Source organism: Microtus pennsylvanicus, chromosome 1, assembly GCF_037038515.1.
Source record: "Microtus pennsylvanicus isolate mMicPen1 chromosome 1, mMicPen1.hap1, whole genome shotgun sequence".
NCBI classification, from domain to species: Eukaryota; Metazoa; Chordata; class Mammalia; order Rodentia; family Cricetidae; genus Microtus; species Microtus pennsylvanicus.
Window position 1 is genome coordinate 56696214 of NC_134579.1, and position 72089 is coordinate 56768302.

At 40.8% G+C, this 72089-nt stretch overlaps 1 long non-coding RNA gene across 4 annotated transcripts; it reads left to right on the plus strand.

Annotated features, from left to right (window-relative positions):
- Window positions 1–10980: 10980 nt before the first annotated feature.
- LOC142839297 (uncharacterized) lies at window positions 10981–55852 on the plus strand. Of its 4 annotated transcripts, none has more exons than XR_012908721.1 (3): window positions 10981–11058; window positions 43338–43494; window positions 46358–46710. It is a non-coding gene; the product is annotated as an uncharacterized LOC142839297 (long non-coding RNA). The 4 variants fall into 4 exon arrangements; XR_012908723.1 differs by lacking the exon at window positions 10981–11058 and adding an exon at window positions 39040–39127; XR_012908722.1 differs by lacking the exons at window positions 10981–11058; window positions 46358–46710 and adding exons at window positions 41967–42320; window positions 55683–55852.
- The last annotated feature ends 16237 nt before the right edge of the window (window positions 55853–72089 follow it).

Here is a 72089-nt window from a genome sequence, read left to right on the forward strand (position 1 = left end):
GTCTCCCATGTGTCTATCAAGCTGCAGTTCCACCAGCAGTGGAGAGTTTTCTCCTTGTTCCACATCCTCTCCAGCATGAGCTGTCACTTGTGTTTTTGATGTTAGCCATTCTGGCAAGTGTAAAATAGAATCTCAGGAATGTTTTGATTTGTCTTTCCCTGATGGATAAGGATGTTGAACATTGCTTTGGGTGTTTCTCAGCATTTAAGATTCTTCTGTTGAGAATTCTGTTTAGATCTGTACTCCCCCTCCCCCCTTTTTTTAAATTGAACTATTTGGTTTGTTAATATCTAGTTTGGTTTTTAAGGTTTTTTCTTTTTTTTTTTGATTTTTTTTTGAGACAGGGTTTCTCTGTAGCTTTGGAGCCTGTCCTGAGCTTGCTCTGTAGGCCAGGTTGGTCTTGAACTTACAGAAATCCACCTGTCTCTGCTTCCCAAATGCTGGGATTAAAGGCATGTGCCCACTGCCTGAAAATATCTAGTCTCTTGAGTTCTTTATCTGTTTTGGAACTCATCCCTCTGTTGAATGTGGGGTTGGTGAAGATCTTTTCCCATTCTGTAGGCTGTCATTTCACACACCAGTTTCTAATTCCTACAGTTCACATTACCTTCCCAAATTACAAATCCTTGCATACGTGATTTGGTTAAGGACCTAGAGATGAAGAGGTTGAAGCGGATTATCTTTGTGGGGTCTAAATGAGATCACATAAATCTTTAACACAGATAGAAAAGAAGACCATGTGATGAGAGAGGGCCGTGGGGATGGGACTGTCATAAGTGGTCAACAGCAACCAGAAGCCAAAGAGACAGGAAAAAATAATTGCTTCCCGGGAAACAGAATGTGGTGGTTTGAATAAGAATGATCATATATTTGAATATATGTTTGAATAACTTGGACCCCAGATGGGGAAATTATTTTGGAAGAATTAGTGGCTGGTGGGGTAAGCTTTAAGATTTCAAAAGCCCACACAATCCCCTGCCTCCACTCTTTCTCCTTGGGTCTCTATCTCATGCTTATAAATCAAAATTCAAGTTCCCAGTGACTGCCCCAGCGCCATGCCTGCCTGCCTGCCTGCCTGCCTGCCTGCCTGCCTGCCTGCCTGTTGTGGTGCTCCTTATCATGATGATCACGGACTTGAACCCTCTGGAACAATGAGTCCCAAATTAAATGCTTTTTTCAGTCATGGTGTCTTGTTAAAGCAATTAAAAAGTAATTGAGATACTGGGGGAATTATAGTCTTACTGAATTTCATCTGAGAAAAACTAATTTCAGCCTTCCATTCTCTAGAACTCGAAGAAAATATAAATACATATTGTTTACAGCTACTAATTTTTAGATAGTTTGTTACAGCAGTCACTGTACCCTAATGCAGAAAAAAAAAACTTGACTAGTGGCAATACTGGTGATTAGAGTAGAGTTTTGAACCAAACTATAGTGATTTCCTCAGATGACAAGCCCCTTTCGAAGCTTTTGAAAAATCCAGTTTATAATTTGTTTCTCAAATTCAGCACTCCTGTCATCGGGAAGACTTAAAAAATTCCAGGGTCAACTCCAGACCTTCCCCAAGCCTTATTTAAGTAAGAAACATAAGCATTTCACATTCTCGATAAAGTTTAGAAAGCACAAATGTGTAGCAAGGAAAGGCAACCAACCCAGTGTTCTCATTGATAAGGTCAATCCTGTTTAAACCCTTTCAGACATTTCCCACCCAATCCACAGGCTGAATGCCACCAAGGAGAGCTATGAGTGAGGCCTGACCAAAAATCATAAACTTACTTAAACTATCATGAGATGTTTTATTATATTTTTAAACTCAGCTGTGTGCTTCTAGAGTGTAACTGTTGTAGATGACAACATCATGTCACAACACCCAACAGCTGGACTTTCCTGTCCCTGGAATCCAACTGGAATAAATACACTGCTTTCCCATGCTTCTCACTGTTACATCTAATGGGTCTGACCAGGTTAGACTGCAATTCACTTTATTATGAATAAGCCAGTAGGTTCACTCATGGAAGCGTTATTTTCATTTTAGAACTATTTGCATTTTCCCCCATCGTGTTGCCATTCTACTTCTGCAATGAGATGGCAGGGAAAAGGGAAAACACCTTCCTCTGAGAGGCTCGTGTTGATCCTCTGTCCACAGTATTATCCTTTAGATGACTAACATTCCTGAATTACAGTCCAGACCATACTTGAGTTGGGTTTCAATAGACAAGACAGTATACAATAAACAAGAGGTACCTATACTTCTCTTAGTAAACCAGGCAATGAGAGTGGCAACTTCATAATAAAAAACAATTACAGAAACACATCTCTAGGACATTTTCTGAAAGGATGTTAGTAAGCTATGTGTACCCCAAAACTGCAGTTTTTCCAAATTTCTTTTAATTTTTATTCTTTGAGTGTTTCATATAAAATGTTTTCATTGTATTCATCCCTCCACTACTCTCCCCAGATTGGCATGCTCTTCTCTGTCCATCCAGCTTTCTGTCCTTTCTCCTCTTTTTTTTTAACCTTTCATGTTTGTGCTGATTGTTTTTTTTGTTTTGTTTTGTTTTGTTTTGTTTTGTTTTTCATTGTCACTTGACATAAGCTAGAACCATCTGAGAAGAGGAAACCTCAGTGGGGAAATTATCTCCATCAAATTGCCTGCGGGAAAATCTGTGGGCATTTTTCTTGATTAATAGTTATTGTGAGAGGGCCCATACTACTGGGGGGGGGAGTGCCACCCTGGGTAGGTGGTCCTAGATTGTATAAAAAGGCAAGCTATGTTATTGTCCTGACTGTCCTTCATGACAAACTACAACTGAAATAAACCCTTAATCCCCATGTTGCTTATCACATGTATTGTACACTGTCTTGTTTATCATGGTGTTTCTTTTAGAATACATAGAGAGGGAGAGGAGTAGGGCAGAGGCAAAGCCTGGACATCTTGGGATGGCTGTGCAAGGCCAATCACTCACACTGGGTCAGAGTTCACCATCAGGTACACTTGACTAAGTATAATGATGCATTCAAAAGTAGCAACGGAACAGCAGACAGAGCCAGAAGGCAATGAGCCCAGGAAGCAGACACATTCATGAGCTAGGAGGCCAGAACAGCATAGGATAAAGCTATATAAAGAAGGCAGTGAAGGACAAAGACTCTGAGGATTCCACACAGAAAGGAAAATAACCAACATCTTGGAACATTCATCCCTTAGTGAGACAGGAGAGAGCAAAGTGTGTATGCACGTTTGGGAAGAGTGAGCAGCTTGCGTTATCGGGGTGAGTGGGCTGAGGTGTAGAAAAAGCATGTTGTATAGACACACACCCTCTTCTTTTTAGGGTCCATGTTTAAAGAAGACCAGGAACTAGAAATATCTATTCTTCCTAATTCTGCTCAGTTTGCAGCAGCTTGCAGGCTCTCCACAGTACATGGAATAAGTCAGAGGGAGAACGGAGGTAGTTAGCACCTAGCCTATTTCAGCAAGGGCCATCCAGGGCCATCTCTTTATTTACTGGGTTTGAGCTAAAGTGATTACCAGATAGTTTAATGACTATTCTGAAATCTTGTTTAAGATTGTTTGGGGTTGCTGGGGATCTATGAAACTCTAGGAAAATAAATCTGCTAAGGAATTGCATGCCTATTAATGCACATTCAGTGACCGGAATAGTAAGATATTAAGAAATACTTGCAATCATTTAAAAAGGAGACAAGAGGTGTTGGAAATAAAAGATGGTATTGGGTAGAATAGGAGTAATTTAATCAGCTGAATAATAGAAATAATGAGGTGGAAGGGGTTCTTCTTATATTGGAAGACCTGTACCTTAAAATGCCAAAGGCCTTGGGGTTGGAATTACACACCTAAAGGCTTCTAACTCCAAATCTTGAAGACTAAAGGCTTATAGCTCAGGCTCTACAGACTAGGGGCTTACAGATGTTTATTGTTGTGGGCTTTGATCACCAATAGCCCAGCACTTAGCAGCCAGCACTCTGCTGGTGATTGCCAGCACCAGTGTTCTATCTCCCAGGCATAGATGTCAGACCCTCAGCCCTTAGGGCTTTGCTGCTCCCTAGAACTCTTTGAGCACATGGAGCCTAGAGTTCTTCATCTTTAATGTTCTGCAGCCTCTGTCTACTTCCTCTCCCCTTTGCCATCTCCTTCGTCTCTACTTCCTACTGCCTCTGTTCCTGGCCATTCTGGAACTGTTCAGCCACACTTACTGCTGCTGCCACCACCAGAGCTTCTGCCACTGGGCCAAGCTCTATGCTGCTGCTGCTGCTGCTGCTGCTGCTGCTGCTGCTGCTGCTGCTGCTGCTGCTGCTGCTGCTGCTGCTGCTCTCCTGTCCTCTTTCACATTGCCAGATCAGTCCAATCCAGCTAGGACAAAAATCAAAAGTCACCATTCCCAAGGTTGGAGAGTTGGCTCGGTGGTGAAGACAGCTTGCTCCTCTTCCAGAAGACCTGAGTTTAGTTCCTGTCACCCTCATCAGGTGGTTCACAATTACCCGAAACCCCAGTAGTTCCAGGGGATTCAACACCTCTGGCTTTTTTATACATGGACACACACACACATAATTAAAAATTGTGAAATAAACAGTTTTAAAATAGGCATTTGGGAAGACCCTTTAATTAGGCATCATACTACAATGCTGGGAGTAGCCCCACTAGCTCTGAGAGTGAACCAGGCAGCCTGGGTAAACAACCAGGAAAGCTAGATGGTATAGTAAAGGTGTTCATACCCATCATGGCACAGTCCCATTTGTAAATGAAGGCTTGAGATCAGCACCAGTCAAGAACCACCTGCTAGACCACCAAAGAAAGCATTCCTCCTCTGGCCAGAGTAAAAATGACTAGGGAATCACTCAGAATTCAGTAAGACAGTCCTTCTTAGGATGCAGTTTCCAAAAGCTGGTCTAGGTTCTTTGGAGTAACATGTGGAGAAGCATGGCTTCTCCAGCCACAGTTTAATGATTTGCCACAGCTGTTCATTTCCTCTGTGAGACTGTAACATGTTAGAAGAAAAGCAGTAAGCTTGCCCTGAAGTCAGTCCAGCTGACTGTCAGTGAAGAAGCTTCTTGGCGATATATCCTCCCTGAAGACTGCCAGGGCATAATTGAAAACTATCAAACATCCTGCTCGTGAGTATTTCCTTTATTCGTAGAAAGCATTACAAGAATATTTACAACGAAGAAGAGGTCAACACAGAACTAACTGTTCTAACAGTATTTAACAGTACTCAAAAGTATCTAGTAATTCTCAAGAGTGTTTACCAGCTACTAGTGCCCGGGGAGAGGTGGCTCCTTCCGATCTGCCTCATAAATGTGTAACAATAACAAACAGCTGTGAAATCTATGCATCATGAAAACAAATCTGGCTTTTGTTATGTCTATTTCATGCCCTTGTGGTGTGGAATTTCCCTTTGTATGTTGTGAAGACCATTGGTGAATAAAGAAACTGCCTTGGCCTGTTGATAGGGCAGATTTAGGTAGGCAAGGAAAACTAAATGGAATGCTGGGAGAAAGGAGGCAGAGTCAGAAAGAAGCCATGGAGCCTCTGCCAGAGACAGATATGCTGAAGCTTTGCCGGTAAGCCACTGCCACATGGGGATAAACAGATTAATGGAGATGGGTTAAATTAATATGTAAGAGTTAGCCAACAAGAAACTAGTACTAATGGGCCAAGCAGTGATTTAAGTAATACTGTTTCTGTGTGATTATTTTGAGGTTAAGCAGCCAGGAACTAACTTGTGGCCTCCTTACTACACCCTCATAGGCCACATTTTTGGGAACAAGGTGTTGCTCTAATGCTCAAAATTGTGGCCCTGAGTCATCCCTAGCAGCAAGGATGTAAGAAGAAATATTCCCACATCTCCCAAAAGAGAGGGTAATCATAAAAAAGCACTCTAGATGGAGGGAGTCATGACCAAGGATGTGGCTATTTTCCAAAGTGTGCCCTCAAGTCAAGTTGACCAACAGTTTCTCATTCCCATGAAGGCAAGAAGTCATCTTAACAGCACACGGAAAGTAAAACTCACAGTGTGCTTTTCAGACTTTTATTTGTTTCTCAGATTAAGCTGTTTCTCAAATTACCTTTTCTCATATTCACCCCAATTTCACCTTTTTAAAAAATCACTTGAAATACCACAGAACATCGTGACAGGCCTTCTGGTGTTTCCTGGAACTATTTACCTCAGTTCTGGGTTTTCTCAGTCTCACTTCTGTCTTGATCAACACACCGATCTGTGCTCTTAGTTGCTGACAGAACACAGGTTTTCTCAAAATGCCGGACACTAGGAAGTTGCCATTCTGAGAAGAGAAATATCTCTATTAGAATCCAGCATTTTTGAAACTGAACCAAATGTAGAAAGCCTTTTTCTCTCTAAAGAGACTATTTACTCTGAATAGTGATAGGCGGTTTATGGAATTTTCACAGTCGCTTTCCAAGGGAGGTCTGGAAGCCTTCATTATCTCTCACAGAAATCATGTTTAACTCTTCAACTCGAAAAACATTACTCCTTGATCTTCAAGAAAGATAAATGCTTAATAAAACCAGGCAAATCTAATCTATCTGAGCTCAGGAGAAAGAGAGGGAGAGAATCTTGCAGGTCTGCATACTGGGGCATGTGAATGTGAGGGAAAGATGCCAAGGGTCTTCCCCTATCATCCTAGAACTCACGGATTGGCTAAACTAGCTTTCAGAAAGCCTAGGATGGTCCTCTACCTTCCCGCAGCTAAAACTAGAGCTCTGTACAGGCACATCCAGCTTTCTACATGGATTCTGGGACTCCAAAGAAGGTTCTTGTGCAGCAAGCGCTTCACCAACTCACCTATCTCCCCAGCTCCAGCTTCAGGACGGTTAGTGCATTAAAAATTATAGTCAGGACAAGCAAGATGTTTCAGTAGGTAAAGACATTTGCTGCTTCCCTGGACTGCACATGGAAGAAGGGGAAAACTGACTCTCAAAAGTTTTCCTTGCGTACACACACACACTAAACAAACAAATAAAAATCTGCCTTTAAAAAAAAAACATGACTTGTAACAGACACAAAAGCAAACATTGATGTGGCACCTGTGGCTACATAAACTAAACCTCCTTCCCCCCTCTGGATGCCACTGCCTGAAGGGGGCGCCAGTCATTTTCTCAGCAGTCTGCTGTACAAGTGAGCACTCTACAGCGACGAGGAGTTCTCCAGGCTGCTTGAGAAAGACTACTACCTAGAACACTTGTGGTGACTTCAACAGTCCACCTAGCTAGAATGTTCTACTAAATGCTACTAAATATCAATGTTTTAAGCAGGTATCTCTGTTGGGTGTCCTTAATATTTGTCCTGTAGTCAAAAGGAATCATTCAATTCAAACTTGTTAGACCCATGGCTCTGATACCAAGTTAAGGCTCAGATAACCACTGCCTGGCAATAACTTCTCTGTGCTGCGTTTTCCTTTGTTTAAAAATGATAACCAGTTTCTTCTTCAGAACACTGTAGAGATTATACCACATTCCCTGCAAAACCCTCAGTACAGTGTGTGGTCCAGAGTAAGACTCAGACAACACTAACGTTGTGGTCAACATTTAGAGCAGAATGGTACTAGTTAAAAATCTCCCCCATGTGACTTAAGGATGTAAAATCACCCTGCTTTTATTGGCCAGGATCACATATTTACAAAGCATCTTAGAGGAGACTCAGATGAAGGAAAAAATCCTGACTTTCCCTTCTAACAACTCCACCTGAAGACTGAGCTCTCCTCAGACAGTTTTGTTTTGATTTGTGTTTGTTTGTGTTTCTTTTATGGTATTCTGAAAGTTTAGCTCTATTAGAAACTGGTCAAAATTTTTCATTTTCTTTATAAAAACTTTATTTATAATAATATAAACACATCATTTTTTTCCTGTCCTTTCCTTCCTTCAAACCCTCCCATATATTCTTCCTTGCTTGCTTTCAAATTCATGGTTATTTTCACTAATTGCTGTTATGTACAGATAATTCCACACATAAACATACATACATACATGCATACATATTCCTAAGTGCATAATTATGATCTGCTCCTTCTATATAATGTTACTTGTATGTATGTTTTCAGGGCTAACCATTTGGTATTGGCTAACCACTTGGTGTGCTGTTCCCTGACAAAGACTATTTTACCTCTTTTGACACTCTTTAGTTGCCCGTAGTTCTTTGAGCAACTCAAGAGGTTGCAGCCTCTTGAGCTTTCTTTTGTCCACATTAGCGTGTCTATTAGTATCCTCCTTGTCCAGCTCATGTTTAGCCCACTACCCTTGGTTAGTGAAGTCATGCATGTTGGAAGACAACTTGAAACTGCCACTTTACTAAACCAGAATAATCCCTAACTACATTCTAAATATTTATTTTTATGCCCTTACATAACTGTAGGGCTTACTCCTCAAAAAGAAAACTTACCTTTGCAACAGGTGAAAACCATTACAGAAAACCACAACCAATCAAAATGCAAAGTTGTCTGTCCCAGTTGATACACCCACAACACAACTCCTGAACATAAGTCTTGGGGACTATTGCTGTAGGAGTGGAGGAACCACTTGTCTGTCCTGGATAGCTTAGACCAGAAATAATCACAGAAACTGTATTAACTAAATCACTGTTTGGCCCATTAGCTCTAGCTTCTTATTGACTACCTCTTACATTAATTTAACCATTTGTATTAATCTGGATATCACCCTGAGGTTGTGGCCTGCCAGCAAAGTTTCAGTCTCTCTCCAGCGGTGGCTCCATTGTGGTCTCCCTGACTCTGCCCTTCTTTCTCCGAGCATTCAGCCTAGCTTTCCCTACCTACCTAAGTTCTGCCTTGCTATAGGTTCAAAGCAGTTTCTTTGTTTATTAAAGGTAATCACAGCACACAGAGGGGACTCCCACATCAGACTATGGTGGAAAAAGAAAGTGTCAAAACTGTAAGGGCCAAAGGAACAGATTGAGTCTTCTAGGAATGTCAGAAGATACACCCATAAAGTCTCCCCACCAACATGACTGCAAATGCACACTTTTACGGTTTGTCTTTGCTCACTTGCCTGTGCTTTGCCTTCCTTAAATTAAGATGACATGTGACTTTGTTGTGGAGCAACTTTAGGATTTCCTTTTTAATCAATCTAGCATATCATGGAAGTCAGAGTTGAGACTCAAGATAATTCTATCTGATACTGTTAAAATATTAAATGACATTGTGGAAGTACATATAAATAATAAGTTTCTATATAAATAGAACCATTGTTAGATTATTTCCTTATGTTACTTAAATATTATAAAACTTTGTGGATCAAACTAAAATTAACTAGGTTAGCTGGTTTGACCAGTTTAAAGTAAGGTCAATTACTTGATACACCACGTTTTGTTGACACTCATGGAGACCTGCCCTTTCCTAAACAGAGGAGTGGATTGGGGGGTGGAAAGGGGGAAAGGATGGGGTAGGAGGAATGGGAGAAGAGAGGAAGGGGAAAGTGTGGCAGGGGTGTAAAATAAATAAGTAAATATATTTTTTTAAAAATGTAAGCCAGTTGTACTCTGCTCTCCTATTTTTATACCACAAACCAAAAAAAAAAGCAGCCTTTGGAATAAGTCTTAGAAAACAGAACATGGGAGTTAACCTGACAGCAGAAAAGTAGAGGTGCATGACTCCCTTTCAAGGGCATCTTCCCAGTGTCATGGCCGTCATGAAAACGCTCACAATGCACAAAGGCAAATACACTCCCTCTACTTGAGTCATCAGTAATTTACTGGTGAGTAGTTTGTAAATCTTCTTTTACTTAAATTGCTCCCAGAAAGCAACATTTTTCTATGTAAAACCCATAATTACTAGGAATTCTTCAAGATTTTTCCATCTGATATAGGGTTGAAAATGTAGCACACTACACAGAGTAAAAAGAACTGAGGATCTTCTGACTCTGTCTTCCTGCCTTCTCCTTGTGTTTCTCTTAGACTAAGTACCTACTTAGACCACTAGCATACAAGAGAAGAAAGTCTGATCGGATTCTATGCCTTTTATGGACGACAGTTGAACATTCAGTATCTACTCCAATCACGTTCGTTTCTTCCTTCACACAACCCACCCAACCTCCACATTTATTTGCAAGAGCAATACTACTTCAGTTCACTCTTTTTGCCTCTAAAATAGCCAACATTCCGACACTACTGGGGGGGGCAGTATATTAAGATGGGCTTGTGAGTGGGTGTTCATATATATTAAGTAAATAATTTTGATGAGGTGTCTAACACAATACCTAACAGTAAACACTGTAAGTGGCAATGGATGGTTACATAATTATTATTGCTACCATCATTCTTATTGTATAATATCTCAGACTTTAATGTTTTTCAGCATTTCCAAAGTTGATAGCAAACTTAGTCTATTCAGAGGGTTTAGGGCAGGTTATGGAGATGTTGGTCATCTCCAAAATTCCAATAAGAGGAATAAATTTAAAAAACATATTGTATAACATGATGTCTATAGTTAATAATAATTTTTGAAATTGTGAGGCATTAAATAGATGATGTGAGGTTATAACACGCAAGTTCATTATCTTGATTTAGCCATTCCAGAAAGTATGTAAGTTGCAATAGATGTATATAATACAAAAAGGAACATATATATTGTGTGATTGTATCATGGAATAATAAAATGAAGACTGGGTCATTATAGAAATGTTCATAAATTAAAACAACATAAATGCTTCACAATCCAAAGCCACTAAAGAAACTTAGACCCTAATGAATGATTATATGCCTACTAATAACATGTTTAAAACTAATATCAATAGGATAAGGGTGTGTGTGTGTTTGGTAGAATTCCAATTATATAAAGAGATTTATAGATTTAAAAAGATAGAGAATAAAATGCAAACCCCCTTAAAAGCAGGGTATTTTAAGCCAGATTTCCCCCAAACAGACCCCGGAACAGAACAAAGACTTACATGCAAATAACTTCTTGAGGAAGTAATTGCAACAGACCTTGGTGCAAGAGTGGAGGACCAGCCAAGGATGGAGGAGGACCCCAACTGGGGATGACTTTTTACTCAGTGTCTTGAAGGACAGTTTCTGAACTGTGAGTTACACCTAATAGTTTTTCTTCCTTGGGTAAAACTTCTGAGTTTCATGGTCTGACTCCAGTCAGTCTGTAGCCAACAGCTACCTGGGTGAAAGCAAGGCCCCAGGAAAGTCCTGAAGCACCTCAGGCTCCTGGTGCCTATGCACAGTGGGTCTGCAAGCAGGGATGGAGCAGACAATGGGAGGGAAATCAGACAGAAGGATGGAAAGTGATCCAAACAAATGGAACTAGAAGAGGCACTGTGAATTTTCATCCATATGCTTGAGCCATAAATTAATACCAGCAGAAGGGAACAGCTATAATAGTACTCCATTGATAAAGGGTAAAATCCAGATTGTGAGAGCAGTACTAAAATTCACTTATCAACTTTACTTTGGGGTATATGAAGTCACCAACAAGAGGGACCCCTTCATAGATACTAGCATCCTTCTGTTTGCCACTATACACTAGATCTCTCTCTCCTCCTCCTCCTCCTCCTCCTCTTCTTTCTCCTCCTTCTCTCTCTCTCTCTCTCTCTCTCTCTCTCTCTCTCTCTCTCTCTCTCTCTCTCTGCCTCCTCCCACCTCTCACCATGAGATTAGACTGCCCAAGTTTGGAAGGATCTACCCACTAACTACACCTCTATTTCTCTCTTTGGACTCACAGGAAGTGAAAAATGAAAAGATTATGTGGCCTCTGAATTTATGTGGACTCTGCAGTCAGGATGCAGGTTCATTATTTTAATGTGTGAGAATTAGGACTTGAGGCTATAACACTAAAGTCAATTCTGTGGATAAAATAAAGTTCATAAAGCAAATGCAAATATAACGGTACTTTGATAACACTCCCTAGAGTTAAAACCCAGCCATTTGCCCATTCTATCCTGCCTCTGGAAAGAACCTTAGTGGCAAGCTATTCATTTATCAGTTTATATAAGTACATCATAGCTATCTGTCAAGCATGGTCTAGGAAGCTGAAGACATAAAAAATGAGGAAGATTTGGTATCTAATTGCCATGAAATTTACATCATGATCAATATGCTGCACATAGATCCAAGAGTGACACCTTCAAAGTTTAAGAAACCAATTTAAGAAATATCAACATATGAGCTAGACTTGCTAAGTTTATATTTGTAAGCCCAGCACTTGGGAGGCAGGAAGATCACCATGAATTTAAGGTCAGCCTGGACTAACAGTGAGACTCTGGCTCAAAGAGAAAGAAAGAAAGAAAGAAAGAAAGAAAGAAAGAAAGAAAGAAAGAAAGAAAGAAAGAAAGAAAGAAAGAAAGGAGGGAGGGAGGGAGGGAGGGAGGGAGGGAGGGAGGGAGGGAGGGAAAAGATTTTTATTTTCTTGTATTTACTATAAGAATAGCTTCATTTAATCAAACATACACATACATATAGTGAATCACACATATAAATACAGACATACATATAATGAATCATTTTCTAATCATTGGACCTCATAATTAAATAGCTCCAAAATACAGAAAGAATTTTGTGTGAAGAGACACTCATTATAGGATGGAGTTTTTGTTTATTTGTTAATATTTTTTAATTTTTGAAATTAAAATATAATTACATCATTTCCCCTTCTCTCTCTTCCCTTCAATCACTCCCAGGTATCCCCTTCCTCACTCTCAAATTCATGGCCTCTTGTTCTTTAGTGTGTATGTGTGTGTGTGTGTTCCTAAGCATAAAAATTCAAGTTACTCAGTCCATATAATGTTACTGGTATGTATGTATGTATGTATGTATGTATGTATGCATGCATGCATGTATGTATTTGATTTCAGGGATGACAAGTTGGTATTGGATACCCAGTTTGGGGGCTCATCCCTGGAAATGACTATTACTCCCACTTTCAGCTTTCCTTAGCTGCCTCTAGCTCTTCTTTGAAGGTCGGGGCACTATGAGCCTTCTTCCTTCCATGTTAGCATGTCTATTGAGGTTATCCCTGCTCAGGTCTTGTTTCAGCAGCCATACTATTGAAACTTTATGGGTGTGGGCTCCCTGTCGTTTCTAGTAGACACCATCTCACAGAGCACATTTCCTGCTGCTCTGGTTCTTGTAACATTTCTGCCTCTCTTCTACTATGTTCCTGACGCTGTGTTGTCGATGTATCAGTTGGAACTGGACTTTCCAACTACATTTGGTCAGTTACAGTTTTTTGTAATGATCTCTGTGTATTTAAAAGAGATCTTTTGATAATGTGTGAGGAATACTTATATCCAGGTATAAGGTTAAGTATTTAGAATTTTGCTAGGGATTTTTGGTGGTTAAGTGAAGTGGTGGGAGTCGGTTCTCCTCTAAGAACCATCACCTTCTTAGTTCCAGGTAGTTGACAGACTTGTTGAGTGGGTCTTGTGTCCAATGAAAGAGCTGCTGGTTAAAGACAAGAGCGCCACTACTGTGCCATACCATGGTGGTCATTGTCATCATTTATAGGCATCAAAGCTGGCTAGGACCTCATACTTCCATAGCTTCAAAATATGAGACAAGAAAGAACTTTGTGTGAAAAGACATTCAATAAGGGTTGCGTTGTCATTGTTGTTTGTTGCTACTATTTTCGTTACTATTGTTACTATTTTGGTTTTGTTTGGAGTACACAGGGTTTGACCCAGGGTCTTGTGCATACTGTGCAAGCTCTCTACCAATGAGCTGCATCCCTAGACCAATGCAACTCTGGTAGGTTGACCTTGCTCTCGTGAGTGGCCACGCACTCACGATTATGTAGGGGGCATATACTGAACTCAATAGGTAAAGAAAAATGAAGATACAAAATTGGATGGATATGGAATGAGGAGTGGATCTGGGAGGAGCTGAAGGGGATGAAAACGATAAAAAGAATACACTGTGGAAATATCTGAAAAAATCAGTAAAAATATTTTTAAATTAAAAAATAATAAAGAAAGGAAGGCAAGGTAGAGACCTATCTTCATTCTTCTTCTTGTGAATATATAATTTTCTTTGAACCATTTGTGGGAGAGGCTGCTTTTTTCCCAATACTTACTTTTGGCACCTTTGTCAAATGACAGTTGTCTAGAGCTAGGTGGATTTATGCCTGGTCCTTTACCCTCTTCTGTTCAACTATGTGTCTGGTTTTGTGCCAATACCAAGCTGTTACTATGGCTCTAGAGTATAACTTGAAGTCGGGTGGTACTGAATGTTCTCAAGACTTGCTTTGATCTTGACACATTTCCTAAATTTGAAAGTCAACCATTTGGCCATTGCATCATGTTTCCTGGAGTGCATCTTGGTGGCTTACTTATCAATTCCTCAGTGTATAGTTGGTGGCAGCTACCTATTAAGCATAGTCTGGAATCTGGAGACACCAAATGAGGATGACGTGGGGTCTAATCATCAATTTACAATCCAGGCAAGGTGGGCTGCACATACAACAGAGAAACATGCCAATTACTATGGCTCCTTCAGAACAGAGGTCTGGCACCCAACTCTAGGTGTCCTGCTCTGCCCAGCCCACTTTTTCTCTTGGCGGCTATACGCAGGCCCTTATTTATGTAGCTAGTCAGAAAATACTTGATTATTTAATTGATGACTAGTCAGGCAAGCTGAGTTAATGAATCCGTTTAATCGAGAGAGTGGTTCAGCTAGAATCTTCAGGGTATCTGGTCAAATTTATCAATTTAATGGACCACAAGACAGCTTACGTTTCTTCTATTAACATGTAGAAAAATAGAGCTGACAGGAAAAACACTGGAGAGACTGGAACATTCTTCAAATTAAACTCTTCTCTCCCTTCAAATTAGAAGTTCCAAAACTTTTATATAAGTGAAGATAATTTATTAGACTTATTAAAAATACTAATCCAGTAAGGGTTAGCCTGAGCTATACAATTATATAAACACTATTCTTTACCAGTATGTAACTCTAAATAATTTAAGCACCAATGGACATATGTTAGACAGAGAAAGCCCAGGAGGCCTCACTGCTACACAAAGAACTATCAAACAAGTGAAGAAAGCTGAGAGCAGGAGAGTTGGTTCTCCCCAGGGAAGAGTACACTAACTGACTGTCCAGTACCAAATAGTTAGTACTGAAAACACATTCAAGAAGCATTTGTAGGACTGAACAGGTTATATTTAGGAACACGCGCGCGCGTGCGCGCGCGCGCACACACACACGCACACACACACACACACATATATATATATATATATTGTGTGTGTGCGCATGTGTGTGCAATAAGAATTAATGAAATTAATGAAAAATGAGGCCATGAATTTGGAAGGAGAGTGGGGAAGGGTTATTTGGGAAGATTTGGAGGAAGGAGAGGGATACGAGAAACATTAAAAGAATATTATAATCTCAAAATGTAAATAATAAAATAATTTAATGACTAATTTATGGAGATTATATTCTACTATATTGACAGTTTTAAAGATCACACTCCAATGAGGAAGATACTTTTAGAAAATACTAAAACAAAAAAATTAAATATATTTTCTGCTTAAGAAATACTGTTGTATATTTAGACTATGGTATTAAGCAATATTGTATATATAACATAGCTATCAACCTCACCAGCTCTGTTTCTTCACTTTTTGAGATGAAACAATTTATGAAACTAGATCTCTGCCAGCCTAAAATGAACCAAAATGTATCTCTGGAAGCAGCATGCATCAAGTTACTTTTCAACTTTTAAGTGCTGATAGGCGGGCCTAAACCTACACAGAATTTAAAAAGTTATGGAAAAATCAAGATATGTAATTAGCTTGGGGTATATGTTGCCCTCCTTCTGAATGCCTCTTATCCACGAGTTAGAAGTATCATATGAAAAGGTCAGCAACTTTGAAAATCTGCCACAGTAAAAAGGAAAAATAAACATGCGTAATGCAAGAAAATGTTCAAGTGGAAAATTGGGCCCATAATGAAACAGGGTTAACACAGTTTGACGTAAAATCCATCTGAGGCACAAACACATGGTTCAGCAGTTTGTACACTAACGTAATTGTCCCAGGGACAGCAATTGGAAGGAAATGCCGAGCACGGCAGAAAACTGAGGGCCCATTTCTACCCCAGCTCCATCACAACCTTTATAGAAATCACTTAACCTCACTGAACTTCAGTTTCTATGTTTGAAAAAGTCAAGGTGTGGATACTAGAAGTTTGCTAGTGGGTTTTTCCCAACTGTAGAATTCTAAAAATCAGATTGTGATATAAATTTCAAGTTCAAAGGAAAATACTCACCGATGTTAAAAGATGCCTATTGTCTAGTACAATCTGATCCCTCATAAAGGTTCAATTAATATTTTAGATCAATAAAAAACTGTTGAAATAATATAGAATAATAAATGTGCTTTAGTCAACTTGCATAGATGTTTTTATAAATATTAACACACTAAACTTTGATCAGCTAATCAGTGCACACTCATTTCGACCTCACTTGTTTGTGAGGAAGCCATAAAATAATCAGGCGGTTCTAATTGAAGAGGTGAGTGTCCAATGGAAGATGACACAGCTGAGTGCCAGATTCATATGGGAATAGACACTGGTTGCCCACTGACCGATCTTGGGAAAAAGGAAAACAGAGAGCAAGAGCCCAAGATGGTGTACTGAAGAAGTGTGCTGAGATCTTGAACCGTGTGAGTTAAGTTTTGACAGTTTTGTGGAATAAGGGTAAAACAAAATTAGGGGGTGGTGTGAGGAGCCGTGTTAGTGTTAGAACAAGCATTTACTCTCCTAAGTGCAAACCACGGAGGAAATGGCACTGAAATAAATGGCCGGCCATTTGATGGGAAGTTTTACTGCTTGGCTCTGTGTCAGTTGTGTTTTAATCAGTAATGGGGAAAGTAGAAAGGATGTTTGAGTTGTCTCTGACCAGTGTGGACCACAGCAACTAGACTCCCATGACTTCTCAGCACCAAAAATACTTCTCCTCCAAACTGAGGTCTGCTGCAAGTAAACACACACACTATATTTCAGAGATTTGGTGCCAGTGTGGGGATGTAAAATGCACACACTTTTTTACTGATGATCTGTTGAAATAATACTATTTGGGATGTGATACATTAAACAAAACAGGCTCTTTCTACTATTTGCACTGGTTTTCTTGTACTCCCTGAAGATGGTATAGAAAAGTTTGAATTGTGTGATTCCCATGATGTTCCCATTCTCCAGGTCAGCACCCTGGAGAGATTGTTCCTGCCTCACCGGTGGGTCAGCAGAACATCACTGCACTGAGGGGTTTCAGTGAATTAAATGACAGGTAACTTTGTAGATAAAAACAATAAGAAGAGTGGAATGAGAAATAAACCAATGATAGAAATTCATAATAAATGCTCTATATTCACAGAGAAATTAATGCATTCGTTTCTGACATGGCTGGGAACAACCATAACCATAAACACATAAACTGAAGAGGACTTAACAGTTCAGGTTTTGAGCCTTTTATACAACTTACAGTTCATAAACATATTTTTTCTGTCTTCATAATATTCTGCATATGAGCCTTTCCAGTAACTGTATGTTGACTGATCTAAAACCCAAAGAATACCTGATCGTTTCATGGAGAATTTTAACTTAGCCATTTTGTCAGTCTTGAGACTCAACATAGCTTATGACACATGCTAATTTCATTGAATTTTCATTGAATGGGTTGCAGATATCCTCTCCCAAAGTATGGCTACATATCCCTCATGAAAACTTTGCCTCTCCAGGAACTAAAGACTTTCCATAAAAACTCCCTTGTGATCAAAGGACAGATTCAATATGACTTAAGGTGTTTCTGGTATGTTCAAGAAAATACTTATTTTTCCATAAGTCCTATCATCTTTTTCAGAAAAATTTACTATGGACCAGAGATTATTAGATTGTATGAAAATAAATGCAGTTTTGTAGCTTTGTATCTTAAAGAAACAGTACAGAAAAAATGTCTTACTCAATTATTATGATCAATAAAATATCACCCAACAGTTTGCAATTCCCTTATTTCAAACTCTGATTCTCTGAATTATTCTATTTTAATTAACATGGGCAGTATTAGGATGAAAATTCTGAAAAGGTTTCAGGTAACATGAGGAAGTTGTGCAATTTATTCCCTTCTGTTTTGAGCTACTATGGTTTCTGGTTTGAGCTACTATGCCATCAAGAAGTGATGAATCTATTGGCTATAGTCTTCTAGTGCAGTAGACTCCATTCCTCACAGGTCCTGAAGGGAGCCATGCCCCTGCTGATTCCATAGCTTGCTTGGTTCAGCTCTTTGCTGTAATTGTCCCCCACCTCCAATACAGCTCATAGTGTTTGGTCTATGGATCTTCTATGCCAATTTATTAGGACAATTGAAATAATATCAGCAGGCTTCACAAACCAGCATGTCCAGCCTAGAGCATTTCTTGTCTCTCTAACCCAGACTCCACGACTTTTCCACCGAACAGTAGTTCCCATTAATATCCACTCTTCACACCATACGCTTCCCCTAACTTAAAAACCAATTGCATCTGGATATCCCTTTCTATGTTTTATTTTTCAGATCTTCTGCCTCATTATCATATTTGGGCAGTAAATTGTGCTTCTGTATATTTGCCCAACCTCTCCCTTTTCATTGTAAAATTGTGTCTAGAGAGAACTCACATACTAACTCAGTTCTTTTACCTATAGAATCCTAAACATTAACACTTTAGGTTGGGGAAATGGCTGAGAAGGTAAATCATCAACCTCACAAGTATGAATGAAGCCCCTGACATTTTAGTTAGCATGTTTCTATAATCCCAGCATTCTTAGAGAGAGATGGGAAGCAGAGTCTAGAGAAGGAAGAGAGGGAGGGAGGGAGGGAGGGAGGGAAGGGAAAGAAGGAAAAAAGAAAGAGAGAGAGGAAAGGAAGTAGAAAAGCTGCTTTATATCAAAGACCTAGAAGCAATTTTATAGCATTATAAAATTTTCTTTCAGTTTTCCCAAGTATAAATGTTTCTATGATGAGATTTAAAATATAGAATAAAAGAATATGAGGAAGGGCTCTTCTAGTAAAATTTAAATTGTTCTTTGGAATAAAAGATTTTACACTGTGGTCTGGAAGCCCATTGGTGGTTTTACTATAGCCCATTAAATATGTAATTTATTATCTTCAACCCGAGTTAAAATGTGGTGACTCAGAATCTCTGCCATCTCCGGGGCTCATCATTGCCCTTGACAGTTAGGTATGAAGTCCTCTGCGTTGGTTGAGGAAGAAAGAAAGAATTGATGTCAGTAGAACTAACTGCTGATTAACCACAAAACTTAGCTCCTCCACCTCTGCAGTTGCTGTGTTTCATATCCAAGGCTAGAACAGCAAGAGAGCTGTTTCCTTTATGACCTGACCCAGAGAAGATGAAATGTTTTCCTTCCAATACATAACCTCATAATTATCACACACACACACACACACACACACACACACACACACACACACACACACTACATTTTTGGAAGTTAATTAAGCCTATAATCCAGGAAAGCATAAGTTTAAGCAATCTTAAAGATATACGCAAGGGTTTTACAAGATGGTGACTGTATTTATAGCTTCAGACTTCCAGGGGGTTGGAAACCACATCTCTTATTAGTCATGAATTGTGATGTGTGCTAGCAAACACTGAGCTGTCTTGTAAGAAAGAAATGGAGTGTGTTTTAGTTTCTGGATATTTTGGGAAGGAGTCCATCATACTGAAGGTTAACAGAGGTTAATAATGTTTCCAGAAACTGTGGGTTTGGTTCCATCCAAAGGTCACTTCATATCCGGGGGAAAGGGCTATGTCTGCAGCCCAGTTCAATAGCTCAACTGTTGACAGATATGACTGGAAAACATTCCTGAAATCTGATTGACAATGGTTTCCTGGCTTCATTAAGGATCCGGAATCAATACTACTTTTCCTGCCCTTTTGCCTTCATTCTTTTCCTCCTTTTTCCACAGAATCTCTCTTTTTTTTTTAAGAAGCCAGAATACCAGAATACCATTTGGGTAACACAGACATGAAGCTGAGTTTATCATTTGACTTACCCAAACCAGGACAAAAACAATAAATGTATGCTCTGTTTCTAAACATGTGTGTATGTGTGTATGTGCGCATGCACACTTTTAGTGTAAGGTAAGAAAATTAGAAATAAAATGCAGAGCTTAGATGAAGAACCAAACTTTTAAACCACAGAACTAGATGCCAGTTGTGCAGTCCCCTCTGGCGGAAGTTTTTTATACAGAAGGCCATTAAAGCCACAAGGGATATATGACCACAAAGGATGTGTAACTCCCTTGGGTCCCTCTATACTAAGGTGGGAATCAGAACTCTGGTTTGCAACCTCCTAGGAAAGTCTTTTTTCCTCTATGACGAATGACACTTTGTGGGGTCACAGTTTATCTATTTATAAAAGTCTCATTATGCAAATGTTTCTCTTTTACATTTACATAAATGACAGTAACATCAGTGTCTAGTACTCACTCTCGCCTGCTCCACCTCCTTTCTCCCTTTCTCCCTAGACAGGAACTCCTTGGGGCTAGGATGCAGATGCTATACACTACTCAGATTGCTCCGCTGAACCAGGGTCCTTTTACCCACTCTGCTGTTTCCTCTAGAAAGACATACAGATCTTCCCCTTTTTACCCTGCGATAAATCAGGCTGGCTCTCATTGTTTCAAGAGTAAGAGCTAGAGAGAACCTCCATGGACCAAAGCCAATAGTCTCAGGTAGACAGTTTTTCTAGAAGGGCTACCTCCTTGGAATCATCTGTGGAACCAAGGCTATAGGTAGGAGAAATTTCCCCAATAAAGTGTCCCTCTGGGGAAAAGCCCCAATGAAGCCCCAGAAATGCAAGAAATCCCCGTCAGGCCTATACTAGCTATGTGGCGCCACGGCAGAGAAGGAAGGTAGTTTATCTCTCATTGTGCCGTGTCCACAGCTCCAAGGGGATCTGAAACCTCTGACCTCCATTTATCTAGACACCTGCAACCATATGAGCACCCACAAATATACAAACACACACACACACACACACACACACACACAGAGAGAGAGAGAGAGAGAGAGAGAGAGAGATTCACATAATTTAAAATAAAAATAAATCTTTAAAATAATGTATTTTCCAAAGTTTATTTTTGGTTGTAAGTCTAGCCTTTAACGGTTAAATCATCCCTCCAACCCTCAAAGTTTACTTTTTAACTCTAGTAACCAGGAATAAAAATTTCATTAGAAAAGTATAAATGTGTTTTTCTATAAAAAAAAAAATCTTTTGTGTCCATCAGGATTCCTGTAGGAAATTAGAAACCATAGCAAGCATTTTAACTAACAATAGTGTAAATTTTCATGTCAACTTGACTGTATTAATGGCTACCCACTTAGCCAGGAAAAAGTTACTGCAAAGTATGCCTGAGAAAATGTTCCTAGAACTGAGCAATGGAATCTGTGGGCTAAGGAAAATCCACTGTAATCCAGCATAGGTGGGCACTATCCAATTAGCTGAGTTACAAATGGAACAATGGGGTAAGGAAAAGCAAATCCACTCATCCTCTCTTCAGGAGCCAGAGTATCCTGCTAACCGGGGGCATCAACACAGCAGCTGCTCCAGACTTTAAACTGAGACCTGCACTAGCAAGGCCCCTGGATTTCTGAGCCTTCAGTCTCAGACTGAGAGGTTAAAGTTTGCTTCTGGTTTATTAGACGTTGGTGCTTTGTCCCCATCTTTGCGCGACTCCTCGGACCCAACAATTCCTTGATTCTGAAGTCCTCAAACTTAGACTAGCCACACCCCCACATTCCCAGCCTATCATGGGATCTCTTGGCCTCTTCAATCATGTGAGCCAATTAACAAACACTCTTGTATAGCACAGTCTTGTCACCACTGCCAGAGGATCAACGACTTTGACCTCTCCAGTGTAAGCGCTCCATGTGGGCAGAACCCTCCCAATTCAGAGCCTTGTCAAGTCAGGAATCCAAGAAACACAGTTTCCAAACTTCTGGCCAGAGCAACACTGTGGACACAGTGGGTGAAACCGCACAAAGGCCATTTGAACGTTCTGAATCCAAATTACCCCAGCAAGAAAACAACTTCCATGGTCTATCCTTGCCACAACAGAACCCAAAAACGTGCCTCTTGTGACACTGATTCAACTCTAAAATGACACATTGCCTTTTAACTAGATTCAGATCATCTCCCAGAACATGAAATGATCCCAGTGGCAGATGGATGAGAAAATTCTTCAAGCCACTGTTAACAACACTAAGATCCACGAAGAAGGAAACTTCATGCAACACACTCCCTTCAAAAACAGAAGGTTCCCATAAAAGGGCCAGATCAAGAGGATTCCCTCCCTGCAGGGTTGGATGCTTTCTCTCTGAGGTGCTTACATGCTCTTAGTTTGTTTTCTCCACAGCTGACTGAGTAATTTCTATCAAGAGACACGCCACCCGACTTCATAACTTCCTTAACAACCAGAGGGCTGATCAGATGTCTCTGCATCTTGAAGAACACTGTTTGTTGTTCCCACCTTCTGCCTCACACTCCAAACTTAGTTTTATTCTTTCGCTTTCAGTTAAGAATGACCTTTTCATTGGGTTTTTCCATGCAGGGTTCTTTTCCTGGAATAAGGGCCAAACTTTAGACCAAGTTATGAAAAGGTTCCCTTTTATCTAAAGGAATTAAAAAAAAAACACTAACTCTCTTTGATTCTTTCTTATATTTACTACCTGAAGAAAATGACATAAAATAAATATCTGATAGCTGCAAAATCCCATCCTAGTATCTTCTTAATTATATCTATGACTCTTTAAAGAATTCTTGAAAGATTGCAATAATAAATTTATCCCTGGGTCTAAAGTTCATTTTCTTATCAATTAAAGAATTTGACCCAATGCCACACACCTGACTATTAATATATTTCACCAGAATGTTGTAGAATATTATTTTAAGATGTGTTACATTTGTCTATGCTGTGAAATACTTGTTTAATGGTGCAAAAGATGAGTTGTGTTCTTATATGTTACTTTTGTCTGTAAAACTGGGTTACTTTGCCTGTCTAAAACACCTGACTGGTCTAATAAAGAGCTGAACAGCCAGTAGTTAGGCAGGAAAGAGAAACAGGCAGGGCTGCCAGACAGAGAGAATAAGTAGGAGAAGAGAGAGGAGGAGAAAGAAAAGGAAAAGAAGGTGCCAGGGGTCAGCTACCCCGCCACACAGCCAGCAACAGAGTAAAAAGTAAAGAAAGATATATAGAATAAAGAAAGGTAAAAGCCCAGAGGCAAAAGGTAAATGTGACAATTTATGTTAAGAAAAACTGGCTAAGCAATACCACTTTGGGGTATATATCCAAAGGATGCTCAACCATGCCACAAGGACATGTGCTCAACTATGTTCATAGCAGCTTTGTTTGTCATAGCCAGAACTGGAAACAACCTAAATGCCCCTTGACCGAAGAATAGATAAGGAAAATGTGGTACATTTACACAATGGAGTACAACACAGCAGAAAAAAAATGACATTTTGAAAATTGCAGGCAAATGGATGGAGCTAGAAAACATCATTTTGAGTGAAGTAACCTAGACCCAAAAAGACAATTATCATATGTACTCATTCATAAGTGGTTTTAAAACATAAAACAAAACAAAAAACTAGCTCACAAACCACAATCCCAGCGAACCCAAACAACAATGAGGACTCTAACAAAGACATACATGGATCTAATGTACATGGGAAGTAGAAAAAGACAAGATCTCCTGAGTAAATTGGGAGCATGGGGACCCTGGGAGAGGTTTGAAGGGGAGGGGAGAGGCAGAGAAAGGAGCAGAGAAAAATGTGGAGCTCAATAAAAATCAATCAAAAAATATATAAAACCCTGTTAAAGAAAGAAAGAAAAAAGAAAGGAAGGAAGGAAGGAAGGAAGGAAGGAAGAAAGAAAGAAAGAAAGAAAGAAAGAAAGAAAGAAAGAAAGAAAGAAAGAAAGAAAGAAAGAAAATCTGGCTAGAAACAAGTCAAGCTAAGGCCAGGCATTCATAAGAAACAATAAGTCTCCGTGTATTTATTTGGGAGCCGAGTGGTGGGCCCCCAAAACAGTTAAAATAAACAAAACCAAAAACCAACAAGAAAACCCACCAGGAGATATATTAGATATTATGAACACTCACACAGATTCTCAAAGTGGGTTTATGTAGAAAACTGTTACAGGAGTTGAGGTAGAAACGGAGGTTTGGACTCTGGCCCTCACGCCTTCACAGGGGACACAGTTGTGGTGTTCTCTTCGGACTGTAAACAAATGATTTACCACTAAGCTGTTTGGAGGCAACACACCTAACATCAGAAGACCTTTCCGGAAACAAAAGGCATTTTAGGCTTCCCTGAGAAAGAGGCAGCTAAACTGAACTGAAATTATGTTTTGGAATCATGTGTCCTTTAAATGTTCCAGTCCTGGACTTGTTAGTGGAACAACAAGAAGAGTGGGTACAGCCAGAGGCTACTGCTGATTGCTCACCCCACCATGTGTGGGACATCGGCAGGGTCTTCCTTGGCTATTTATTGCTCACTGGGTACCAAGACTCAGAAGAAATCAGACTTGGTGTGCAGTTGGGGTTTTTACTCTTTTACTCTTTGGGGGCCTGCCACCCAGCTCCCAAATAAATACTCAGAAACTTATTCTTAATTATAAATGCCCGGCCTTAGCTTGACTTGTTTCTAGCCAGCTTTTCTCAACTTAAATTATCCCAGCTACCTTTTGCCTCCGGGCTTTTTAACCTTTCTCTATTCTTTTTTTTTTTTTTTTTTTTTTTTGGTTTTTCGAGACAGGGTTTCTCTGTGGCTTTGGAGCCTGTCCTGGAACTAGCTCTTGTAGACCAGGCTGGTCTCGAACTCACAGAGATCCACCTGCTGGGATTAAAGGCATGTGCCACCACCGCCCCGCTAACCTTTCTCTATTCTATATGTCTTTTTTCTTCTTACTCCGTAGCTGGCTGTGTGGCTGGGTGCCTGGGTGCCTGGGTGCCTGGGTGGCTGACCCCTGACCTCCTTCTCTTCTTCTCTCTCTCTCTCTCTCTTTTTTTTTTTTGCTCCTCCCTCTTCTTCTATTTATTCTTTCTGCCTGGCAGCCCTACCTATCTTTTCTCCTGCCTAACTATTGGCTGTTCGGCTCTTTATTAAACCAATCAGGTTGTCCTAGGCAGACAAAGAATCACAGCTTCACAGAGTTAAACAAATGCAACATCAAAGAATTCAACACATCTTAGCATCATTAAACAAACATTCCACAGTATAAACAAAGGAAACACATCTCAAACTAATATTCCACCACATCAGTGTAATAAAATGACAGAATCCGATTTTTAATCTTTTATAAACTGCTATTTTTATTGTTGTCAGCATGTGCCCACTTCCTTACGGAGTGATCTCTGGCCGCATTCCCTGGGTTTTGATCTTATTCTGATACTAACAATGGAGCCATCTTGTGTGAATTCTAAGCCTCTCTCACTCTCTTCACCTATAAACTTGAGATGAAAATAATAGCACACACATTATATAAGTGTTCAGGAGAGTAAATAGAATGAGTATAAAATGCTTAAGACAAACATCTTACACCCTAACAATGTCACTTAATAAGTGATAGCTATCAGTATTTCTAGCATGTAAAAATGTTTCTCATTTTTTTTATTTCTTAAAGAGTTATTGAATGTGAGGTGTGTGTGTGTGTGTGTGTGTGTATGTGTGTGTGTGTGTGTAAGTTTGAGAAGCACTATATAAGCCACTTTTTGATAGGAAAACTGGAGTGCAAGAAAGTAAATAATTATCTTAATATATATTAGAGTACTCTATAAAAATGTAACCAGTCAGTTCTGATAACTGTTCAGTTTAATTTACTGAAATGAGTGAAAGAGCAGTTGCATAAGCCTGATTGCCTAACACACTGCGCTGTATGGTAAGTGAAGTCAGTGTTGAGTTAATCAGGCATTAACCTGTATATATTGTATATATTAGATATTAAGAACAGCTCACTGAGGTCTAGCCTCTTCCACAGTAAATAAGAATTCTATTTCAATCACAACATAACTTTTCTCATCCTTGCCCTAGTAAAAAAGGTCCCTGGCCCATGCTTGTCTTCCTCCTATCCAAAGGGCCAGACCACCATTGGTAGTTTGAAGTCAGTGTTGTCCCGGGCCTTGAAACAGCTGTGGATTCAAGCAAACAAAGTGAGACCAACGTGAAACCAGCTCAGAGTCGTATTTTGTTCTCTGCTGTTTTTGAAATAGGATTTCTCCATGTAGCCCTGGCTATCCTGGAACTCACTGTGTAGACCTCTAACTTTACAGAAATCCCCTTACTTCTGCCTCCCAGGTGCTGGGAGTAGAGGTGTGTGCCACCATAACTCCTGTTCTGGAGGGAAACACCTTTCAGCACACCACTGCATGCTCCCCTTGTTTGCAAGAGACTAGCTAACTTTGTCAAAATCTTGAGTACACAAACACAGTACCCTATCTTCACAAAGAGACTTTTCTCTGTGACAACAAAGAAATCCATGGCATTCCCAAAGGGCAAGCATCTTTTTCTTTGTTCCATATCTAGTATAGGAGTTAAATGATAGACTCAAGATCAAACAAGTTAGGGCTAGACATGGGATCCCTTTCTGAATTTCCATCCTCTCCTCACTCACTGAGTGCCGTAGTTGGCTCTTTACAGGTTGAAATGGGACAGGAGTAAAGGCCAACTGCTCTCATTGAATAGTTTTCCAGTTCTTCATGCCCTCGGTTAGATACAGATGCATAAAATTAGAAACTGACTTTCACAATTAAATTTCAGTGTTGTTAAAGACTTGATGTTTTAAAATCAAAGGATTTGGCAAATAAAACTGCCAAATTGAAATAAATATCTTTTCTTTTCATTTGGGTTTTTGAAATAATAAAGATCTTTCTATGTAGCCCAGGCTGGCCTCAAACTCACCATGTAGCTCATATTGGTTCAAGCCCACAGTCCTTCCTAAGTGCTGGGTGGTTTGCACCATTAAGTCTGGCAGATTTTTATTGTCTTAAGGTGACAACTTCAAAAATTAGCCCTTATAAAGAGTGTTTATCCTGACACAAGCATTCACTCAACAGAGACATTATTGAACGCTGTTGTGTGCCAGGCTCTGTTCCAAGCACTGGAGATAGCACAATGAGCAAGACGGTGTTCACAGAGTTTTGCATCCTAGAAGTGAGGACATGGAAACAAGTATGACAAAAACAATGTGCCATAGAGAAAAGAATAAAATCAAGGATACCCCAGTGATGTTCAATTGCATGGCATTCATGGTTTTTGCACCTGAATGAGACTCTGACATTCGTGTAAGAACAGAGAGGATCAGGGAGAGAGCTTCTAATAAAAAGTATTGTTAAAGCTATGAGTAGTGAGAGAGAAAAAGAGATGAGGGAGACTGGTGTAGGAGGGTCTTCTTTCTATGTGTTGCTTTCATTGGTTGAATAAAGAAAACTGCCTTGGCCTTTTGATAGGGCAGCCCTTAGGTGGGCAGAGTAGAAAGAACAGAATGCTGGGAAGAAAGGAAGTGTGGCAGACGCCATGCTTCTCCTGCCCAAGATGGATGCTGGTTAGACTCATGCCGGTAAGCCACAGTCAAGTGGCAATATGCATAATGGAAATGGGTTAAATTAATATGTGAGAGTTAGCCAATAAAGGGCTGGAGATAATGGGTCGGGCAGTGTTTTGATTAATACAATTTCTGCGTGGTTATTTCAGGGCTAAGCTAACCAGGCAGCGGGACTAAAAGCAGGCCCATTCCTCACTCCTGACACTACAGAGTGGCACTCCAACATGGGGCCACTCCTCTTTACAACAGGACATGCTAGAATGGAGTTCTGTAGTATCCCCTCCATCCTGAAGGTACTGGTGTGGATACTATGAAGGGACTTTCTTAATTGGTGTGTGAAGAACTCTGGAATCCCTCTTGAGCATCAGTGAATCAGTTACATTGCATTTTTGTTGTTGATCCTGTTTAGTTCACGAGGAGGAAAGTGTGGATGTGAATCTCCAATCTGTATGACTTAATCCATGCCAATACTTGTCACCATGGATTATCTTTACCAACTGTGACGTCTCTGACCCTTTACCCTTGCTTTGCTTTGGGTTCTGAAGTCAGTTTCAGGACCTAGTGAAGAACAGTATCTATTTCACTTTACAGCAGAAGAAAGAAAATTTTAGAGAGCTAATATATTTTGTATTACATTGAGAAGAGCAAAAGAAGAAGAGGAGGAAGAGGAAGAAACCACAATTGATAAACCTCAAGTGGAGTGAACCATTGGGACTATGGTTTGCCAAACGTTACCACTTTCTTGAGTTATCTGTAGATACTGACGTCTGTTGTTTTTAGTCATTTTGCATCATCCACTTAAAGCAATGTTTCCATTCTGCATGGGGCAACTATCTATGTGAGCATGCTGGGACCGTACTACATAAAACACCACAGCATGTGACAGAAAGAATAAGAATCATCCAGGATTAAAAGAAAAAACAATGAATCTACTTAAAAATCCAAAAATCTGTCTACCATGTCATATTCATCCTTGAAGTTCCAGACACATAGAGCTGTCTTAAGAAATGTTAACCCAGGGACAGAGTAATGCCTCAGCAGATAAAAGCATTTGCCATTCGAGTCTGAGTATGACATAGTGGAACAATCTGTAATCCCAAAGCCCCCCAAACAGAGATGGAGAGTAAAGACAAGAGAATTGGCCAGAAGCTTGTGGGCCAGGCAATATAGCACACACAAGAAAACAAACAGTGACAAACCCTCCTCTGTGACAGGGTGGAAGGCAAGACTTCACTCTCACAAGTTGTCCTCTGACAGGACAACCACACAGGAGCAGTGTCAGGCACACCCACACGCTCGCACACCCCCTACACACTACAATAAACAAAAATAAACTTTATAAAAACAGGATTTTTCATCCATAACTTTGAAATGTTCAGGGTTGAGCATAGTTCAATATTGAGAATATGTTTATCCAAGGAGTTTCCAGAGAAGGACTTTTCTCTGGATTCAGTCCTGGGAATATATATATATATATATATATATATATATATATATATATATATATATATACACTCATTTAGCCTCATAGATTTTGATACGAGTTCCAAGTGACTATGAAGACCAGAAAAAAAGACACGTGATATGAAAATAAAAAGGAGAATACCAGGAGCAGAAGGGTCCAAGCTGAGAGAGCAGGCTGGAAAATGTGGGGGAGTAGGTAAAAGAGGGTCAAGCAGTAATTATCTATGAAAATGCCACAAAGAAAGCTGCTACTCTGTTTGCTGATCGGGAAATGAACTATCAAGAAAACAAAAGATTCCAGTTCCTAACAGGTCCCCCAAACTGCCTCATGCCTCTGAGTTCCAGAGCTGACCAGATGGTGACTGGATCTTCTTGGTATACTGAATAATGCGTCTGTCGAAATAGTCTACTGACGTCTCCAGATCCAAAGTCCAACCTCTCGTCTTTCACTGAGCTGCAGAGACTCCTCTGAAGAGACAGGCTTGTCAATCCCTGGAACTCCTGGAAGACTTGGCACATGAGGAGCATGGGTAAGTGACAGAGACAGAGGTTTACGCATGGCGGCAGGTAGCTTTCTCTTCCTCTGAACTTTACTGGTTCTTGATGACCGCATACTCTCATGTACTTTTCCTCCTCCATTACCTCAATTTTGTAAATATTCCTTTTAGTAAATTCTCAAACTCTGATGACAGGGGGTGTCAGCTATTCCATGATCTTGATAAATTATTGCTACTTCATGGTCTCAAAGAATAATTTGTACACATGGGCCAACATATTTCAATGTACAGATCATTCTCCTTAGAGGAAGAAAGGATTTATGCTAATTATGTTCATGTCCAAACACTCCTTACCTGGTTTCTTAGTTGGGGTTTCTGTTGCTGTGAAGAGACACCATGGCCAAGGCAATTCTTCTAAAAGAAAACATTTCATTGTGGTTGCTTACAGTTCAGAAGTTCAGTCCATTATCATCATGGTGGGACATGGCAGTGTGCTGGCAGACATGGTGCTAGAGAAGTAGCTAAGAGTTCTACATCTTGATCTGCAGACAACAGGAAGTGAACTGCGTCACTGGCTGTAACTTAAGCATAGGAAACGTCATAAGCCACCCCCACAGTGACCCATTTCTCCCAACAAGGCCGTACCTACTCAAACAAAGTCACACCTCCTAATCATGTCACTCCCTTTGGGGGCTTTTCTTTCAAACCACCACATCCCACTTGCTGGCCCCCAAAGGCATGCAGCCATATCATAATGCAAAAATTAATCAGTCAAACTTCAAAAGTCCCCATAGTCTATCACAGTCTCAACAATGTTTTAAAGTCCAAAGTTCAAAGTCTCCTCTGAGATTCATGTAATCTTTTAACTGTAATGTGCAGTAAATTCAAAATTCAAAAGCAAATCACATACTTCCAACATATAATAACACAGGATGTACATTACTATTCCAAAACATAGGGAAAGGAACATAGCAAGGAAATACTGAACCAAAGCAAGACTGAAAATCAGCTGGGCAGACTCCAAACTCTTCATCTTTATGTCTGATGTCAAAATGCTCTTCAGGTCTCCAATTCCTTTCAGCTTTGTTGCAACATACTTCATTCTCTTAGATTGGCTCATCTCCCTGCTGCAGCTCTCCTGAGCAGGTGTTCCATCCCTGCTGCAGCTCTCCTGAGCAGGTGTTCCATCTCCCTGCTGCAGCTCTCCTGAGCAGGTGTTCCATCCCTGCTGCAGCTCTCCTGAGCAGGTGTTCCATCCCTGCTGCAGCTCTCCTGAGCAGGTGTTCCATCCCTGCTGCAGCTCTCCTGAGCAGGTGCTCATCTCCCTGCTAGCAGCTCTCCTGAGCAGGTGTTCCATCCCTGCTGCAGCTCTCCTGAGCAGGTGTTCCATCCCTGCTGCAGCTCTCCTGAGCAGGTGTTCTATTCCCTGCTGCAGCTCTCCTGAGCAGGTGTTCCATGACTTTGGCATCTCTAACATCTTGGGTTCTCCAAAGCAATCCAGTCTTCAACTTTATAGCTTCACACAATGGCCTTTCTAGGCCTCCATTTAGGGGATCCCTGGACACATGCCTGACCTCAGTGACTTTCCTGAGATGTGGAGGCAAATTCCATGGCCCCTTTCTATCCTTAACTCTGGAACCACGCAGATGAATTTGCCAAGTTTTGCTGCTTGCTGGGACTAGAACATGGCCCCCTCATTCAATTACATCTTCACCAACTTTCCATTTTCAATGGTTTCCTTCACTGTCTAGACTTTTCTATCCTAAAGTGGATCTGTAGACTAGACCAGCCTCAAACTCAGAGATCTGTCTATCTCTGCCTCTGGAGTATTAGGATTAAAGGCATGCACTACCACACCTATCTCTAAGCTTTTCTTTAATTCCTTTTCTCAAAATGGAAACTTAGCTACTTGAGATCATGCCCTGAAGTCACCACTCCCTCTATTCCATTTCTTAATCTGTTTATCTCCTTACTTAAACACGGGACTTAGCTCAATTCCACTTTCTGTTGTTTCTTTTCTCCTCAAATTGTACATTTTATGTTTTTATTTCTTCACCTTGCTCCTTTTCCTTATAAATCTTCATAAGAGTAACTACTAATACCCAATGATAGAGTCGATACGAGGCTGTTTTGAGATTTCTTTGTCAATGGATTAATTAAAAACTTTTTACTTTAGCCTCAGGCAGACTCTTTGGACAAGGCAAAAACCAACCACCTTCTTCACCAAGGTTTTGCAAGAATAATCTTTAGGCCACATATTAATATTGTTTTCCTCTGTAACCTCTTAAGCAAGGCCCTTACAGAATATCAAATCAGACTCAGCACCATTGATTTTCATGCTCCTACAATTAAGCAATGCTTAAAACATTCCACTGCTTTCCTAATCCAAAGTACCAAAGTTCAATTCTTCCAAATGAAAACATGATCCAGCCTATTACACCAATACCCAACTCCTGGTACCAAGTTCTGTCCTAGTTAGGATTTCTGTTGCTTTGAAGAGACACCATGCCCATGGCAACTCTTATAAAGGAAACATTTAATTGTGGTGTCTTATAGTTCAGAGGTTCAGTCCATTATCAACAAGGCAGCATACAGGCAAATATGGTGCTGGAGAAGTAGTTGAGAGTCCTACATCTTGTAGAAAGTAGACTTTCCCACTGGGAGTAGTTTGTGTACGTATGAGATCTCAAAGCCTGCCTTCACAGAGACATACTTCCTCCAACAAGGCCACACCACGTAATAGTGCCTCTCCCTTTGGAGACCATTTCTTTCAAAATCCATACTTTGTCTAACTGATGATGTGCTGTGATGAAGTGGAATAACTTGGCTAAGATACTAAATCTTATTCTTTCTTTGGGATCTGGTTATTTAACAAGAAGTGGGGTTGGCATTTAACATCATCTGGGCACTCAGTCCACAAGTACTTCCATCTAGAAGAACCAATAATTTTAGTTGGGAACTGAATTATTTGTTCTGAAGATACAAAACTAGCCTTATCAATCGATCTGTGTTGGATAAAAATGTGTTGCTTAAAAACTAATAGCATCATTCATTGGTAAAGTCCTTGCACATGCAAGGTCCTTGATTCAAACCTGGAACCTTAAAAACAAAGTCTGTCTTCTCATAGTTTTCTTATAAACATTTTGTCTCTGACTCTTTTAATTGCTCATAGGACTCCTTTCCTCCTATTGGCTTGCATTGTCCAGCTCTAATATGAGGGCTTTTTCCTTGTTTTGTTGTATCTTGTTTTATCTTGTTTGATTGTTGTTTCTTGGATGCCTGCTTCTTTCTGAAGAGAAATAGAGAGGAAGTGGATCTGGGGGAAAGGGTAGAGGGAAGTGGAGGGAGGGGAATCAATGGTCAGGATGTATTAATGAGAGAAGAATCTATTTTCCCTTTTTAAAAAGGCAATCAATCATTTCAATTGTCTTTCCACAGTGATAATGCAATTGTTCTGACTCATTCATGTATTTTTAATTAAATATTACTATAAAAAGTGAAAAATGTGTGTAGCAGCATGCTGCTTGTTGGTTCCTGGCTGCTTAGCTCTGAAATAATCATGCAGAAACTGTATTATTTAAATCTCTGCTTGGCCCATTAGCTTTAGATTATTATTGGCTAACACTTACATATTAATTTAACACATCTCCATTAATCTGTGTTGCCACATGACAGTGGCTTACTGTCAAAGTTTCGGCATGTCTGACTATGGTGACAGCTCCATGGCATCTCTCTGACTCTGCCCTTCTTTCTCCCAGCCCTAGCTTTCCCCGCCTAGTTCTGTTCTTCCCTGCTATAAGCTCAAAGCAGTTCTTTATTCATTAACCAGTAAAAGCAACGCATAGACAGAAGGACACTAAATGTGTGGAATTTTTATAGGGCCTAGTCCTATAGGTATAAAGTGTATTTTTCAAGATTATTTTCTTTGAACAAAATTTATTTAGTTGGATAGGAGTCAATGCTAAGATTTCAGCTTCCTTATCACAATGTTTACGTCGAACAGGGTAAGCTATAAAACTGAACACACCAATGAGTGAGTTCAAAGTGGCTAATCCATTTATAATTAATCAGAACATGTTGCAACTACTATTAAATAAATGCCCTTTATTACCAGATACTGTATATCTAAATTACGCCTCAACAGTTACTTTGTAAATACATGGTAGATACTATGACTAGTTTCTTTATGCTGTATTCCATCAGATGATAAGTTGATTAAAGCAAGGCATTGCCCTGAGTGTATCTGGAGCAGAATGCAAAGGTCACACATGACCAAGGGTGACCCAAACAACATAGCAAAGGTCTTGTATTCCAGAGTGTAAAATTAAAAGCGCCTTTCTTTCTTCAACTAAATAAAGCAAGGAATCATCTGACCCTATTGCTTCTGGAAATCATTTCTTAATTACAAAGCTCAAAAGGACTTCTACAACTGACAAGAAAATAGCCCTTGTCATCAAGGACGTCTTGGAGCCTCCTGGGACCCATCTTATTTCTGCTCTTCCAATTAGATCCTTAAGGAAATAAATGTTCTATTGCTGAAGTTGATTTAGAAAGGGACTTTTTGATGCTCTAATTCTGAGCTCAGACTTCGTAACCCAGAAAGTGTGCCACATGGTGCAGAGGAATACTATCTCCACTAGAAGAACAGTGAAGCTTGGAGATCTTGAGTGTCTTCTGCTTTGTTTTGGTAATAAGTGGTGCTTGTGCTGCCCAATCACCTTTTCCCTACAATCGCACAAGGATGGAATAATCTATGACCCCCTTGCTGAGTAAAATGATGACTTGGGTGAGAAAAAAAGTTTTCTGACCCATCATTCCTTCTGTTAAAAACCAATGATGTGGGTTAACAAAAAATCTGTGAGTCGAGACTGATACTGCTAAACACACCAGCTGGGCCTTTTGAATCTAAAAATACACCAGACAAAAAGCTATGAAATGCCCTTGACGTCAGTGAAGACAGTCATCAGCTGAGATCATTGTTTGACCTTCTCACTAGCGCCACACAGATAAACCTATGCTACCATCTCTTATGTCAATACCATAAAAACGAGACTAGGTGTTGTGCTAAATGCCCGTAACTCCAGCACTTAGGAGAGATAAGCAAGAGGGTCACAAGTTCAAGGTCATCCTCAGCTACTTTATCAGTTGAAGACTGGACTGGGTGACCTGCAACCTTGTCTCAAAAAAGAAACACACAAAAAGACTGTGCAAACATCCTGGTGGAGTTCACGTAGGGCGTCGTCACTTGCAACAAGAGGCCACACCCTTTCAAATTGGGCTACAAGGTCATCCTGAGGCTTGTATGACCTCATGATCTAAAATATCAGTTATGTAGAAAAAGCAGTAGTGAAGCTTTCTTTATCTTTTCTAATCTTCATTAAATTTTTATAAAATTTAGGTTTGACCCCAAGCTACCAAAAGTGTCTTTAAACTGTGAGTTTCTGATGCAAAATTCAGGGAACTCCACTCAGTTTTTTAAATATCTGTTTGGTAGACTCAGAGTCATTTCTAAAAGAGGATTCAAACTCATTTTTATAGCTTACTGTTACTGTCCTCCTGAAGACACAACTCTGAGGTCTTTTCCATCACTCTGGGTGTGTTTAAAAATAAGTAAACTTGTAAGAAAAGTAACTAACCCAGTGGAGGAGAAAAACACAGGAGACCCATGTTTGTTCTTCACTGCCCTGTTCAAATCATAATGTTAATATCTGAATTGAGAAAACCCATATTAATACAGCCTATGGTGTGCTTGCTGCAGCTCATGGATCAGAAGTCTCATACCATCTCCTCCCACTGACATCCTGTCCAAAGGGCAAATATAGAAAAATATTTTGTTTGTGCATGAACAGAATTATGACTCGATAAGTCACCAGCTTTGGAGCAGAGCCATATTTTATAGTACTCGGCCAGTGTAAACAGGGACAAGGAAATATTACTATTTTTACCGTGGTGCACGGAGTGCAGAAGAAATAGAAATTTTTACCCATCTGACATTGTTGCTTTGCAACCTGTATGTATATGTATATGTGTATATGTATATGTATATATGTATGTATATATAGAGAAAGAGAGGTTTTTCCTTTAAAAGGTGTTTTTAAGTTATATGTGTGTAGCAGCATGCTGCTTGTTGGTTCCTGGCTGCTTAACCCTGAAATAATCATGCAGAAACTGTATTATTTAAATCTCTGCTTGGCCCATTAGCTCTAGATTATTATTGGTTAACTCTTACATATTAATTTAACACATCTCCATTAATCTGTGTATTGCCACATGACAGTGGCTTACTGGCAAAGTTTCGGCATGTCTGACTATGGTGGCAGCTCCATGGCATCTCTCTGACTCTGCCCTTCTTTCTCCCAGCCCTAGCTTTCCCCGCCTAGTTCTGTTCTTCCCTGCTATAAGCTCAAACTTGTCCATCTACATTTATGAATAAAAATATCTTCTTTTTGAGCTTCTGATAGTCTTCCCTCATATATGGAAAAAACAAATTATCTTTTAAATTATTTTTACTATTTATATCTTATCTATGTAGAATTTCTTTGTACGGATTTATAGAACTTTTTTCAAACGTGAAAAGATCCCACTAATGTGACTGGAAACCCTCTGGTCCCTTGCCAGACCACATCAATCTAATGTGCCTGAAAGGAAAATTATAGCAAAGTGACACAGCATTTATTCAACTCAGAGTGGTAAGAATCTCAACTAACCCTGCTGGTTAGTGTGACTATGAGCAGACATATTCCTATGTACTTCTGCTTGGCTCAAGAACTGCTACAGACTTAGAAAGTCAATCTGACAATATATTTAGTTTTAGAATGTAATACTTTGTTGTAGGGAGGCCACTTGTTGGTTTCCCAGCAGCCCAGCCCCAAAATAATCACACAGAAACTATATTATTTAAATTACTGTTTGGCCCATTAGCTCTAGCTTCTTATTGGCTAACTCTTACATCTTAATTTAACCCATCTCCATCAATCTGTGCGTCACCATGAGGTTTTGGCCTACCAGCAAAGTTTCAGCACATCTGGCTCCATTGGTTCCATGGCTTCTCTCTGACTCCACCCTTCTTTCTCCCAGCATGCAGTTTAGTTTGTCCCGCCTATCTATCCTATCAGGGGAAACCATTTTCTTTATTAACTAATGGTATTCACAGCATACAGAGGGGAATCCCACATTAATGCTTTAAATTTTAAAATCACTAGTATGTAAAATAAATACATATAAGGCCGCCTCTGTATGTATGTCTGTCATTTAAAAGATAACACCACCACCACCAGAGGCCACTTATCTGAAAAGTGACTCCAGGAAAGTGAAGCAAGAGTTAGAAAAGTCAAAAGGAAAATGAAATGTTATAGGGCCTCAAGGCAACAGGACCTTGATTCCCGGAATAAGGAGATGAGATCATAGCCTTTGGAAAAATTGGGGAAAAAATAAATATAAATTTAGATAATAACCACTAAGACAGCTGCTGCAGCTGGAGTTGGCTGTGTCACCTCAAGCCTGGCTGACTCAATAATGCCTCAAGAGCACATATCCTCTCAATGGATAAATTCTTGAGTAAATGATGGGTTATCAGCTCCACAGAAAAGTATGCACCCCTTGAGAGAGATGAGAGAGATGATTGACCTTCAGAGACATTCACACCAGCTTAGTGAGTAAAGAGGGAAAGGCTGGGAAGAGCGCTAACCAGACGGAGCACTTGCTACAAGAGCATTAAGACTGGGGTTCAGATCCCAGGATCCACACAAAAGCCAGGTTGGAACCTGCTCTCAAAATGGTGCAGCAGATAAGGATGCTTTTGCCACTGAACCTGATCCTAAATTCAATCCCTGAAACCCATATGGTAGAAGAAGGCAGCCAACTCCTGTAAACTGTCCTCTGGCCTCTGTGTCCTGCGTCCTGGCATCTAACACCTATGCATAGACAGACAGACAGACATTTTTTCGAAAGCTGAGTGGATATGGCAACACACTCATAATTCCCACTTCCTTGAGAGTCAAAGGCAAGGGATATTTGAAGCAAGCTTGCTAGGTACTCTAACCAAATCAAGCTTCTGAGCAAAGTAAACATCAGGGATCAAACACCATCCTATATATAAAGAGAGAGAGAAAAAAAAAAACAGAGACAGAGATGAGAGACAGGGAGATAGAAATACGAAAAGAGAGGGAAAGAATGCAAACTGTCTCAAACCTTTTGCCGCCTTATAATTAAAAAAAAATTCTCTCTCTCTCTCTCTCTCTCTCTCTCTCTCTCTCTCTCTCTCTGTGTGTGTGTGTGTGTGTGTGTGTGTGTGTGTGTGTGTTTGTGTTTGTGTTGGAAGTGCACGTGTGTGTGTGTTTGAATATCCTTTTTCTAAATGTACATCTGCAAGGATATATTTCAATCTGTTAGCATTTCTTAACCCAAAGATAGAGTAGACAAAGGCATTAAACACTGAACTGGAGAGATGGCTCAGCAGTAGAGAGCAGTACTGCCGATCCAGAGGACCTGAGTTCGATTCCCAGCACCCACACTGGGTTGCTTACAAGTGCTGTAATTCAATCTTTCACGAACCTAATGCCCCCTTCTAGCTTCTGCAATCACTGTGCTCACATGCACACACACAAACTCTTGCACATGTAATTTAAATTTTTTTAAATAGAAAGGATTAAACCTTTGTTTGTTGATCGTTTGCTCCCTTGCTTGCTTTTGAGACAGAGCCTTGCTTTGTAGGCTGGCTGGGCTACAGCTCACAGCTCTCCTGCTTCAAGCCTCCTGACTTTCCAGGTCTGCACCACTATACCAGCTTAAACATTACTTTCTACAATGCTGCCTTGTCTAGATTGTTGTTCTTCTCTGCATTACTTCTGTTTTTAAAGGGGAAAGCTGGATGAAGGTAATAAGATAGCAACCGTATCCGCCGCAGTTTCAGTCTCGGGCCCACTAAAGAACTCCCTTTGGAGTTTGTTGTATTACTAAATGGGATTAATTGCTAGGAGAACTCATTCTACTTCTAAAACATAAAAATGTCATTCCCTTGCTTGGTACATCTTATTCTAGATTGTCCAATGTGCCCACCAGACTTTTAAGTGTTGAATATGGCTAGTTCAAATTAAGGTATGTTTTCATGTCAAGTAGATACAATTATAAAGATATACATCTTGAAAGTTTAATATAAAAAGTGTACCTCAATAATTGTACACTGATTACATTTTAAAATGATGGTATGTGGAACCTATGTTTAAAATGAATTAAGTCTGGTTTCCTTTTTAAATGTGGCTACTAAAAGTTCAAAGACACATTTGTGCCTTGCATTTTATTCAGTCAATCAGGGCTGTTCTAGAACATTGTTTTCTTCTCATCAATTGTTTTCCTCTTAACTCATCAAATTCACGCCTGCTGTCACTTCAACCATTCACTTCAATCAGCTGTGAATGTGTCATAGCCCAGGAAGTACCTGGTGCACACTAAGCACTCAAAAAGGCCTTGTCGCTTGGCCGAGTGGTGCTTTGGGAGCTCCGGGGCAGGGGGAACGTGCAGGAAAATGGTGTCCTAAGAGCTGACGGCACAAAGAGGCTTCAGGCTTCAGTGACTGGGAGCAGCAGGTATGTCTCTGTGGTATGTAGGACAAAAGTCAGACTACCGAGGTCGTGAGTCAGTAAGGGCTGGGATTAACTGGAAGCTGTAGACTTAGATTCCTTCGCTAGTGGGGATAAAGGTGGTCTAGTAATGGCTTTAGAAAAACCTTTTTAAGAAATAATGTTTAAGTACAATTTTCGAAAGGAAAATAACAATTCTCAAACCTTGCTCAGCCATCATTACCACTCGTCTTTCCTGTTTGTCCTCTTAATTCTTTAACTTTGAATCTAAAGAAGGTAGAGGACATGAGATGTTAAGTAAAAATCAGAATACAAGACCTGGGATACTTCTATATGAGTTTATTGGCCCAGGGGGCCACGTACAAGACAGCACAAGACAGTTACCCACCATAGCTACAGAATAAGATCCTATTTCTGAAGACATTACACTTTGCCTGCATGACATAGTGATATCAATCTCAAAGTGGTTGGGAAACTTCCTCCTTGTTGTCTGGCTTTCAAAGTGCCAGAGGGCGTTTTGTAGGCTGCTGAGGATGGAGAGGAAGACATCAATGGGCTTACCCAGCTCTGAGTTCTCAATGATGCAATATACATAAAGACAATGTATGCCTACTGGTGTAATAGTGACACAACTGTTATGGAGTAACTAACCACTCTGAGTGAATATAAGCCAGTTCCACACAACGGAGTTTAATGCTTGCTACTGTAATCCTGGTAAAAAAGCCTGGTGAAGTCACAAGCCCTAGAGTAGAACCTGTTATTTTTATTTTTTTCTGAACAGTTATGTTTTCAAATTGCCTCTGCTCTCGACTCTGTTCAGAGCAGCTTTCTCTCTCCCTTTTTTTCTTTCTTTCTCTTTTTTTCTTTCTCTTTTCTTTTTTCTTTCTTCCTTCCTTCCTTTCTTTCTTTTACAATGCCCCACAGTCAGTGGACATATGCACAATTAGTCAAAATGATGAAGGCACCACACCTAACACAGGGTCACAGTGTTCAGTAGTTTGATTAGACACAGAACAACTCATCCTTTGTTAGTAGAAACAATGTGAGTTAATAATATGAACTTCCAGTTCCTCATCCACAACTATGCACAAATACTTTGTTTGTTTACATGCACAACCAGCTTCAATCTTTTTCTTCCTCATTCTCTGTGGACAATGGTTAAGAGCTGTTCTTCCCCAGACCCAGAAAGACAAACATGGTATGCACTCACTCATAAGTAGATATTAGATGTAAAGCAAAGAATAACTATATTATAATCCACAGACCCAGAGAGACTAGGTAATAAGGAGGGCCCAATGAGGAGGGGTGCAAGGATCTCCCTGGGAAAGGGAAGTAGAGATCTCCTGGTTGGACTGGGACAGATGGACATGGGCACTTGAGGGATCAGGTTGGAAGGTGGGTGGAGGAGGACAGTGCTGAGAGAGATGACAGGAAAGGGAGACTTACGGTGTTAGGTAGAAACCTGATCCAAGGGAACTACCATGAGTCTACAAGGATGGCTCCAGCTAAGAAGACTCCTGGCAACAGTGGATGCATAGCCTGAACATGCCATCCCCTGTGATGGGATTGGTACCTACCCTGGTTGTCAGAGGAGAACCTTCATGCAGTGACTAATGGAGGCAGGTTCAGAGACCTACAGCCAAACAACAAGCCGAGCTCAGGAATCCTGCTGAAGAGAGAGAGGAGGGATTGTAGGAGTCAGGGGGTTCAGGGATATCAGAGGAAGCCCCACAGAAATGGCTAGCCTGGATCATGGGAACTCACAGAATTTGAGCCAATAATTAGGAGCCAACATGGGACTGACCTATGGCCTCTGCATATATATATATATATATATATATATATATATATATATATATATATATATATATGACAGTTGAGTAGCTTAGTCTCTTTATAAGACTCCTAACAATGGGGGCAGGGACTGTCCCTGATGCTTTGGTTGGCTCTTGGGAACCTGTTCCTCATGCTGAGTTGCCTTGCCCTTTCTGAGAGAATATGGACCAGGGGGTGCATTGAGGGAGGCAGAGAGGAGAGAGTAGAAGAAGAGGAGGGAGAGGAGACTGTGGTTGGGATGTAAAATAACTAATTAAAAAAGAGAGAGAGAGCTCTTCTATATTCCCTGAGTCTGAAAGCACGTGCCAATACTACTTGGCAGAGAGGCTCTGTTGTCAGACTACATATTTCACAACATCTTGATGCTGGTTTCTGTTTCTCTTCTTTTCTTTTTTTATTTGTCCACTTCCTTGTTATGGGATCTTCATTCACATAAACTTCCTTTTGCTCTGATTCTCACTTCCTTATATTATTTGACTCGTTGCTTTTTGTTGTTGTTGTTGTTTGTTTGTTTTCTGAAAACTTGTCATATCACTATTTACGGTATCATAATAAGATGCCAAAGAATGAGTGGCTGAACCAACAGAATCTTACTTTCTTTGCATTCTGGAGGCTGTCAGTCCAACACCAACAGATCAGCATAGTTAGTTTCTTCTGAAAGCTCTGTTCAGATGCAGGGGCCACTGTTTAGTGTCTGATCACATACTCATCTCTCCATATATGACCTCTGACATCCGTCTGGTCTAATTCCCTTTGCTTATGTGACTACTAGTTAGAATGGCTTGGAGCCCTTAGCATAGGTACCTAGGTAATTCTTTTTTTTCCCCTTTTTTGAGATTATACTCAATCACATTTCTCTCCCTTTTCTTCCTGAAAACCCTCTCACATACCCTTCCCTGTTCTTCTTTAAATTCACCATCTCTGTTTTCATTAATTATTATTGCATGCATACCTGTCATATATATATATACATATATATATATTCTTAAATATAACTTGTCTTGTCCATATAACGATTCCTGTATATATGTTTTTAGAGCTGCCTGTTTTGGCACTGGATAACCAAGTGGTATGCTCTTCCCTGGGGAAGACCACCAGTTCCACTCACAGCTTTCTTCGTGTTTGCATTTAGTTCTTTGTGTAAGGTTTGTAGAAGGGCGAAAAGACTGTAAGAGGCAGAAAATCAGGGAGTTTGCCCTGATTGTGTCTCCTTATGATATCAGAAGTTACACCCATAAAGTCTCACCAACATGACTGCCCAAACATGAGCTGGAAAAAGATGACACCAATGGACATGCCAACAAAGAAATGCCGAAGAGCCATCAACCTACATAACTCTTTAAAGCCCTCTCTCCAAATACAGGTACATCCTGAGGTTTTGGGGGTTAGACCTTCAGTCTCCAAACTGAAGAGATCACAATTCAGCCCATAACATTTGTTTAACTTTTCAATTAACCCTTTGGTTTAAGTTTTGCCACCATTTTTTATAGTTGGAGTTCTTTAGTCATTTGCTCTCCATATTTATTGTCTGTTCTTTTTCATGAATTCAGCCTTTAATTTTTGGGAATGAAGATTGTGGCTTGGTTCCCCACCCCATATTGTCTTTACCTCTTCTGTGTTAATTTCATAGTTTTCTTCCACTATCTAGACATGTGTGGCTATCCATCCAAACTTTACTTTAAAAAAAATCTTATTTAAGACTCTGAGAAGCTGATTCAAGGCTCTGGGGAAATAGTTGAGAGTTGAGAATGTGCTTCACTCTTTTTGAATGGCGATCAGGCTATAAGCCAGCTTATTTTGTTGAGCCAAGGGAAATGTGTACATAAAGGAGATTAAGGCTGAGCAGTGAGCTGTGATCATGGAAAAAAGAGTTGAATACAACAGACTTACTTGAAAAAGTCCTATGTATTATGAAGGCTCTTGGGTCTTGATGAACGTGAAGAAATATCCAATAGTAGTAGTGGAGAATTACTTTTTTCTTGTGGTTTCAAGAAACAAGACACTTTTAGCTAGACTAAACTTTGGTCCAGGCAGAAACTAGCAGGGAGAATACTTGACTGTGTGAGAACACAGAATGGTCTTCCCAATACAGCCGACACAGGGCGAGCAGGATCATGCTGTGGATTTTCTGTGGTCCCTGTCTTAGCTATCATATGCTGTCCTTACAAAAGGAGATTAGGGAAACACAGGGGAGAAACCTCATGGTTTTAATTGCAATTGAGCATTTCTATAAACAGAGGGGAAAGGACAATTCATTTTTAAGAACGCCATGCCAAATTCAGGCTCTTCCACACAATGCACTCAGTTTTAATAATGTCACATAATTTTAAAGGAAGAAAGGTATTCAACTAATGCGATTTGCAAATATTGACTGTGCCAGGTGGTAGCTAAGGACAGCGTCTGATCAACTCACTCCAGAACACAGGAGAGCCTTGTCTCATGGAACCTCCACCCTCTCCCACCCCCACTGCAGAGAGAATGGAAGGAACAGAAATTTCCTGCTTCTGATGAACCCATCATCTCTCATCAATTCTCTTGTAAGTCCTTTTTCAAGTTAGATTTATTTATTTGTTTTACGTGTATGATACATTTATGTGTGTATACCACATGTATGCTTAGTGCCCACAGAGGTCAGAAAAGGGTGTCGGGTATCCTGAAACCAGAGTTACAAATGGCTGTGAGCCACGGTGTGTATGCTGGGAACTGAACCAGGGTCCTCCGGGAGAACAGAAAGTACACTTAACCACTGAGCCATTCCCCCATCCCTCAGTCTCTTCTTGAGCTTTGAGTTCATCTTCACCAAACTTGTGACTGGCAAACAGGCAACTTCAATGCAAAGAAATGGAACTCAGAGGCATTGTGTGTACCTTCACTCAGAGATGTTCAAGGTATGCTTTTATCCTTCTGGTCCAAACATGTTCTTTATAGAACATTTGTAAACAGTGGTCTCTCCAGAGGAAAGCAATGGTTGCTGTCAATGAAGCTTTGGGCAAGATGCTTACTCTTTATCTCAGAAAAGACCAGACCAAGAGGGGTATGTGTTCATGGTTTGAAAACAATGTGTTGGCTTCTAAGTCGATAGAAAGTGAGTAGAGCTGGTGTTGTAAGTCACAGCCGAACAAAAAGTTTGTGATGGCCTTAGTACCTCTCTAGTCCTGACACTTGTGTTGGACTGATGTGTTCCCCCCACCCACAGACCTGATCATTTACATAGTCAAAAAAACATTTCCCAAAGTCAAGTACCTCTTTCTCTATGTACCCTTCGTCCTGATTGGGAATGAGAAGCATCTTCAGACTGATGACCACAGGAGGTAGGAGTTAGCCAAGATGGAAGCAGGAGCCAGCAGTCATGAAGGAGGCAGAGAGATGGCAGACAGGACTGGTGTTTGGGGTTCACTGAGTGTTTCACAAACACCGAAGAAGCCATGAGAGGGGTTTCTGAAATGGCCTTGAGTGATGCTCTACAAACCAAATGTGGCACAATATTGTTGCTCGTCTAATGAACCCTGATGCAAACGGTGCCCTCATGAGGCCCATCGGCAAGCCCTGCTTTCCACAGAGGTCCTACTTTAGAACTTTCTTCCTTAACAGATTTCACTGATATCGATTTGGGTGAGCATCTAGTACAGCGATAATGTGTTCAGGCAGAGAGGTCCATGCAACTAAACCAGATTCCCAGCTCCATGGTTCCCTGTGACTTAGGTTATATTTCCATGTAGCTATGGTCACTTAATATAGGTTCCCAAAAATATACCTGCCCTAGACTAGATGTATTATTTTTTGTGTAATTGTGTTAAAATCATGATGCTAGTCATTGACTAAACCAGGACTATTAGTATTGATCATTTATTAGGACAGCTATTGTCTTCAGTCCTCTAGGATTACCTGATTCTTCTTAGCATAGAATTTTGAAGGCCAGTCTTGGTGATGAGTCCATTTATGTAGCCAAAGGTCAGTTAGTACAGGGGCATTGACAAAAAACAGGACAGGACAACTGAAAGGTGATGGAAACCAAACCCTTTGATAGCATTTCTCAAAGCTGCTCCTGCTGTTCATTTGCTTCAATGTTCAACTTCATATCTCAGAAATGAAACTTCTAATATACTACTAACTATCTAAAGCTAGAGGGCTAGAGAGGTGGCTCAGCAGTTAAAGGTACTTGGTTTTCTTCCAGAGGATCAAAGTTCATTTCCCAGCACAATGCTGAGGGTCAGACACACAGGTACCCACACACCACACACAGGTGTGTATAATCACACACACACACACACACACATGTAAATAAATAAATAAATAAAATCATTTTTCAACATCTAGAGTCTAAATGTTGATGGTGAATAATAGATTGATGAAAAACTGGTTTTTCAGTTCCCAACACATGTTGTTCCTCAACTTGGAGTTTCTATTGCCGTTATAAAACACCACGACCAACTTGGGGAGTAAAGGGTTTATTTCAGTTTACATTTCCACAAAACAGTCTATCACCAAGGGAAGTCAGACCAGAAACTCAAACAGGGCGGGAACCGGGAGTTAGTAACTGATGCAGAGGCCCTGGAAAAGTTCTCCGTGCTTGCTTGCTGCTTGCTCGCTCCCTCACAGTTTGCTCAGCCTGCTTTCTTGTACCACCCAGAACCACCTGCCGGAGGTGGTGGCACCCACAGTGATGTGGGCCCTCCCACGTCAATTATCAATCAAGAAAGTGTCCTATAGACTTGCCTCCAGGCCATTCCTATAGAGCAGTTTTTCTCAGTTAATATTTCTGCTTCCCAAATGACCTGAACTTGTGTCCAGTTGACATTAAAAGCAGGCAACAGACTCACCATGGGCATAAGGAGATGGCACCTTCAAAAGAAGTCTGGAGAATGAGAACAACATCTCTCTCTCCTCTCCCTGAGAAATCCCAAATTCTTCCTTCCTTCTTCCTCCAAAACAGATTGCCCTAGGAGCGTGTCCGTGAGGATTAGCTTGGCTGTCACCACCCTCCATATGGGTGAAGTAGGTAGGTATAGCAATTCTCTTGCTGGCCTGATATATAGAGAAAAATTAAGAGGGCATCAATTCCTGTGCCAACAAAGGAGTTTAGAGACCTGGAGGCTAAGGGGGCTAAGGATCAAATGCAGGACCCTGAAGCCTTGCATTAAAGGTGAAATATTTTAACTTTTACTGCACAAATAAATTTGTGGGCACAGATTTTCCAGAAAACTGAGTCTCACTCTGGAAATGTTTCAGGGTCTCTTCTTCCACACAACCATTGGTTACTTCTTTCTGGTCCTCTGTCAAGAAGCCAGCATCCATTTCCAGCAACCTCTACTCACATTTGAAGTCCCACACCCCCAGGCTCCCACCCTCTAATTTCACAATCATTTCATAAGGCTTCTTCTCCATCTTCTCCTTGCCCAGCTTCACAGGGAAAGTCTAGAGTCCTTCTCCATGTGAAACTACAGCAGAATCCTCAACAACAACCCAAGAGGTATTCAAGTGTGGTCATCTGAGAGGATGCTGGGATGATCCTAAGAAACAGAGAGGAAATTTTGTTTTCAAGAGAAATTGAAAATAATTCCCTTTTCGTCTTTGTATTTATTCTTTCCGTCTTTCACATCATGCATCTCCATCCCATTAATTTTCCCATCCCTTCATAGCCACCCTTTGCCCTTGAAACTCCACCCCAAAAATACAATAAAATTTAAAAGAGAAGGAAAAAAATCAGTCTCGTCATGGAAGCTGTGGTGTGACACAGTGAGTCACGCCGTAAACCCTTTTACCCATATACCTTTACTTGCAAGAGTTGACTACAAAAAGTCATTGGTCTGGTTTGAGGCCTCTGGCTTCTGCTGCACTATCTATGCTGGGCCCTCCCAGGAGCTCATCTTGGTTATCCTGCTGTTGCCCTGTGTTGTGGAGATCCTGCCACTTTGGGTCTGCAGGGCTATCTCCTTCGCATGCTCCAGCAGACCTCAGATGGGGTGGATAATGGGATGGGCCAACTCATAGCCCTCCATTCTGGGCCTGGATAGTTGCACCGTGACGAATTCACCCCTTGCAGAGGAGAGCAAGAGACAGGACCAGTTCTCCCGCTTTCCTGTCCTCAGGGTCAGATTTCCCACACCCACACCTTCGGGGTCAGCTCTACTGTGTTGCCCAGGCATGGGGACAGAGGTCATTCTCTTGAGTGCAAAAATAATTCTTAAAAAATAACTTATCCATTAAGAATAGAGGCCTCACGTAAAGGTATTGACCTGAAGAGAAAGATTCAATGGTAAGAAGGAAGTAAGGCTTCTTCTGTGACAATAGTTAATCAAATTTTCCTCTGACTTAGAGCCTGTAGACTCATAATTAAATCTCCCAGGAGAAAGGAATTGAAAATAGCAACCAAAAGAATAAATATGACAGCAGAAAAAAGATTCCTATCACATCAGGGAAGGAAACTAAGTGCTTCTAGTGCTCTGGAGAGGCTGTCTTGGTCATTTTGGCTCAGGAGTAAACACTGGTACTAAGATGTCTGGCTTTAAGGGCAGGGGTGGGAGTAGGCAGTGGTAGGAAGGTATTTCCTACTGTTGTCTCAAAGTCACCAGAAGGTTAATGGCACCTTTTTGTTTGCTTTATTGGGGTGAGCAATGCCCCGAGCAAATAATCTCATACAGCCGAGGCACATAGAACAAAGCAAACCTCCTGTGTGAGAAGCTCTGTGCTATTTCTGGGAGCTCTGCATGGTGGGGAGGTGCTTACTGAAGAGAGCTTGTGAGGCCCTACCTAAGATGGTGAGTGCATTTACACTATTGGTGTGCCCTCACTTCTACCCTCTGGCTGCTGGCATAATGTTCAGTCCTCAAACAGTTAGCTGGGCAAGAGAAATTGACATTTGTTTCATACTTACTTTGTGTTAGTTGGCGCGACAAATGAATTCACACGTATTTCTTTGATTCTTCATGATTCTGTAAATTGGGTGCTTTCATGGGCCAATTAAAGTGAAGGAAATGAGATTCAATCACCTGCCCAGCTGGTCGGGATTGCACACAATGATCACACCCAATGAAGGACTGCTACCGAATGGACCATGTCAGCACGTGATTGATTGACTCAACGCCCGCCATTCATCATTCAGTACCGTGTCCCAGATGAACGCTGCCAGCCTCATTTAGAGATCCATTTTGTTGTCTTCAAGGAAACACTTTCCGTACAGGAAGGGAAACAGCACAAGAAAGAAGTTGATAGGTCCCAGCGGTGGCTCTGAGGCTTCATATCTGCACCATCGGAGACATTCTAGAAGAGCCCTGTTACAGTGACCGGGAAAGCCTGTGTAAGCAGTGTTCAGATCTGGGGCTCTTGTGTCCACTAGAAACACAATCTGCTCCATTGCTTTAAGCACTCATTGAATTTAGAGAAATTAAATCCTGCTTGAGACAGTTGACTGCGCGGATAATCCCGAGATCAACTCCTCAGCTCCACGCTGCAAAGACAAAGCGATACTTCTGAAGTGCTCGAACCTTTCTTTTTGTGAAGCCAATGGAGGATTATAGACAAGAATGCATGCGGATGGGAAAAGTAAAGAGGGGGAGGAGGCTGAGAAGAGCTGGTCCTTTAGATGTCTCAGGACCCCTCACATGTTCTGGTAAGCTCGAACTCACCGCCTTGCTGGCCCAGTCCTGTTCCACTTCCTGTATGACTCGCCCAGTAAGTGACCTCAGCACCCACCCAATTCCATAACCCTAAAGCCAAGCACCAAAAGCGCGCCCCCCCCCATCCTTGCATCTCGCCAGTCACTGACTCCTCTGGTAGCTACCCATCAATTATTTCTCAACTCTTCCCTTTGGCTCAGCCACAATTAACTTGGATGAAACAAAGTCACAATTATCTCCTTCCTTACGGAAAATTTTCTATCTGACTCTTTCCATCCTTTTTACCCCCTTTGCAGAAACTCTTCATTAACGTATTTAGAAGTATAGAAAAGGAATTGAAAGATTCTTATCACACAGGAAAGATAACTATGTAAGGAAATGGAAATGTTACTTTGTTTAAACAATGTATACTGTATATATGTATATATTACTATATTAAATTGCTACATTATATTCCGTAACCACATAAATTAAATAACTTTGAATGAAAAAATGATGACAGTGATACAGGCCCCTACTTTTTAAATAGAATAGCTAACTTACCCACATTTATTCTAGTCTTTGATATGTATGTTCTTATTTTTATTAAATTATTTTGTATTTTCCCCTCACCAGGCCTGCTTCTCATTTCCATTCTTTCTCCTTCCTCAACAAAGTCGAGTCAGTTCCTCTGGGAAGCTTCCATGACTACTAGAAATCAATTTATGTGTTCCTCCTGAGAGGTGCCTTAGTTCCCTGTTTCCACTCGCCTTAGCCCAGGTCACATGACTTAACCTCTGACCTGGGCATGTTCTGAAAGCTGGAGCTACACGTGCTTCTCAGAGCAGTAGGAACTGAGTGTGTGTTATTGACGAGTGTGCACAGAGCCTAGAGAGAACACATTCAGAACTGTAGGGACAGGGACCTGGAGAGACCATGCTAGAACTTGTGTGTGGAAATCAGTGGGACTTGAATAAAAATAAATAAACAAACACACACACACACACACACACACACACACACACACGGCAAAACAAAACAAACAACAAACAAACAAAAAAAAAAACCTGACGCTCAAAAAGCACTAGAACTATGAGACTCTTCTTGCTAAATCTGTTTAAGGACGCTGAGATCTATCACCATCATTTTGTACCACGCGCTCTCTTTTGCCCAGTTTTCAGAGTCCACTTCTTTCTCGCTGCTTTCCCAATGCTGAAGTGCCCTGACAAACTTCCACAAGCTTAAGCAACAGATACCCGTGGTCTTGCAGATCTGAAGTTTCAGCTGAGATAAGAGGTTCCCAAGGTTACTTCCTTCGGAGGACTCTGGGAAACAGTCTCTTCTGTTCCTCTCTCCCTGTTTCTGGGTAGCCTCAGCCATTCCTTGGCATGGTGATGTGTTTCTGCTTTCCCTGCCTCTTCACATTGCGTATCCTCTATGCATGTCTGGCTCTTCTCATGGCATCTTTTCATAAGGACATCTCTCATACTGGATGAGGTCCACCTTTTTCCAATATGATCTCACCTTAAACAATCGTATCCACAAGGAATTTATTTTCAAATAAGGTCATATTGTGACATACTGGAAGTTAAGGATATATTATCTATTATATACAATCAATAATACTCATAAATATTTTATAGCTAACATTATTGGGGCTTTGCCTTTAGGTCCATGTCTACCAAAAATTTTAACACTACATGCTTTAAGTGTCTAAGGAAAGAAAAATTCAAATTAATTTTATATTGGAGTTATCTTTAACAAAAGCAATTTTGATGGCACATGAAAAATTCACTTTAACATACTTACTCCCTACAAATTTGTGTGTGCAAAGTTTCCAAAGGGAACATAAAACCTCTGGAATGCCTTCCAACACCATGTAGGGAAATCCTGGCAGACTAGGGGTTTGTCATTTAAAGAAAAAACACAACACTTTCAAAGATATTATCCTTCACAAATGATAATGCTTAGGTATTTATACAAGAGTTATTTGTTCTTTAAAAGTAGCTTTTGTCAATAAGCAGAAATACTACTTTAAACTATTGCTGTTTCAGAATTCTATTGCAGTACTCTCAATGTTCAGATCAGTAGCATTGAGTGTCTCTGACCTGGGTACTACACCTCTTGACTATTGTGCTACAGTATTGCTAAGCAGAACTGAAATTTTCTTTGATTGTTAGTGAGTTTTTTCACCAGAATAAAGATATAATTTTGTGTAGGGCAGATTCATTGTTATGTAATTGTTAATGGGTTTGAAGTTAATGGTTGAAGAGAAGTCAAGTTTTTAAATTAACAATTTTGATTAGTGAAATATTAATTTTGAATTCAAGGGATTATTGTAAATAATCCTGTCCAAACACAAATCCTCTTTCCAAAACTGAAAGCAGTTAAAAGATCCTGCAATAGTTATGTCCTATAGACATGTTAAGAACAGAGGCTTTTCTTTTTTTTAATTTATTAGAATTTTTAAAAATGCCAATCCAAATTCCCACTTCCTCCTCTCCTCCCATTCCCTCCATACCCCCTTCCACTCCACCCCCATCGAATCCTCAGAGAGGGTAAGGCACATTGCTTTGTGGAAGGTCCAAGGCCCTGCCCACTACATCTAAGCTGTGCAAGGTATACACCCAAAGAGAATAGGATCCCAAAAAGCCCGTACATGCAGTAGAGATAAATCCCGGTGCCACTGCCAGTGGCCCCGCAGTCTGCCCCAGCCATGCAACTGTCACCCACATTCAGAGAGACTGGTTTGGTCCTATGCTGGAGTTGGTGAGCTCCCATTAGCTCAGGTAAACTGTTGCAGTGGATGAACCCATCATGGTCTTGACCTCTTTGCTCATATTCTCATTCCTTCCTCTCTTCAACTGGACCTTGGAAGCTCAGTCCAGTGCTCCAATGTGGGTCTCTGCCTCAAACAGAGGCTTTTCAATAATCTGTCAGCGAAGAAAGAACAGCAGACAACTGGGCCTCATTTCTTTGTGAGGTTGAGTATCTGTGAAGTCATCACAAGGAAAGAAGAGATTAACGAATACAATCTTTTCTTCCGTAAAGAATGAGAAGTAAATAATCAGACTAATTTTCAATCTTGAGAATTATATTGACAAATTTGGAGAGCTCCAATTTGATCAAATAGATCTTTTAATATGCAGGCAGATATCTATTAGTAGTTTACAACATTAAATTACCGAGTCACATAGTAATAATAAACATAGTAATAATAAAAATAATGGCTGAGACTATATGTAGCTCAGTGGTAGGAGGGTTGTCTGGTTTGTTCGAAACAAGCGAATAACAGAGCCAATACTAGTCATAAACTCACAGCAGGTATGATTGCCTGGATATGACTTGCACAAACCAGCAAACATTCCATGATGGATGGGTGGTCAGTGGGCTCACCAGACACCCCAGACTGGAAGTTATGGCAATTGATGGAAGCTAGGAGAGGAAGAATCCCTTTTCTTCAAGGGTACAACCTTTTGTATGCTGCCCATGCAGAGGATGGCCTACACTCACATACCTACCTGAAGCATAAATTGTGCTCAGTGCGTTGTAAAGAAAGAGAAAAGAAAGAAAGTATAAAGTTGGAAGTATGGCAGACAGTGAAGGGAAAAATAAGGGTAACTTTACTTGTCAGGCAGGAATAAAGAACTCCGTGAGTCTCAAAGGCAAAAGTACAGCAACAGATTTCTTCAGGAGGCCTTTGAGGTGCCTGTTGGGGTGGTCGCAGGTATTATAGCCCTGTGCTTTCGGAGGTTTCAGGGTGTCAAGCTCAAAAACTCTCACTGGGTTTTAGAGTGCCCACGGCAGAAGGCCCATTTGCAGCAAGCAAGTCTGCAGGCTCAGTAGCAGGAGTAGGGGTCCTGTCTCTGGCAGATCTTGAAATGCTGGAATCTCAGGTCTCTCGTGGCTGAGGCAGGAATGAGCCCCTCTGCCTGCAGCAGTTGCAGTTAGCGGCACTGACTGGAGGTAGGATTCTGCCTGGGCAGAAGATTCAAGCAAGGGCAACTGGGGAATCCATCTCCCCTGAACTCCCTACCCCCACCCCAGGGGTGTGATTTGACTTTCTCTGCCTTCAGCAAACTGTTTCAGGCTCTGAGATAGCAGAGGTGCTGGAAAGTCCTTCTATCATGAGGGAGTATTATGGAGGGAGCTTCTGGACTTTGAGGTTTTTCTCCATCTTCCTCCTCCAAAGATACTATCAGCTCCTGTCCCTGTGGTGGTCTTTGCAGGCAGCTGTCTGCTGCTCTTACCCCTGGTAGCCCTGAGAAGCTCCATGCTGGGTGGGAAGTTTCACAATGAGGGCCCTTTTTACTTTCATCAAGTCAAGGATTCTGTCTCCTGCCCCGATGACACTGGCATCATTGACACGGTTTTGAAGGTGGAAGTTAGAAGGCCCAGTCCGTCTAGGTCCCGGTGCTTAATCTGGATGGATTTACATTTGATGTGAGTCTCTTAGAATGAGCTAAGCTGTTTGAATTAATGTTGCCTTTCATATTGAAGCTGGTCATGTAGGAATAAGTGGTACACAAGGTAATAATAATAATAATAAGTGGTACAAGAGGAGCTGGTACCAGTAAAGGGGACCCAGAGGTCAAGCAAAAAAGGTCTCAGAAGAGGAGGTCACAAGCTGAAGATCAGAGACAAGGTTCAAGGCAACCCTGAGCTATAAAAATGTGCTAATATGTCCCAGAGTCTGAGCATGAGTGGGGACGGGAGCCATGTTTTAAAGGCAGTGGGCAGCCTGGTAGCCCTATCACAGTGAGAAGAATGGAGGGCTGAAAGTCCTCTGGGCGCTCAGTACTCCTCCACTTAAAATAAAAATTATGCTAAGATAATTTTATTTCACATCCAGATTAGGTTTTAACAAATTAATTTAAACATAAATGCATAATTGATTTTGAATAATGAATGAATCTTTTTTTTAAAAAAAAAGTCTCAGAAATTATATTATAATATCTGGTAAAACTGAGCTAATAAGACCTCAGCACTATCAAGTTTACCAATATAGCTGCTGACTATATATTGAGAAATTCTAGGTCATGGTTCTCCCTGAAGAGAAATATGCAAAATTGCACCAAATCCCAATGCTTGGTGAAAATCACTATTCCCAGAGAAATATTTTTCTGTATTATAGATTTTTAACTTATAGACCCAATTTTTACCTGTCTCTAAATATTGTTTATAGTAGGTGTGTGGAAGATTGCCACAGAGAAAATGACATTCAAATAATCTGATCTGTTGTCACTTATATAGGCCAATCAATGAAAAATAAAAATACTGACTAGATGGTGTTTTTCTCCCAAACAAAAAAAAATATTTTACATTATGGAATTAAAATCTTTCTTTAAAAATTTAAGTATTACAAGGATATTAGAAACAAAGTAAAATTAGCCATAAACCCTAACATCCTAGATAGTCTTGAGTGTGGGTGTGGGTGTGGGTGTGTGGGTGTGTGTGTGTATATATATACATACATGTATTCTTATAATACATCCTTATCTTTACTAACTGTGGTAATTTAACTAACAAAATTTGGTACTAGTCTTAGCCACTAAGGTGAAAATATTCGGGCTTATTAACAAAACACAGAGACTTTCTCATCTCTCATTCTGAAACCAAGTGGCAGAGCCCTCCCTAAAGTTGGCCAAGTTACACATGGCCTTTGGGCTAGAGATGACTCATCAATGGCCAGTCACGCAGGCAACTTGGGAATTTCCAGCCTTCCTCTGGTGAGCTTCCAGGGCTGTAATTCAGGATTCTCACCTGTCTGCCTCATCCTTCCTCTGTCTTCCCAGCAGGGAGCAGTGGACCATATTCAGAAAGGTGTGAGAGCAAGTTTCTGGAGAGTCAGAGTCTTACTGACACGTGTGGACGGAAGTCCAAGCGAAGCCTTCTCTAGACCTTCTGGGGACTTCACTTCTTATTTACTTTACGATACCGTCATACCGTGAGGGAAGGGGGAGCCAATGAAGTTCATTTGAATGTCTGTCTCAGACTTCATTTCTGAACCCTGTTTCTGGTCCTCGAAGCCCTTTCGTCAGGGGGTACTTACGGCAAGCGTACACTCACACGGTTCTCTGCTACGCATTAGTCATCTGAGTAATTCCTGGTGGCCCAAAGAACCCCGGAGCTCTCATTTCTAACATCTCCGGAGTCTTCCACCTTCTAAGAACTTTTAAACCTTGTTCAGGCCGGGCGGTGGTGGCGCACGCCTTTAATTCCAGCACTAGGGAGGCAGAGGCAGGCGGATCTCTGTGAGTTCGAGACCAGCCTGGTCTACAAGAGCTAGTTCCAGGACAGGCTCCAAAACCACAGAGAAACCCTGTCTCGAAAAACCAAAAAAAATAAAAAATAAAAAATAAATAAACCTTGTTCAGCCATTGCTTCTTGAGTATTTCGAACAGTCTCGATTACAAATTCTCAGTTTTAAATTTGAAACATGCCTATCCAGTTTATTTATTTTTCATTGGGACTTGTCTCCTTGAGGCCAACGCCCAAAGCTCAAGGTTATAAACAGCTTTGCAGCTCGAGCTAGCCGCTCTTTCAGTGAAACAGCTGTGGTGGCGTCATGTGATTTCCTTTGACCAGAGTGAGTTTCATTAGCACTAATGAAAAACTGAACAAAAATTTCTCTGGTAAGAACAACGCAGATCTGGTTCGTTACCCGTGGCTGGCTACTGCTGAAACTCAAACTCCTTCAAGCTTGGATCCTGTAGAAATTCCTCAAACATGTGTCTGACCAATGAGATGGAAAAAAAAAAAAAGCACCCCTTAGGGGAAGCTGACTCTTTGTTTAGCCTCGCCATGTTGCTCTGATCATAGAGACCCTGATGGACTAACTGCCAAAACATACAGGGGACCTACTCTGAGACCCCAAGCCAACACTCGCCAGACATCAGGTTGTATGCTTGGAAACAGCCCCACCATAAGCCCTCAGTTTATCGATGCTGTGGTTTGAAAGTGTTATATCCACCACATGCTTGTGTGTTTCAAAACTGGTTTGCCATATGCTGGTGCTGTTTGGGGGAAGCTAGAGAACTTTAAGACACAAAGACCGGCTGGTGGAATTAGGTCACTTGGATGGAATCTTGAGGTTATAACCTTGTCCTGTATGGTCCCTCTGTTTCCAGATCAGCGGAAACGTGAGGAAGCTGCACCGTCAACTGCTACTACCCTAGAAAAGGCAGACCTGGCCTCCTAGCTTTCCTCTCTTTGATGTACTGTCTCCCCTCAAACCACGGACTAAGACAAGCCTCTCTTCCCTTCAGATGCTCGTTGTAAAGTGATTGGTCACTGCAGTGAGAAAGGTAACTAATAAAACTGTATTCTGAGAAGTTGGCTCGCCACTGTAGTTTGTGATCCTTTGGAGCTGGAGTGCAGAACTGTGAGAGTTTGGAGCTGTAGACAGACAAGCCCAAGCGGGCTGGAAGTCAAGTCAAAATGGTCATTTTAGAGAGAGGGGAACCCCAGCATGCGCACAGAACGATGGGCACAAAGGAGTGTGTTTAGGGATGCCAAAGGGAAACAAGGATTATAATGGGAACTGGGCTCAAAGACACTCAGATTGTGTTCTAGAAAAGTATCTAGCTATGCTCTCTCATTTGTTTTTGTTAATAAGACTGAATTGAAAAGTAATTGGTTAATTTGATTAATGGTATTAATTTTAAAACAGCATATTGTCTAAACTGTAGTAGCGTGGTTACTGATCGTACTTAGCTTCTCATAACCTGTGATTGCTGAGAGATTTACAAAAAGAAAAAATGGAAGTGAAACAAAAGACAAGAAAATGTATGGGTTTTCAAGTAAAGGAAAGATGTTTGAGTGTGTTTATAGTTTCTTATGATATAGGTGTAGATAAAATGATGAAAGTATCAGTACAATGAAGGGGAAACAGGGTCATTCTACAGTTACTTAGGATAAGATCCTACTCATTGAAGAGTCCAAGATAGAAAAAAAATGCATATTAATTTGGCAGAAGAATGCCAAGATTCTCTGTTAGAAAACATCAGTTTACAAAAATGTTTGCCCAGGTTCAGCCACAGAGACACATAATGGCGACTGCAGCTGCGATACAAGGGAACTGGGCTACACCCCAAGGTGACAGTAAAACTCATCATCATTTGGGGGTACATGTTTTCCAGACATGCAAAATAGCAGAGTTACGAAGTCACAGACTTGAATCAAGGTTTCAGAAATTCAGTGAAGCCAGGAAGTGTGCGACGGTGTGTTTCCTTACATGAGCTCTCAAATAGGCTGTATGAATCTGTGAAGGCAAAATCTGTTTCAGTGAAGACCCCAGGATGCTGAAGGTACAAAAAATGTCCACTGAAAAAAGCCGGAGATGTCGAGAGGACCTGGACCAAGAGAGGGGCCACATATGCTGCAGGCAGCAATACTGAAGGGATGGAACCCAGACTGACGCCACTGCAATCCTGGACCATAGAACTGCAGGGTTTGGGATTTGTCCCTCTGGGTTTCAGCCTTACTTTGGTGTCATCTTTCTATGCTATTTCTCCCTTCTTCCTTTGTGGAATGGGGACATTCATATCAGAGCAATTGAAAGTATGTATTTTTTTTTTTATACAATGGACTTTTGAACAGTGTTCAAACTGTAGAACTGTGGCGTTGCTTGAAGTTGAGGTGAATATATTTTGTTTGCATTGTGATGTGGTCCTGAGCCTATGGGGGTCAGGGGTAGAATGTTATGTTTGAATGTTTAATGTGCCCTATGGGTTCATGTGTTTAAATGTTTGTTGCCCAACAGGTGGCACTGCTTTAGGAAGTTATGAAAACTTTAAAAGGTGAGGTCTGTTTGGCAAGCAGAGGTCACTGGATGGCAGGCCTAGATGTTACAGTCATCCTTCCCCAATCTTATTTCGTCTGTGTCCTGGCTTGTAAATGCATGAGAAGGCTGCACCACAACCACCCAGTGCCCTATCTAGACTCAGCTGATCTCAGCCACCACGCTTTCTCTATCTTACTGGACTCTATCCCCTCAAACCATGGGACCAAATAAGCCTGCCCTTCCGTATAACAATGCTTCTGATGTAACTGATGCAGCAACAAGGGAAATAACTAGCACATCTAGAAAGTTGAATGATTCTAATATTTGATATAGCCAGATCTCTCAAAGGCTGTAGAAACTGGGAAGTTCATCTTAGGCACTGTTACGGGAGGTCCTCCCACTCCTCCAGCCTATCGCCGCTGAGATACCAGCCCCTTGGGGCGTGGTCTCTCTCCCTTTAAAAAAGCGGCCACTTCCCTCTCCTCTCTCTCTTCACTTCCTGCTCCGCCGGTGACTTGACTTCCTTCCTGGTTACGCAGAGGGTTGACAGTGATCTGTAAGTTTTTTCCCCTTTAAATAAATACCACCCTATTAATCATAATTCCAAACTGGTGTGGCATTGTTTATGACTTACGCCTTCATTTGGCGCCCAACGTTTGGTTTTAGAACCTCTCCCGGCTCGCAGCCGCGAGTTCGGCTTGGCGGCCGGAAGTTCAGCTTGGCGGCCGCAAGTTCGGCTTGGCGGGCGCTTGTTCGGCTTGGCCGGAGCCCTTGCTTCCTCAGCCGCTGCCTGTGGATTTAAACTCCACAGGCCCGCGTAGTCTCTGCCCGCGTGATTTGCTCTTTTCTGAGTCGTTTTCAAATCTCCCTTGCAAGCACAGCTCTTAAGTGGCGCGAACCAGAGCACGCGGTTGCTGAAAGCTGCAACCCCTCAGGGTGACTCTGTCACGTGGAGGCATAAGTAGCTTCCAGATTGCTCTTCTCTACCCCTGGATTCTAGGTTTCTGGTTCCATCTCTGGAATTGATTTAATTACATTTACTTTGTTGAGCAACTTACATTTTCCAGTTTTTAACAAATACTAGGCGGACTCTGAAACAGGACCGTGTTTTCGTCGAGACTTGGCAACAGCGCCACCTGCTGGATAATAGGTAATATGGCAGTTCTCGTTTCCAATGCGAATTTTACTGTTCTGGTTACCAATACAATGGGTTATATCATGCAAGGTTTATATGACTATGGGGATAACTTAATTTACTGGTTACTAGGTTTCAGTATTCTTTTGAATATTCTATCATTTAGGAAGATCATGGCACTCCTAAGAACCATACAATCTTTACTAGAAACTCATGCAGGTCAGGAGATTCAGGATTCAAAAGAGACAATAATAAAGACAATAATAAAAAGACTTGAAATGATTGAAGAAATGATTGGAGCTGGTGAACAGAGTAATAAGGCACAAGGACAGGATACAATGCCAACACCAGCTATTAGAACTGGCTTACCAAAGGTTTTAGCAGCATACCCTATACTTAATTCTGACAAAGCGTCAACTTCTAAAGGCTCAAAGGGAGTCAGAGAAGCTAGATGGACGCCAATAGCAATGAATGATCTAAAAGAAATTAAGCAAGCTATTGTTAATTTTGGCTTGCACTCTGCATACGTAAAGGAAATGATAAGGACTTGGGCTTCTAATGCTAGAGCTACCCCCCATGATTTCCATCAGTTAGTGTCTGCAGTTTTAGATAATGGACCTTCCTTGATGTTTGGAATTTATTTCAGAGAAGAATCCAAACATATGGAACAGCAAGGAAGAGCAAAAGGTATTGAGGTTTCCCAAGATCAAATTCTTGGTGCAGGAGAATATGCTGATCCACAGGTCCAAGCTCTTTATGATGATGAAGTACTGTGTCTATGTCACCAAGCAGCTTTAAACGCTTGGAATAGGATACAAGATCCAGCAAAAAGGGTTGAATCATATACCAGAATTAGGCAGGGACAGAGAGAACCCTTTATTGACTTTTTGCAAAGATTAATTAAGGCTCTGGACATAGGGGTAACAGACCCAGAAGCTAGACGAATACTTCTTGAATCTCTAGCTTTTGAGAATGCAAACATAGAATGCAAAAAGATAATTGGGCCTTTAAAGTCTAGATCAGCACCTATGGATGAATGGATTCAGCATACGATGAATGTTGAGACGTTTAGCTATAACGATGAATCTTGGGTAGGAGAAGCGATTTCCACAGCAATGAGGAGACATCAAACTGCCAGGTGTTTTAATTGTGGTAAATTAGGACATCTGAAAAGGGATTGCAGGCACAGAATTTCTAGGAATATTATCTCCTCTGGGAATGACAAAAATAGGAGACCTAGGCCTTCAGGTATATGTAGGAGATGCGGTAAAGGCCGACATTGGTCCAATGAATGCAGGTCAACAACAGACAAACAAGGCAACCCGATACCGTCGGGAAACTCCTTGAGGGGCCTCTCGCAGGCCCCCAAGCCAACAGTGGCCCAGTCATTCCCAGTCACAGTGGAGAACGTGCCTCACCAAGAAAATTAAAAGCTCCAATTTCTGCTGTAAAAAGTAATACTGGTCTAAATGATGAAATCCATGTGGAGGATGAGTCAAAAAACCCAGTTGGACAGAGTAAACGTATATTTTGGCAGACTTCTATTAATGATCAAAGACCAAAGCTAAGAGTCTGTATAAATGGCACTTTTATTGAAGGCTTATTAGACACAGGTGCGGATGTAAGTATCATTACCCCAGAATCTTGGCATCCGAATTGGCCTCTTCAAGAGGTAGATGTTCAGTTCCTGGGAATTGGAACCCTATCTCGTGTAAAACAAAGCACAAGATGGGTTGAATGCATAGGGCCCGAAGGGCAAATAGGAAGACTAAGGCCATATATAGCCAATATTGCCATAAATTTATGGGGCCGTGACCTGCTACAGCAATGGAATACCCAGATTAACATTCCTGTAGTTCCAGGAACTCATAATTCTGGGAAGTATATGATGAGGTATTATGGAAAAAGGTCACCAGCCATTCAGGCTGTACAAGAACATACAGCAAATACCAAACCTTTAGAGGTACCAACAGCCCTACCTTTAAAATGGCTAACTGAGAAGCCAATATGGATCAAACAGTGGCCTCTAGCTGAAGATAAACTACAGGCATTGGAACAGCTGGTGCAGGAGCAACTAGATGCTCACCACATTGAAGAATCAACCAGCCCTTGGAATTCTCCTGTGTTTGTTGTAAAAAAGAAATCTGGTAAATGGAGAATGGTGACAGATCTAAGAGCTGTCAACAAAGTAATTCAACCTATGGGCTCACTACAATCTGGAATTCCCTTGCCTTCTCTGTTACCAAAAGGATGGCCTCTTATAGTTATTGATTTGAAAGATTGTTTTTTCACTATACCGTTACAAGAAAAGGATAGAGAAAAATTTGCCTTCACAGTGCCTACTTATAATAATTCTCAGCCCAATAGGAGATATCAATGGACTGTCCTCCCACAGGGTATGCTCAATAGTCCTACACTGTGCCAATATTTTGTAAGTAAGCCATTGGAAATAATTCGTAAACAATTCCCCAAGTCCATTATTTATCATTACATGGATGACATCTTGTTATCTGATCCAAATAAAGATACTTTAGAAAGGATGTTTGAAGAAGTAAAGAAAGTCTTGCCTAGGTGGGGATTACAAATTGCCCCTGAAAAGATTCAAAGAGGAAATTCTATTAATTACCTAGGTTACAGAATAGGGTTAGAGAAAATTAAAACGCAAAAGGCACAAATTAGGAGAGACCGGTTAAAGACTCTTAATGACTTCCAAAGATTGTTAGGAGACATTTCCAGTCTACGACCAGCTGTTGGGATAACACCTGATCTAATAGTTCATTTAAACAAAACCTTAGATGGTGATAAAGATTTGAATAGTCCAAGAGAACTGACAACTGAAGCAGAAAAGGAACTGACAATGATCGAGGAAAAATTACAGGAGGCACATGTGGATAGGGTGAACCCTAATCTTAGCTGCATCCTAGTCATATTGCCTTCCAGAATTTCTCCTACAGGGATTCTAATGCAGAGGGAAGATATTATTTTAGAGTGGATATTTATACCTAATAAACCGAGTAAAAAATTAAAAACTTATGTGGAAAAAGTCTCTGAATTAATTATAAAAGGTAAGCTGAGACTTCGTCAACTAGCAGGTATAGACCCAGCAGAAATTATAGTGCCTTTTACTACTGAAGAAATAAAAAAGTTATGGGAAGACAATGAACCGTGGCAAAGAGCTTGTGCTAATTTTTTGGGAGAAATTAATAGCAACTATCCCAAAAGTGGTAGACTTAACCTCATAAAAAGAACTTCTTGGATTCTTCCTAGAATTGTACGTGATGCTCCAATAACTGGAGCCCGTACGTTCTATACTGATGCAAATAAATCAGGGAAAGCAGGTTACAAGTCAGATGAATTGAGTAAGGTGGAACAAAGCCCTTATAATTCTGTCCAGAAGGCAGAATTATATGCCATTCTTATGGTGCTAAGGGATTTTAAAGAACCTCTTAATATAGTTACAGATTCACAATATGCAGAAAGAGTTATCTTGCATATTGAAACCGCTGAATTTATACCAGATGACACAGAGTTGACTTCATTGTTTATCCAGGTACAAGACATAATCAGGAACAGGCTTTGTCCGATGTACATAACACACATCCGGTCCCATACAGGTCTGCCTGGTCCTCTAGCCCAAGGCAACGCTGAGATTGATCAATTATTGATTGGAAGTGTGTTGCAGGCCTCAGAATTTCATAAGAAGCATCATGTCAATAGTAAAGGCCTAAAGAAAGAATTTTCCATTACTTGGCAACAAGCTAAGGACATTATAAAGAGATGTCCTACTTGTTCTTTCTATAATCAAACACCGTTGCCTGCAGGGAGTAACCCAAAGGGCACTAAGAGAAATGAAATCTGGCAGATGGATGTGTTCCACTTTATAGAATTTGGTAAATTAAAATATGTACACCACACCATAGACACGTATTCAGGTTTTCAATGGGCTACTGCCCTGAGCTCAGAAAAGGCTGATTCAGTAATCACACATTTATTGGAAGTTATGGCCATCATGGGTATACCTGCGCAAATAAAGACAGATAATGGTCCAGCATATGTATCTAAGAAAATGAAACGCTTTTTTGATTATTATAATATAAAACACATTACAGGTATACCAAATAATCCTACAGGTCAGGCAGTTATAGAAAGATCAAATCGTACTATAAAGGATATGCTGAACAAACAGAAAGGGACCGAAAATACCCCCAGAAATAGATTACATAATGCTTTATTAACCTTGAATTTTCTTAACGCTAATGAGAAAGGAACGACAGCAGCAGAAAGACATTGGATAATGGAAAAGTCTGCTGAACTAAATCAACCGATTTATTTCAAAGATGTGCTGACCTCTCAGTGGAAGCCAGGAGATGTGCTACGTTGGGGAAGGGGTTTTGCTCTTGTTTCCACAGGAGAAGAAAAATTGTGGATACCATCAAAATTAATAAAGTTTCGATTTGAAGAGGAGAAACCTCTTGGAAAGGAGAAATGACAACTCATCCACATTGACGATATTCATACAGGTGGTAAGAAAAACATATAGAATGGGGGCAGGGTTCTGTTCTTATCTCCACAGGAAAACACTCATCTTTGAGAAATTCAAGGGACCCTGGATGTTTGGATACTGACAGATGGAAAAATACCTGCCCGATAGGAAATATCAAGAAAACTGAATGGGTTGTGTAAGTAATATTAAACCATATTTCTAAATTTATAAAGCTGGTTTTGAAGTTGGACTCTGGCTCAGTCCCTCTCCAATTCCAAGCCTGTTAGTAAGAGAAAAACCCAGAGTTTCTGGAGTTTCTGTCTCATGTCAAGAGCCATGATGTGGGACAGAAAGAAATATGAGTTTAGAAAACATCTTTGCTTTTCTTCATATCTATCATACTTTTCATTGAATATATCTATCATGTCTTTCATTGAATATATATATATATATGTCTATATGATTAATGCTTAAGTTTTTCATAATGAACAATGAGTTTTTCCTGAAGTGACATTTGAAGTTTCCAGGAAGAAGATGGGGCCCCATAACAACAACTCCACCTGGTTGATATGACGTCATGATACTGATAGCGCTACAACAAGACCTGCTTTGGGTACCAGCTGCACAAGACAGTTCCAACTTGGTTAGCTGAAATGGTGCACATCTTATACAACATTTTGGCCAGACCTGCACAAAATACTCAGAGACTATTGGCAATTTTAAAAGACATTGATCTTGAAATTTAACCATCATTTTACTTTCACAGGATCCCCCAGAAAGAACGTCACCCCCATGACAGCTGGAAGTAATTCTAGAGGACAACGTCCCCTCTCCCAGTAAAGTTTGCCCTTGGGTTTAGGGACATCATTTAGGGGTTGATTATTATTAGTATACGATTGAAGGTTGGGGGAGGAATTTTATAAGCTCAGGGATCATTTTGAAAAAAAAAAAAAGAGGGATGATGGGATAATAGATTTGTAATTGTGAGTTACTGTTTTTAGACAAATATATTGGTATAGATTCTTGTATATTGATACAAAGTTAAATTATATTGACTATTGTATGCATGCATGTTTCTACCTCTGTTTAAAACATTCTTATGTATTGACATATATTGTATTGATATATATATATATTGTATATATTTACCATATTGCAGTATACATTTCTACCTCTGATTAAGATACTTATATAATGTTTGTGTATTGATATATATTTACCTACTGCAATGTATATTTGTACATTGTTTATATTTGGAGGTCATTGTCCTCATTTGTTTCACAGTCGTTTATTGTCTTAGTCTTTAAGTTAGATAGATATTGAGAATTATATAGACTAATAGTCATCTAAGTTTGTCATTTATAATTAGACTAATCAGGTTCTTTAGATATATAGAGATTATACTCAGTATAGATAGATAGTCTTCAACTTCTTCAAAGAGCTGTAGAAAATGGCCTTTAATCTAACTCAGAGTTTTGTGGTAGTGAGACACAATTGCTCCTGGCAACACCACTCTATTCCCGAGAGAATGTTGAGCACCAAAGACACTCCACCTGGAGCCTTTCCTTTTGGCAGAACTGGCCTTGGGGCAAAGAAATGCCCATACCTCAACCACTGACAAAGATACAGAGCATGCATCAATGGATAAAACAGGGCTGTCTTATCCTGCCAAGACAGGGTAAGATAGTTTTGAAAAGTTGCTTGCCTTTGAAAATGGTGTGTCAGTTATGTTAGGCCTTAGCCAAAGTTGGTTGCTTCAACGCTGCTAATGTGACTTTGGGTGATTGCCTAGGTAGCTAGTTGTCTCTGTGATTTGTTGCATGTTTTGGAAGTTGTTTTACTGAACTTCCTAATTAACCAGGTAACATTATTTCCCTTCTCAGATCTTCGATGGGGTTGAAGACTATATAGATGTAGTTACTTTTCTCTCATGACTTGGCCAAGTTATTTATTATACAAGACCTAAGCTAGTTAGAATAGGATATTTGTACTTATTGTATATAATTTCATAGTAGGTTTAGAACTCTCTTATTTAAACAAAAGGGGGAGGTGTTACGGGAGGTCCTCCCACTCCTCCAGCCTATCGCCGCTGAGATACCAGCCCCTTGGGGCGTGGTCTCTCTCCCTTTAAAAAAGCGGCCACTTCCCTCTCCTCTCTCTCTTCACTTCCTGCTCCGCCGGTGACTTGACTTCCTTCCTGGTTACGCAGAGGGTTGACAGTGATCTGTAAGTTTTTTCCCCTTTAAATAAATACCACCCTATTAATCATAATTCCAAACTGGTGTGGCATTGTTTATGACTTACGCCTTCAAGGCACCTCGAATACACTTAAGGAAGACGTCTCTAGGAATTCATGGGCTATAGTTTTGTTGTCAACTGCCTGATTTTGCATAGGCTTTACTTCAACAAAAACATGAACGTGTATCTGTTTGGGTAGGATAGGGATAGAAGCAGGACATGATCAGAGGCCTACTTGGGGGATTCCATTCTCTCCTTCTACTGTGTGAGTTACAGGAATTAAACTCATATCGTTAGGCATGGTGGCAAGCACCCTTACCCACTGAGCCATCTTACCAGCCCTGAACCTTTTCTGTGTGTGTGTGTTTTATTTTGTTTTGGTCTTGGAGTTTTGGTTGTTTGTTTGCTTGTTTTTGTTTTGTTTGTTTGTGTTTTGTTTGTTTGTTTGTTTGTTTGAGACAGGGTTTCTCTGTGTATCCCTGGCTGTGCCAGAACTCTCTTTGTAGATCAGGTTGGCCTCAAACTCAAAGATCTATCCACTTCTGCTTCCCAAGAGATGGGATTTAAGGCTTGTGCCACCATGCACAAGCCTTAAATTTTTTTATTGAACTCAGTTATGCTTTTTCCATGAGCATCATTATTCTTTTTATCAAAACAGAACAGGATATAAAAAAACAATATGTATAATGCACATGACTCAGAGAAGCCTATAATACAAATAACCTGTCTGATCATTTCTCATTATGTAAGTCACATCTAGAGTGTGCATTCAGATTTCTACTATGGAAAAAAATAAAAATAGCAGGTATTTAAAATGATATAGAGAAATTAGAAACTGTGCATCAAAAAGGTAAAATAATATCAATAATCTGCAAACTAACATGGTGTTTTTTAGCAGCTTAAAAAACGGAATCATAAAATGAGCCAGTAATTCTGTGTGTGTGTGTTTGTATCAATCAAAAACAAAGACTTAAAGATATTTTCACACCTATGATCACAGTAGAGCTGTTTTCCATAGCCCAAAGTGTTCAAACAGAGACAGTAAATGTATAAAACAATATATTAATTAGCCTTTAAAAGAAAGTAAATTCTGACACACACTACAATAAGAATGAACTTTAAAGACAGTCTATAAAATGAAATAAAGTACATCACATCCTCCCTGCAAAGTCAGGAATCTTTACAGGAGAGGGGACAGAATGTAAGAGCCAGAAGTGGTCAGTAACACCAAAGAAATGGTGTGCCTCAGATGCAGCAGGGCAGTTACACATGCGAGCTCCCAGGGACTGTGAGAGCATGCACAGGACCTATGCTGGGAAGTTACACATGCGAGCTTCCAGGGACTGTGAGAGCATGCACAGGACCTATGCTGGGAAGTTACACATGCGAGCTTCCAGGGACTGTGAGAGCATGCACAGGACCTATGCTGGGAAGTTACACATGCGAGCTTCCAGAATTATGAGAGCAAGCACAGGACCTATGCCGGCTCCAGTCAGAGAAAATCCTAGCACACAGGGAAAGGTGAACATCAAATCTCTTTTGGCATTTGATAGATTCTGGGAGACAAAGGGTTGGGTTTCTTTAACGATGTCACTCCTGATAAGAAGATCATATACTCTGGCAGTCCCCACTCCCAAGACTGCCAAGTACAGCACAAACTGAACTCAACAGGGAAAGAAGAAATCCCAAAGCTAAGTGGCAAAGAATGGGAAGGCAGAGAGGTGGTTATTGTAGAGTTTGGGGAAAGGGGAATATGTTAAAAATACACTGTATGAAACTCTCAAAATAATATTTTTAAAATGCTGTGTGTGAGTTTCTTTATGTGCTCTATTTAGAGCCATCATTCACAGAAACAGAAAGTAGGATGGCCGATGAGAGGCGAGAAGGCAGAGAGAATGGGAAGTTGTTTAATAAGTAAGTATTAGTTTCAGTTTTGCAAGACAGAAATGTCCTAGAAACTGACCGCATAGCAACGTGAATACAGTTTACACTTGTAGGCGCTACTAGGCAGAAAGAACAGGAGTGAGAGGGGCGTTCAACTGAGAAGCTCTGTTGGGCCAGCCAGTCATTCTGAGCCCTCACTCAAAAGCATAACTTGTCTTTTCTCAGATGCTGGCCAGAGCCCACATGTGTCTTTGGTGATATCGTGTGTTTCCTTGCTCTTTCGCTAAAGCTCCCCTCCCTACTAAATAACTACTTGTCTACCATATGACTGTTCTCAATGCCAACTTCATAACACAACATTTTTTTCCTTTCTCTTCTCCATCTTCCTCCTCGGGAAGCTGCCCAGATTTACAGCTTGCCATTCATTGGAGGGTAGGTTCTTTTGACTTCTGACAAAATTGTTCCAGAGCTTCAAAAAAAATTTTTTTTAAATGAAAAACAAGCGGGGCCTTCTGCATCCATCTTCTTTCCTGGTACCATTTGATACCTATGAATATTAATATATGTGCATTCTCTGAGACCCACGGCATGATAGAAGAGTCAGTGGCTCCCTTTACAGAAGTGGCAGGGACAGGGTGGTCCTCCCATGTCCTTCCAAGAACCCTCCTGTGTTCCTGTATTAATACAAAATCCTGCCTCAAAAAAAAAAAAAAAAAAAAAAAAAAAAACAGAAGGCCAGCCTGAAGCCTAAAGTACAGGGAAGCACGACATAGCTGATGAGGAGATTCAAAGATGCAGATTTCCACTGTGTCCCTTTAATGAAAGATGGATTTTAGACCTCACCGAAGCCCCACCCCCGAAGGGCAATGGCCTGCAGACTTTCACGTAGGGAGTTGTAGGGAGTTAGTTGAAAAAAAAAAGGCAGATTTCAAGCCCCAGGACGCAAACTCTCTTGAGCCAATTCCCATGTATTGTGTGGCCTCCACAGCTAGGTAGAGAAGAAAGCAGCACAGGCCTTCAGTCAGAAATGGAGATCAGTTGTTCGAAGCTAACTAGCATGTTAGAGAGGAACCAATGGCAGGGGCTGAAACTGGCCACAAGGAAAGGGGTGAACTGAAGGCCATAAGCACAGTTAGTTAGTGATTCTGTCCTGACCACGTTAACAGAACTAAAAGAAAAACTCATGGCGCTTTATAACGCTAGTTGTTCCTTCCTGGCCCTAAAGCTAAAAGGTAAACTGATGACAATAAACACAGTTAATAATTATTCCTTCTTCCCTTAGACAGGGCCTGAGTTCCAGTACATGTAGGTGAGCTCAAGGTTAAGGCAGATAATATTATCATTGAATACTTCATGCTTAGCTAGCCTGCAAAGGGAGACTCTTGCTTCTGTACCAAATGCTTACATCACCCTGGGAGAATGGCATTGTCTTCCCTTCAATAAAAACTACAAGGAACAAATGTCCTGGGTTGCGTTCTTTCTGTCCTCCCAGTGTGCCCATCTTCTCTCTCCAAGTGGCATCTTTTTACATTTCCTCTACTGAAAGTATAGCTTCCTGTTTCTGCCTCTTCCATCTGCTGGCACATTTACCCAGAAGAATTGCTCTCCTCTCTCTCTCTCTCTCTCTCTCTCTCTCTCTCTCTCTCTCTCTCTCTCTCTCTCCTCCCTCCCTCCCTCCCTCCCTCCCTCCTTTCCTCCCTCCCTCCCTCTCCCTCTTCTTCTCCCTCTCCCTCTCCTTCTGGCTCTCTTACCTTCTCTCTCTCCCTCTCTTTTCTTCTCTCTCTCCCTCTCTCTTATTCTCTCTCCTTCTCTTTCCTTCTCTCTCCCACTCTCTCATTCTCTCTCGTTCCCATCTGCATCCATGTTTAAGTTATTTTATCACTAAAACCAAGAACCATCAAAAACTTTGCTCCTGTCCATAGCATTTCTGAAATCTATGATAGAATTATTAAGATGGTGTCTTAGTCACTGTTTTATTGCTGTGAAGAGACACTGTGACCAAGGCAACTTAACAAAGAAAGCATTTAATTGGGGGCATGCTTGATGTTTCAGAGAATCAGACCATTTCCGTCATGGCAGGAAGCATAGCGGCTGGCAGGCATGGCATGGAGTGGTAGCTGAGATCTTAGATCTGATTCACAAGCAGAGACACAGAGAGAGAGGCTGGGTCTGGCTTTTGAAACTTCAAAGCCTACACCCAGTGGCACAACTCCTCCAACAAGGCCATACTCCTAATCCTTGCTAGACAGCACCACAACTGGGAACCAAACATTCAGATATATGAGCCCATGGGAGTCATTCTCATTCAAACCACCACAGTGTTCAATTTTGTTTTATATATATTTTGCCACAATTAAATTTTTATTTAAAAAATTTATTCTGAGAAAATAAGAGAAATTTCCATGTTGGGTATTTAAATGGGTATGCACCCACTCATTACAAAGCCATGTTAGTCTTCCTATGTTAAAAAGGACTTTTGTAATAAAAGGCAAAGCTGTTAGTAACTAGATTATCTATTGTAAAAACAGCCCTGTAGCCTAACGGTCCCTCTTCAATCTTTCCTCACCTTCCTGAAATGAATGTCTTCTAATGAAATCAGTAGATGGTATGGGCTATGAATCAGGGTGGAAGACACTTCCCATACCTAGAATTTACCATCTCATGATACAATAGTCATGCAGAGGATTATTGGCTCACAGGAGTAGTATATCACCCTCTTTCAAAGGGACAAAGTTCTTAAAGCAAAGGGGCAAGTGATCTGAATCTTGGAAATTCATTACAGACTGACCAGTATATCAAATTGCTTCTCAGTCCAGCATGAGGAAGAAGGATATGGAAAACAGTGGTTAGCTCAACTCTGCCATCTGTGAAGACTTCAGTATTTTGAATATACAGGGAGAAGATGAGTGGTAAATAATAGTAATGTCCTACTCTTTAGTTGGGAAAAATGATTCATCTCTCTAAACTCTGTCTCCTTATTTTTAATCTGGACATAGAACTACTAAGCCCATGGAATTATTGCAAAATGCCCTATTGTATTAAGTATTGTGAAAGGGACACATAGTAATTATTAATTACCAGTCTTGGTCTCTATATCATTAATAATCGTGTGACCCTAAACAAAAAGTTCAAATTATGCCCTATAAAAATGTGAAGTCAATAAAGGGTCTTTCGTAATCTCCAAAGAGGGTTATGAATGATAAGATCTGATAATGCATTCATAAAAGGAGCAACTGGATAACATGTTAAAAACAGAGAAGATCAGAGGACAGTAAGGACAGGGTGAAAGTTAGGACAAGGTCATGGGCGACAAACAAAAAGGAGATGTGCAAACAGTACCAATGTGATTGCCCAGAACATTCACACTGTCCCTATTTGCCTTGTGAGTGTGCCAGAAACTTCCTCCCACTCTCAATGTCTGGCCCAAAAGGAAAAGACATAGTGATTAAAATAGTAATTCTTGGAATAGAGACATCTTTGTTCTAAACGTTTCTGCTCTGGGCCCCATGAACAAGCAGTCAAGGCTTTAGAAGATAATGGGAGAGCAAGAGCGGGAAGAAGCTCTCTAGCATGGTTTGAGTAGGGCTTTGTGATGGCATTGTGGGTAATGGTATGTGTCCAGCAGACAACATACTTTGTTTGCTTGGTTATTTTGGAGACCAGGACTCCCTAGCCCCAGCTGGAACTAGCTCACTATTTAGACCAGTGACACTTTTGCCTATACGTCCTAAATGCTGGGAGTACAGGTATGTACCATCATGGCCAACTCTAGAGACTATATTTTGAGTTTAGAATTTAGACTCTTTCCCTGAGTTGATGATATACAGTAATGACCTCAGTCACCATGTTAAGGGGCTCCGGCTCAGCCTTATAGTCCTCATTCCCCATGCTAAATGGCCCCAACTTAGCCATATAGTTCCACGGGTAAACATCCTGTACCACAGAGAGTTGTGCCACAGAGCTCAGAAATTTGGTAGGCTAAGTTTTTTAAATGCATTTTTAAACTTTTGGTCTTTTCAATTAATGGTGGTTTCATTGGGACACAATCCTTTTTCAAGAGTATATGTACCTGGAGGATTTCATCACTAAGTTAGAAGATTCTGAGTTAACTGTTCACACTCTGAAAAAGGAGATGCTGAGTCTGTCAGTCAGCAATTGATTAGAGATACAAGCATCTCCACACAACTGCGAGGATCTGGAATGCCACTTACATGACCAGTTAGAGTTGTTGAAATACTTTTTCTTAGCAACAATTTTTTATGTAAATTTTTTAAATTTTATATTCTAGCTCCAGTTTCCTCTCCCTCCCCTTCTTCTGCTCACCCACTTCAGCCATCCCACCCCCATCCACTCCTCAGAAGAGGTAAGGCCTCCCTTGGGGAGTCAGTAAAGTCTGGTATACCAAGTTGAGGCATGACCCAGTCCCTCCCCACTGTATCAAGGCAGAGCGAGGTGTCCCACCATATGGAATGGGCTTCATGCACTCAGGATAAGTCCTGGTCCACTGCCTGTGTCCCCTCACCCCACCCCAACAGATCAAACCACATAACTGTCAGCCACATTCAGAAGACTTAGTTTGATCCCATGCAGTATTCCCAGCTGTCAATACAGAGTCCATGAGCTCCCACTAGCTTGGATCAACTGTCTCCATGGTTTTCCCAATCATGATCTTGACCCCCACCCCGCTTGTTCATATGATCCCTCCTCTTCTTTTCAACTGAACTCCAGGAGCTCAGCCCAGTGTTTGGCTGTGGGTCACTGCATCTGTTTCCATCAGTTCTATGATGACAATTAGGGTAGTTACTAATCTGATTATAGAGGAAGGCCAGTTCAGGCACCCTCTCCACTATTGCTAGGAGTATTAGCTGGGGTCATCCTTGTGGATTCCTGGGAATTTTCCTAGTACCTGGTTTCTCCATAATGGCTCCCTCTAGCAGGATATCTCTTTCATTGCTCCCCTTCTCTGGCCCTCCCCCAACTCAGCCATCTCGAGCCCTCATGTCCTTATCCCC